Source organism: Molossus molossus, unplaced genomic scaffold (genome assembly GCF_014108415.1).
Source record: "Molossus molossus isolate mMolMol1 unplaced genomic scaffold, mMolMol1.p scaffold_m16_p_8, whole genome shotgun sequence".
NCBI classification, from domain to species: domain Eukaryota; kingdom Metazoa; phylum Chordata; class Mammalia; order Chiroptera; family Molossidae; genus Molossus; species Molossus molossus.
In genome coordinates, this window is record NW_023425402.1 from 111,108,984 (window position 1) to 111,178,382 (window position 69,399).

General features: G+C 55.3%; 2 protein-coding genes across 12 annotated transcripts in view; one reads left to right on the forward strand and one right to left on the reverse strand.

The window, feature by feature from the left end:
* Positions 1-12,071: 12,071 nt before the first annotated feature.
* On the reverse strand, positions 12,072-37,481 carry RNASET2 (ribonuclease T2). 8 transcript variants are annotated; one of them, XM_036249172.1, is made up of 9 exons: positions 37,421-37,481; positions 29,985-30,048; positions 25,530-25,585; positions 23,034-23,091; positions 19,895-19,965; positions 15,631-15,744; positions 14,934-14,979; positions 13,509-13,583; positions 12,074-12,451 (listed from the first exon to the last, which is right to left on the reverse strand). In XM_036249172.1, exons 2-9 carry the CDS (start codon positions 30,015-30,017, stop codon positions 12,272-12,274), a joined length of 633 nt encoding a protein of 210 aa, XP_036105065.1. In that variant the 5' UTR covers positions 30,018-30,048; positions 37,421-37,481; the 3' UTR covers positions 12,074-12,271. The 8 variants fall into 8 exon arrangements, with proteins under 8 accessions (XP_036105063.1, XP_036105065.1, XP_036105066.1 ...); XM_036249173.1 differs by having other exon boundaries at positions 29,985-30,045; positions 37,421-37,478; XM_036249169.1 differs by lacking the exon at positions 37,421-37,481 and adding an exon at positions 35,099-35,178 and having other exon boundaries at positions 29,985-30,045.
* Positions 37,482-47,713: 10,232 nt separating this feature from the next.
* CEP43 (centrosomal protein 43) overlaps positions 47,714-69,399 on the forward strand; it is a 26,487-nt gene continuing 4,801 nt past the window's right edge. The window contains exons 1-10 of one of the 4 annotated variants that reach the window (XM_036249367.1): positions 47,714-47,827; positions 48,731-48,784; positions 51,996-52,050; positions 52,514-52,602; positions 53,317-53,454; positions 57,084-57,164; positions 59,404-59,463; positions 65,050-65,276; positions 66,772-66,902; positions 68,100-68,168. In XM_036249367.1, coding sequence (XP_036105260.1) covers positions 47,720-47,827; positions 48,731-48,784; positions 51,996-52,050; positions 52,514-52,602; positions 53,317-53,454; positions 57,084-57,164; positions 59,404-59,463; positions 65,050-65,276; positions 66,772-66,902; positions 68,100-68,168 — 1,012 coding nt within the window. In that variant the 5' untranslated portion in view covers positions 47,714-47,719. The remainder of the gene's footprint in view (positions 47,828-48,730; positions 48,785-51,995; positions 52,051-52,513; positions 52,603-53,316; positions 53,455-57,083; positions 57,165-59,403; positions 59,464-65,049; positions 65,277-66,771; positions 66,903-68,099; positions 68,169-69,399) is intronic. The other 3 variants (XM_036249368.1, XM_036249369.1, XM_036249370.1) reach the window with 3 other exon arrangements.

Consider the following 69,399-nt stretch of genomic DNA (forward strand, 5'->3'; position numbering starts at 1 on the left):
GTGGATGGATGGACAGAGGGATGGATACGGGAAGGACAGAGGGATGGATATGGGATGGACAGAGGGATGGATACGGAAAAGACAGAGGGATGGACAGAGGGATGGAAAAGGGATGGACAGAGGGATGGATACGGGAAGGACAGAGGGATGGATACGGGAAGGACAGAGGGATGGATACGGGATGGACAGAGGGATGAATACGAGATAAACAGAGGGATGGATACGGGAAGGACAGAGAGATGGATACGGGAAGGACAGAGGGATGGACATGGGATGGACACAGGATGGACAGAGGATTAAATAATCCTAGTACAATGTCAGTGGTAGAATCTAAGGAGTAAATTTACAGGCGTCCACTGTACGACTTTTTAGCTTTGCTGTGTTTGAAATTGTTTATTATTTTTAAAGGTAACAGTTTGAATCTGGATAAAGAATGTAAATAGATCCTGGAATAAAAAAACCCAACGCTTTAGGTCAGTGGTTAGATTGGGAGGGGAGGGGCTTTGCCAATGGCATGTCTGAGGCTCCCAAGGGCTTGAGATCATTGGTGTTCCCTCTCGTCGATGTTTCTATCTTTCTCTCCCTCTCCCTTCCTCTCTGTCTAAAATCAATAAAGAAAAAAGAAAAGAAAAGAAAAAACAAAAAACAAAATAGACTCTCTGGTGTGTTTTAAAAAATCATTCATGCCCACACCAATGATCTCAAGCCCTTGGGAGCCTCAGACATGCCATTGGCAAGGCCCCTCCCCTCCCAATCTAACCATTGACCTAAACGTTGGGTTTTTTTATTCCATATAGCCCCCTCCTGCATGCCCCCCTCTAGGGATAAAGCCCACAACCTGGGCATGTGCCCTGACTGGGAACCAAACCAGCGACCTCCTGGTGCAGGGTCGACGCTCAACCATTGAGCCACACCAGCTGGACAGTGATTCTACTTTGTAATGAGAAGTGAAAATGACTCTGTTAGAGGTAAGAAGCAATAAGAGGCCATTTATAAATGAGTCTCTTTGCATTTTGGGGTCATGGCTAAATTTTATCTCCTTCCCAGGGGAGGATGAGCCAGGAAGGATCAGCCCAGGGAGGATGAGCCAGGGAGGATCAGCCCAGGGGAGGATCAGCCCAGGGGAGGATCAGCCCAGGGGAGGATCAGCCCAGGGAAAGATCAGCCCAGGGAAAGATCAGCCCAGGGAAAGATCAGCCCAGGGGAGGATCAGCCCAGGGGAGGATCAGCCCAGGGAGGATCAGCCCAGGGAAAGATCAGCCCAGGGGAGGATCAGCCCAGGGAGGATCAGCCCAAGGGAGGATCAGCCCAGGGAGGATCAGCTCAGGGAAAGATCAGCCCAGGGAAAGATCAGCCCAGGGAGGATCAGCCCAGGGAGGATCAGCCCAGGGGAGGATCAGCCAGGGAGGATCAGCCCAGGGGAGGATCAGCCCAGGGAGGATCAGCCCAGGGAGGATCAGCCCAGGGAAAGATCAGCCCAGGGGAGGATCAGCCCAGGGAGGATCAGCCCAGGGGAGGATCAGCCCAGGGAAAGATCAGCCCAGGGGAGGATCAGCCCAGGGAGGATCAGCCCAGGGGAGGATCAGCCCAGGGAGGATCAGCCCAGGGAAAGATCAGCCCAGGGAAAGATCAGCCCAGGGGAGGATCAGCCCAGGGAGGATCAGCCCATGGGAGGATCAGCCCATGGGAGGATCAGCCCAGGGGAGGATCAGCCCAGGGAGGATCAGCCCAGGGAGGATCAGCCCAGGGGAGGATCAGCCAGGGAGGAGTTCCAGCACAGTCCTGTCTGGGGTGCTTAGCGCCCGAATTCTCGTCCATCCACGTCGACGTGGGCATTTCTCACAATTCCCAGCCCAGAGAGCGAGGGGCGCAGCGTGACGCACTCTGCTGCGTGTCACATGCATGATGCCCCATCTCACTCCTGCGGGTCCCTGCTCGCAGCCCTGACTGGCGGGCGGGAGGGGACCTGCTGGGAGCGAGAGGTTTCCATGGAGGTGGCACCAAGCGCAGAGCGTGCGGAACACCTGCTGCAGGGAGCAAGGACGCCCCGCGGCCAGACTTCCTGAGATGCTCCGGGCTTTGTGCAGAGATTTAATCGTGTTCCGCGCTGGAAACCATGGAGACGGGGAAGGGTAGAATCTCTACTCGAGAAATGGAATAGATGGGAAGCAGAGAGAAAAGGGACCTGTGGGGGTCCTGGGCAATGAGTGTGACCCGTGACATCCTCGGTGGCAGACCCTGGCCCCCACTTCACACCCCATGCCATCGCACAGGACCATTTCAACCTCCGTCTCCTCCGATGGCAGGAGGGCAGGACTCGCCTCTGCACTCTGGGGTCCTCGCCCTGCCTCGGTTCTCGCCCAGAGGGGGCCCTGGCAGTAGCCGTTGAGTAAATGAGTTACTGAGTAAAGGTGACCCCACGTGGGAAGCACAGGTGAGCCGGAGTCTCCTTGGGCAGCCTCCCATCACCGTAAATAACAGCTGCAGGGCACACCTGTGTTTTCTCAGCCACAGTCTACACCCTGCCCCTTGCATGACTCCCCAGCCCTCAGACGGCACGCACTGCGATATAGCTATTTGAGCGTCAGCTCTCAGAGGCTTTTAGTACTAAACATCCATCTCCACCTTCATCCCCCTGCTCACATTTTACACCTCCCGTAAGATTTTAGTGCCCAACATGCTCGGGCCTGGGCTTTGTGGACTGCGAAGAGCTAACCCTTTCCTCCGTCCTTCCCTCCGGGCTGTTGGGGCCCCAGTGGGACCAGGACCTGCAGCGGCAGGACAGCAGGAGGACAGCAGAGGCCCCGCATGGGACGGCAGCCCTGCGGGCGAGGGGCAGCTCCCTGTGCGTGGGGGAGGGCGGCAGAGACAGGATGGACTGAGCGAATAAGCAGAGACGCGGAGGATCGGGAGCCAGGTTCAGCGACATCAGAGGGAGGACTGGGCGTAGAAAGGGGACAGCTGAGCTGGACAACCTCTGCGGGTGTGGTGGGGATCGGAAGTGTTGCTGTGAGCTCACACACGGCAACACGTGTGGGTCAGGACAGAGGCGCACAGATGTCAGCAGGAGAAATATGGTGTTTGCTGTGGAGGTGCTGCTGTCCCCAGCACCGGGAAGGCCGGCAGGAGCTCGGGCACACCAGCGTCCCCAAAGTGGGGGGCCACGTGTGAAAGGACAGAAGCCAGCGGAAGGGCTCCCGCCGGCCAAGCAGGGCTATTTGGGCACCGAGGTAAATACAGAAAGCAGCCGATTACAAGTCATTCAGTGAGATAGGAAGCCCCCGTCATAACGACTTCACTGACTAAAGGGATCCATTGAAAATACGATGAAGAACAGGATAGTTTGTAACTTCAGAGCCTTTCCACACACAAGGTCGTGATTTAGTACAAAGAAGAAACAAGCAACCCCACGGGAGCAACCAGCGCCAGCCTGAAGGGACACGTGGAAATCGGTGCCACCTGTCGGGACCTGGGGCAGGGCCCAGGGTGACCCCTGCAGTGGGCACTGAGCAAGCATCAGGCGCGAGGAAACAGCGGACGAAGCCAAGTGGAGGAAGTCCCAGTACAACCTGCCTACGGCTTCACGAGGGCCAAGCAGTGTGTGTCCCAGGGGTCCTGAGGAACATTCCCGACTGAAGCCGACCAAGGGGCACAGCCCCTGGATGCGAGGGGGCCCCTCAGCTTAGTTGTGTGCACATGAAATGAACCATCACAGTAGCATGTTCTTGGTCCTTCTTTCTTGATACCCTCTGGGAAAACCTACATGGAGGCATGATGCTCTCTCTTCACTGGCCCCCCAAAAAGAGAACACCAGAAAATCAGCCAGCTTAGAGACAAACCCAGGAGCTCAGCTGGGTGGGTGCCGTGCAGGAGTCAAACAGAGAATGTTACCTGGGCTCAAAGTGTGTATAGCAGTCAGGGGTCTCCGGAGACGCAGAACCAATAGAGCCAGTTACATACATATGAACGAGACAGAGAGAAGGGGGGGAGAGGGGGGGGAGAGAGATAGAGAAAGGTCTAGTTTAGTAATCGGCTCACATGATCATGAAGGCTGGAAACTCCAGCTCTGCAGTTCAGTCTGAGGTCTGCTGGAGATTCCCTACTTGCTCAGGGACGTCCATCTTTTGTTCTATCCAGGCCTTCACCTGATTGGGCGAGGCCCACCACAGCAGGGAGAGCAATCTGCTTTCCTCAAAGTCCACCCATTTAAAACTCAATCTCATCCAAAAACAGCCTCACAGAAACATCCGGAATAATGTTTGCCCGCATAAGTGGGCACCGTGGCCCAGCCCAGTGGACACAGAAAACTCACCGTCCCGGTGAAGCAAGATGTTGTTGAACAGAAAATCCAAAGGGAAGCAGATCAGTGTTTCCCTCTTCTGGGCGACACTGTCATGTCGTTGTTTCATTATTTTACTACAAAGGTGGTCAATCGCCTGAACTTCACAGCTGTCGACCAACGTAAGTGCAGCAACTCTCGGCAAACGCCGTGTCTGTGGCCCCCGTCACCAGGCACGATGAACAGGGTCACTGCAGTGTGACCTGCAGCTGCACAGACCAGAAGCCTCCTGAGCCCGGCTTACAAAGTACTGCCCCACTCCCACGACCACGTCAAAATGACAACTAAACTACAGAACCACCACCCTTCAGAACCGCCTGACATCGAGCTGAAGGGAAGTCCTACAACTACGAGATTAAAGCAGCAGCCACATGGAGACTGGTAGGAGGGCGGAGGCGGACGGGCTGGTCCCACACCTACATGTGATGGATAAAATCAGGAGGACACCTCGGCTGGGAAGGTCCTCCCTGAGGAGTGAGGGGTCCCCGTCCCACACCAGGTGCCCAGCTCAGGGTTCCAGTGCCAGGAAGAGAGTCCCCATCACTTCTGGCTGGAAAACCAGTGGGAACTGAGGCTGAGACAGGCTGAGGCTGCTGGAGCCCCAGGCAGCTCCTCTTAAAGGGCCTGGACTTACTCAGACCCACTCCCTCCAGGCTCCAGTGCAGGGGCAGCGGCTTGAAAGGCACCAGAGACACACGGGGAAGAACTGAGCTGTTCAGCATCGGGGCGAGGGCTGGAGGGGCAGCTTTCTCCTGGACAGACGCGCTGGCGGAGGACTTTGTTCCTCTAGTGAGCCCTTCCCCCACGGGACAGGCAGACAGCACCATATCTGGGACCCCAGCAACCTGGCTCATACTGTTTGCCCCGCCCTGGTGATTCCCTGAGGCCCCGCCCCACCCAAGCTGTTTCCAGTGGCTTTACCATGGGATTGGCCTGTTTTGGCTCCTGCTTCAGAGTTTCCTAAGTTCTCTCAAACAAGCAGCACCTGGTCTCAGCGAGCCCCATACCTCTCACTAAGTGGCCCCAGGCCCGGCACTAGGAGCAGCAGCCTTGGTTCACAGCTTGGCTTTGCCTGGGCACCTCCAAGCCCAGCACAAGCAGCACCATCTGCAGATGACTCTGTAGCTATGCCTGGTGGCCTCAGGTAGAACACAGGCAGTGGCTGACCTTGCCCCAGAGCCAGCACACCCAGTGGACAGCTTCAGACCACAGCGAAGCACCACCACCCAACCTCCTCCACAAGTGACACACGCAGTGAGTGGACTCAGTGGGTACCAGAGCCCTGCTGAGTAAGTCTTGCTCTGTGTGGTGGCCCCTGCACAGCTGATCCTCCAAGGGAGTCAGAGGCCAGTGGTCAGTGGGCACAGCCAGTCCTGGCAGCTGATCAGCCTGGGTAAATCCCTCCCACTGACGTGCCAACAGCAATCAAGTCTCAATTACAACAGAAGGGCGTACAGTTAGCATAAGGGGTACACCTCGAGGGCCCCACTGGGGTGATCAGGGAGGCTGTGCCACTGGACCCTACAGGACACCTACAACAACAGGCCACCCTAGGAAGCCTAGGAGACATAGCAACTCTACCTAATACTAGGAACAAACACAGGGAGGCAGCCAAAATGAGGAGACAAAGAAACGTGTCCCAAATGAAAGAACAGAACAAAAGAACTAAATGAAATGGAGATGAACAATCTAACAGATGCAGAGTTCAAAGCTCAAGGACCTCAGTGAGACCTTCAGGGAACTTAGTGAGGGCCCAAGAGCACAATAAGGACCAGTCAGAAACGAAGGAGGCACTGACTGAAATAAAGAATAATTTACAGGGAATCAATAGTAGAGTAGATGAAGCCAAGAAGCTGAATGTCATGTCATTGTATGAAGCTACCATATATATATGGAAGCAGAAAACAGCCAATCAGAACAGCAAAAAGAAAAAAAAATCCAAGAAAATGAGGATAGTGTAAGGAGCCTCTGGGACAACGTCAAGTGTGCCAACATTCGCATCATGGGGATGTACCAGAAGGAGAAGAGGGAAAAAAACTGAAAACCTACTTTAAAAAATAATGACACAAAACTTCCCTAACTTGGTGAAGGAAACAGACTTACAAGTCCAGGAAGCACAGAGAGTCCCAAACAAGATGAACCCCAAGAGGCCCACACCAAGACACATCCTCATCAAAATGCCAAAGGTTCAAGACATAGAGAAAATCTTAAAAGCAGCAAGAGAAAAGCTGTTAGTTACCTACAAGGGAGCTCCCATGTGACCCATGATCACATTTATAGATTTCTTTCACATTTCTAATATATGTCACTAAAATAAATGTAAACATATACTCGTGGAAACATGATAAACACACACGCTTATCACTTAGGACCCTTACCGTTATAAATACCAAAAAATGGAAGGTATCTTTAAAAATGAAAGAAATTGCCCGATCAGTATGGCTCGGCGGATTGAGCATCGTCCTGCAAAGCTGTCATTTGGAATCGATGGCCATATAAAGAGCTTCCCAGACAAGAAGCAGCTAAAGGAGTTCATCACCACCAAACCGTTATTACGTGAAATATTGAAGGGTCTTCTTGAAGAAGATAAAAAATATGAACAAGAAAATGGCAATTAATACATATCCGTCAATAACTGAATCTACAACCAAAATGAACAAGCAGAACAGAAACAGACTCATAGACGCAGAGAACTTTGTGTTGGCAGCAGATGGGAGGGGGTGGGGGTGGGTGAAAAGGTGAAGGGACTGAGACATCCAAATTGGTTGTCAGAGGGACAAACCTCAAAGGTCAGGGGTGGGGCGGGGGCAGAGAGGAACCAAAGAAGGTATCTGCACATATGCATAACCAACGAGGAGGGGGTGGGGTGGGGAGGAGGGGGTCAGTGGGGAAAGGGGGCATCTGTAACACTTTCAACAATGAAGGTAAGTTATTTTTTGTGATGTGGCCACTCCACACAATGCAATGACGTCCAGCAGTGAGCAGGGACGTGCGGGTGACGCATGCGGCAACACGGATGTATCTCGACAGCACTGTGCCGAGCGATGACGCAGTCACCAAGGGCCACTCGTGTGTGATTCCATTGACACGGACTGTGCAGAACAGACCACTGCACACAGACCGAGGGTCCGGGAGCGGCTTCCTAGGGCTAGAAGAGTGGGGTGTGGCCAGGGCGCAGGGTGGCGGCTAAACGGCACAGGGTTACAGGAACATCAGGAAACTACTTTGCTTCTGGGAAGTGTCTTCAGCCCTGGCCGGTTTCGCTCCGCGGTTAGAGCGTCGGCCTGCGGACGAATGAATCGAGGGTTCGATTCCAGTCAAGGGCACCTACCTGGGCTGCAGTTTGTCCCTCGGCCCTGGTTGGGGTCCTGCGAGAGGCAGCCCCTCGATGTGTCCCTTTCACGTCGATGTTTCTCTCTCCCCCTCTCTGCCTCTCTCTCCCTCCCGCTCTAACTGAACAAAAGTGGGAAAACGTCCTCCGGTGAGGAATAAGAAAAATAAATAAATAATACAAAATTAAAAAGTGTCTTCCGGGCTGTCGTCCCCACAACGCAGGTGGCAGGGAGCCCTTCAGTTCTCGCTCCCTGGACATGGTGACGGCAGGCTGGCAGCATGTGACACGCACCGAGCGGACATCACGAGGCCTGAGTCACCCTCTTCCCGGGCTCAGGAAGAGCGACGGGGAAAAAGCATCATCACAGACCCGGCCGGTCTGATGTAAACAGCCGCTCAGTAATGGACTCGTTCCCGGCCACGGGGTCCCGAGGGCAGCTGCTGCCCGCCTGGCACCGGCCGGGTCTCGGCGTGTCCTCCATCGCCCTTCGCCGCACGGCACTCCCTGCCCCGAGGGGACTGGGCGGCGTCCGCAGGAGCCCCCGCTGTGCCCAGCGCTCCGCTGTGCCCTTCCAGCTCTGTGCTCTGAGCAGAGCTTCGGTTTAAAGAGCCACCTGCCCGGGGTGGTCTCCCAACTGCTCCCACTCTGCGCAGGAACCGCGGCCCACAGGAGAGGGGGATAAAAAGGCTCAGCCTCAAAGTTAAAGTTGGAGGACGCTGGCCTCGGGCAGGATGTGTGATGACGTCGTCAGCTGAGCGCCCCGGGCACCAGCTGTTTGCACAGAACAGGGCTCAGGTGGGAGGCAGCGCCCGCCCAGGAAGCCGCGGCTGCTCCTTCGGCCGCCTTCGCTCTTTTCAAAAACCATGTGGGCATCGAGTGGCTTTGACAGGAAGTGGGCTCAGCTGGTGCTGTTCGGATGCCCGTCGGCATCGCGGTCCCTGAGCAAGCTGGTTAATGATCCAGTCCTGTTTCTAGGTAAAACGGCAAGGATGATACCCTGCAGAGCTGCTGTGAGAATTAAACAAGAACATACGTGTACAACCAGGCAATGACTTCAGGCAGCTATTACGTACTTAACTGAGCATAAAAATGTGGTCATTTCACTAGACTCCTCCAGCTCTGAATGGCGCCTGTAGGAAGGGGACCACTTGTCCTTCTAAGTCCTACATAGAAGACATGAGCGAGAAGAAGGAGTTTGGGAGCCCTGATTTGGGGAGTTGGTTTGCTTTACAGAGGGACTGACTTGGAGCTTCTCCTGATGGATGGGAGACCTGGCCCAGCCGCTGCCTTTTGGTTCCACGTAGAAGCAAGGCCGAGGGAAGAGCTGCCATGTGGGGGAGGGCGGGGCCCAGCAGCTCCACAGGAATTGAGCTGGAGCCCTGATCAAACCGCACCTGAAGGCAGAGGTTCTCTTACTCGAGCCAATTAATACCCTTCATCTTGAAAGCTAGCTTTCATTCTTTGTTATTTATAACTGTAAGGGTCCCAAGTGATGAGCATGTACATCTGTCATGTTTCCATGAGTATATGTTCACATTACTTTGGTGACATATATTAGAAATATGAAGAGATATCTATAAATGTGATTGTGGGTCATTAAATCACGCACTCAAAGGGCAAGTCTCCTAATTCTAGTAACCCTCTCACTGGTGCCTGTCCAGTAATATTCTACACCTGACGTCTCAGATGTCTCCCATCCACAAGGGGCACCTCGCTGTACCCCCATCATAGATCAGACCCTTCCTGAAGCAACCTTAAATTAGGTCCACCAACTTGAATGAGCAGCCCACCTGCAGACTTCCAGCACCTTGGCTGGTTCCCTCACTCTCTCCTGCTGTGGCCATTTCGATCCTGCTCTGAAACCCTCGGAAACCATTCCGGTGACATCCCGGTGTGACTGACGGGGCACCACGCACCTGAGGACCGGGAACATGGCGGCGATGGGCCCCCTTTCATCTATTTTGATGAGCGTGGTCACCTTTGGGCCATTACTCTCCTGGATTCTGGTCAGAGGTCTACTAAGCACCCACCACGTCTAAGCAGCCGTGCAGGGCACTGCTGCCCCGCGTGTCGAAATCTCAGCCATGGCTTCCCCAGGACGGGGCCACGCCCACTGCGCAGGGCGGTCAGGTGTTGAGAGACCACCCACATCACTTGTATTAGTGCATTGTTACACCTGCTGGATTGTATTCTCTCAGTGTGTCTAGTTTATTAGGCTTTGTCACAGGGGATGAATGGATAGGAAAAACAGTATACAGGAAGGGGCAAAAGTAGGTTTACAGTTGTTCGTATGTAAAATAATACGATGACTAACAAGAATGGAATAAACCGTCTCACAGAGTCACAACTGTCGACCTATTTTCCCCCCTGTATATAGATATTGGTGCTGCCCAGTTTCAGGCATCCCCTGGGGGTCTGGGAAAGTATTCCCTATGGATAAGGGGGACCATAGTAACAGGTGTTATTTATTTGTTCTTGTTCATCTTTACCTGAGGATATGTTTCCACTGATTTTCAGAGAGTAGAAGGGAGGGGGAGAGAGAGAAACATGATGTGAGAGCGACAGTGATTGGTTGCCTCCCGAATGAGCCACACCAAGGCCAGGGATGGAACCTGCAACCCACATACATGCCCTTGACTGGGAGTCAAACCCACAACCCTCTGGTCCACAGGCCGACGTGCTCACCGCTGAGCCAAACCGGCCAGGGGCAGGTGTTTTGGGTTTGTTTTTTTAAAGATAGGGTTATTTTGAAAAACCGGTTGTTCTAAGGACTAAATAAATTAAAATTTAAAGTGCTCAGGACAATGCCTGGCAAATAGTAAGTTCTACTTTAAGTGTTTTTAAATAAAGTAGGCATCAATATAATTTAGACTAATAGATGGGTCACATTTTACCCACATAACTGAAAACATTTAAAAAAAGGGCAGAGGCCAGGGAGAAACCACGTTTGAAGGCCGTTTTAACAAAGCGCGGGAAATGCATGTCACAGACCACTAGGTGTCCTCGTCGTACAAACGCTGTCCCTCCACAGCCCAGGACGGGCGCAGCAGTCCACCTGGGCCTGGGCTCTCCCATCCTCGGCAAGAAAAGCCATTATCCACGCATCAAAGGAAGGGCACCCGAAGTCGGGGCCACATTCGATCCCAGTGTGTCTAAGGACTGACTTAGCGGTGGCCCAGGCTGCCTTCTGGTAGAAAGGAGGGGAAACCTGTATAAACGTGGGTTTACGGTCTGCAGCACCTGTGCCGGGAAGGAAGCCGCCTGGCGTTCTGTGAGCACACGCAGGTCTGTGAGCACACGCAGGTCTGCAAGCACACGGTCTGTGAGCACACGCAAGTCTGCGAGCACACGGTCTGTGAGCACACGGTCTGTGAGCACATGCAGGTCTGCGAGCACACGGTCTGTGAGCACATGCAGGTCTGCGAGCACACGGTCTGTGAATACACGCAGGCCTGCGAGCACACGGTCTGTGAGCACACACAGGTCTGTGAGCACACGCAGGTCTGTGAGCACACGCAGGTCTGCGAGCACACACAGGTCTGCAAGCACACGCAGGTCTGTGAGCACATGGTCTGTGAATACATGCAGGTCTGTGAGCACACGCAGGTCTGTGAGCACATGGTCTGTGAATACACGCAGGTCTGCGAGCACACGGTCTGTGAGCACATGCAGGTCTGCGAGCACACGGTCTGTGAGCACACACAGGTCTGTGAGCACACACAGGTCTGTGAGCACACGCAGGTCTGTGAGCACATGGTCTGTGAATACACGCAGGTCTGCGAGCACACGGTCTGTGAGCACATGCAGGTCTGCGAGCACACGGTCTGTGAGCACACACAGGTCTGTGAGCACACGCAGGTCTGTGAGCACACGCAGGTCTGCGAGCACACACAGGTCTGCAAGCACACGCAGGTCTGTGAGCACATGGTCTGTGAATACACGCAGGTCTGTGAGCACACACAGGTCTGTGAGCACACGCAGGTCTGTGAGCACATGGTCTGTGAATACACGCAGGTCTGTGAGCACACGCAGGTCTGTGAGCACACGCAGGTCTGTGAACACGCAGGTCTGTGAGCACACGCAGGTCTGCAAGCACACGGTCTATGAATACATGCAGGTCTGTGAGCACACGCAGGTCTGCGAGCACACGCAGTTCTCTGGGAGGAAGAGAGAGAAAACTGCAGCCAACCTCAGAGCACCTGCCAGTACCAGGGCCCAGACGACAGCCTGTGCCCACGCCGGGCCGTGGAGGCAGATGCTGGCGGGAGGCGCTCCCGGCTTGACCACAGGTCCCTGGATGAGCCCGTGCCCAGAAGGCAGCTCCCTCTCAGGGACAGCAGCGAGCTGAGTCCCAGCCACCCGCCCAGATGCCAAGTACCTGGCCCTTGTCTTCCAAAGATGCCAAAGAGACTAGCACAGGAGCAAAGAGACGACACGTAGCTTTATTCCATGTACTGCAAAATCCACTCACATTCTGGAAGGGAAAGCAAAACAAGGCGGCCAACAGCACACGAGATGTCACTGTGGAAAGGACTGCCTGTGACGTCCTCTCACTGCTCCAGACAGCGCACTGCCGAGCGCAGGCGTCCGCGACAGGGCTAGCGGGGCGGGGGGTAGAAGACGGGGCCGTCCTCGCACACCTCCAGGCTCCTGGTCGGCCGGGCCGGCCCCGCGCCCCGCCAGCTGCCCGCCGGCTCCCCGGGCTCCGTGCAGTTCCTCAGCTGCAGGTCCTTTGTGAGGCACAGCTCGATCTGGCCGAGGGTCTGCACCCCCTCGCCCTGCACACAAGGGACAGAGACGCGTTAGAATCCGGACCCGGGTCATTGTTACGGTTCTAGGCTCGCCAAGACTTAGAACTTGAACAAGAGGCAGCGTCCAGCCTGGGATCCAAGCTCCTTCCTCCAGCTCTGACCTGGGCCAGGGGTCCCAAGTGCCATTGTGACTCCGGGTCGCCACCCAGATGCTGCTTCTTTAGACATTCACACAACGACAGAGGTGCAGACAGCATGTGGCCCGTGCCACTGGCTGGGGATAAAGCAGAAGCAGCCCCGGTCCTGACAAACTCGTCTCCCTCGGACAAGGTAGACGGCTTGTCTGCAAACTGGACAACCAGCGACTGCCAGCATCACCAAGACTCAGTGCAAACACTGCCAACTGAGGACTGTTCAACTACAGCAACACCCCGACCCCGGCCCTGCTAGTACAGGGGCATTCTGGGTGGGGTGAGGTGTGAGAAAAGTCCTGTCCTGGCATAGAGCCAAAGAACAGGGTTATTTCAACACACACACACACACACACACACAGCACCCGTCTGTACCACATGTGCACACACACACACCCATGCATGCATGCACGTACATACGCACCTGCACATAGCACATATCTGTACCACACATGCACACACAGCATGCATGCACGCACATACCCATGCATGCACACAGCACACGTGTATACACACACGTATACAGCACATACCTGTACTACATGTGCATGCACGTGCACAGTACTTGTCGTTTGGTACTACACATGCATGCACATGCCCCCCACACACAGCACACCCTTGTACTACATGTGCATGCACGTGCACAGTACTTGTCTTTTGGTACTACACGTGCATGCACACGCCCCACATACACAGCACACCCTTATACTACATGTGCATGCACGCACACAGCACCTGTCTTTCTGTACCACACGTGCACGCACACACCTGTGTGCAGCCCCCATACATAAGCAGCTCTGCCCTGGGAACTCCAAGGTGAGCACAAATCTGCCAGCAAAATGGAACCTGTCTTCTCGACACAGACAGGAAGATCAACTAAACAGCACCCTGACCTGCTCCGGCGGCAGACACTGGACTTTGGGCACGACTCCGTACAAGCTGGCAAGGGCGTCTTTGATGTCGGACACCTGAAATGCAACAAAGTGCATGAGACATGAACTCCCACCAAAAAGTCTAGCCGCTGTCTATTCAGCTGTGACACTGGTTCCCACCCTCACAAACAGCTGGCGATGGCGTCCCCGCTGGGACCTGCCCTGGCCGGCAGACAGCGCAGGGGATGCGGAGAACCAGCCCCGGCCAGCAGACAGGGCAGGGGATGTGGAGAACCAGTCCTGGCCCCACCCATGGACAGGACGTGGCCCCCACCCACCAGGCCACAATCACACACTGGTTCTCTCTGCCCCACTCCCCAGTCTGCACCCAGAGACTGGGGGGGGGGGTGCAGAAGCAGAAAATGCCCTCATGGTAACTCAAACTGGCTCACAGGCTGAGACCTGCCCCATCCAGGTCCCAGATATGCTGGTCCTGACGACACCTAACGAAGCAGCAAGGGGGTGGGGGGCAGGGGGGCTCCAAAAACGTCCGCTGTCATTGCTGCTCTTTGTATCTCTGGGATCAGTCCGGGGCCAGGACGCGCACGTCCCCTGTGCACTTGAACAGGAATCCAGGGGAACCCTGCAAACACACTATCTCAGGGCTCCCTAGAAGGGGCAGCGAGACAGTCCCCAAGGTCACTGTCCCTCCCCTCCTCACCCTCCCACTGGACCGGCCACACACCCGGCGCAGACGCCACGGCGCAGGACGGCAGTGCCGGGGACGCCCCACTGTGCAGCCACGGCCGGAGCCACAGGACTGCGGGTGACTGGAAGCCTTTCCACGCACACCTGTGACCGAAAACTAGCCCACGAAGGTGACACGCTTCTCTAAAGTGAGTCAGCAAACGGAGACAGCACGGGCCAGGGAGTGAACTCGGCAGGCGCCACGGTGACCGTCTCTGCAGGACGGCGACGCAGAGGTGCCGCAGGGACGGGGGGCGGCGCGGCCATGAGCCAAGGCGGCTCTGCCCCCAAAGGGGCTCTCTGCGCTCCAAGCAGTTGCCTAGTGCGGGCCTCCCGGCCAACAAGACCTGGTCATGCTCACACGGCTCCAGTTTCATCATGAGAACAAGAACTGTGGTTGCGCCATGAAAACAAAAGCAAATGTTGTCTCTTCCTCAAACAAAATGTTAGAAAACGGAGTGCTCCCCAAACGGCTCAGCCCGCCTGCCCTGTCCGGGCGCAGCCGTTCACGCAGCCGCTGTCACGCCCAAGCGCACAGGGAACCGGAACGGGGCAGACCCCCGACAAACAGCCACGAAGCAGCGGGGGTGGTCTGGGTCCCCTGCAGCTCAGGGGCAGCTCGCTGGCTGACACCCGAACCTGCCAGGGGGCGCCGGCTGGCGGAGACGCCTCCGACAAGAAGCTCAAAACGAGACTTACCTGGTAGTAGTTGCCAGACGGTAGTATCCCCAATTTTTGGAGCATGCTAACATTTAAAGTGAAAAAGAAAGAAAAAAAGTGAGATGTATAATGAAGGCCCATTTTCCTTTCTCGTGCTTTTCAAACATCACATTTCACAGGAAAAATTAAGATGCTCTTCCAGGTAAGTGCTTTTTAAAAACCCGGATACTCTGAGCAACAGCCCTGTTAATAGGAGAGCCGGTGACGGCTCTGGGGTGGCTTCCGAGGGCGGCTCCTGGGCGGGCAGGATCCCAAGGGTCGGGCACTTTCTGGGGCTCCCAGGACCTGCCCATCCCCTCCCCTCTCCTTCCAGGAGCATCACAGCGACACGCCCAAGGTCACTGATGCTGCCTTCAAAGGACTCTTATCAACTCTAAGCTTTGGTCGGGAATCACGACTGGACGAGGCCGACGATGTCCACGCCCGGAGAGGCACCCACGTCCCTGTGCCCACGTTGGGTGGCTGTGCCCCACGGTGACATGGGAAGGTGGCAGGAGGCACGAGCATCACGCAGAACGACGCACTAGCCGTTCACCACACGCCGGAGGAGGGGCAGCCGCCCGGGCAGAGGGGCTCTGGGCCATCGCAGGGACGGGGACGTGGCCCCTGAGCCAGGGCCGAGGTGAGGCTCCCGCACAGGGCGGTTGCCCGGAGGGCGGCCAGGCCGAGGCCCTACCTGTTCAGGGCGAGCCCCCTGTACAGGTCCAGACCCTTGCCGAAGTACTTCCTCTGGGAGTCGAGGGCGTCCAGCTGAGCGACGCACGTCCCGTGCTTCTCCCACTCGTGCTTCCTGCCAGGTCCACAGGACGTCCCGTTAGAAGGTCGCGGAGCAGGTCACACCCCAGGGCCACACGGGTTCTCTCCCCGCAGGGGTGTTCACGAGCCCGGGGTGGGTGCTCCTCGTACCCAGTGAGCAGCATAACCCTGCTCGTTACAGCGAGGCAGTGCCTTGCCCGACGCCCCCCACACCTAGAACACGACCCAGGGGACAGCGGGCTGAGCCGGAGGACGGCCACGCTGCACGGCCACAACCACACAGGCGCTGGGCTCCCTGCCCCAGCTGGGTCTGCACCCCGGTCCCAGAGCAGTCACCAGCCAAGGAAAGGCAGGGTCACCCCTCGAAATGCCCCGGCTCAGCCCGCCTCCTGGTCACAGCTCCTGTCTGTGTGATCACAGCCTCACCCCTCTGCAGACTCAGCGGTCTGTATTCGGTAAAATACTGCACTGGCGACACCTCCTTGGCGTCTGCTGCAGATCAACACCCGACAGAACCTCCTCAGTCTCCATTCCCACACTTCTGCGCGGCGGAACTGACATGGCCAGCTCAGCGGGGAAACTGAGGTTCGGAGAGGCCAGCGGGGCGCCTCACTGCAGGCCACCCAGCCAGAAGCCCGGCCCTCCGCTGCACAGCACCCAATCCCCAGCCCGCCGCAGATAACCGCTGCCCACCTTCAGTGCCGGACAGCTGGTCGGTGCAGGCGCCCCCACTGTCAGCATGAAAAGCAATGGGCACCAGGTCCCCTCAGCTTTATGGGCAATTAGCCCGCGGGGTTTCATGGGTGACATTCCCGCAGGTGTGACAAGCACACGCATGCCGCACCTCAGAAGCCCGGCCGGATGCACCGGCTCACCCTGAAACCCACCCGAGAGTTTCAACTCCCTGCACACTGCGGGGTACAGAAACCGGGGAGTCGTAACGTCCTTCTAAACCAGGCTCCAGAGTAAACTACCTGGCAGCCTTTTCTCCTCTGTGCCCAACTGAAAATTCTTTCCACCCAACTGCAAATGCACCTGAACTGTCGGCGCCTTGGCTTCTGTAAGGCAGGGCCAATACTCCCAGAAGCCGTTCCACGGGGCGCCACAGGGGTGCCGGGCTGGCAAAGACAGTTCCCAGCTCAACGTAAACGTTCAGTGGCGACCGTCACTATGTTGGGAGCAGGCTCAACTCAACCAATGTTAAGAATGTACCGCAGTGTGGAGATAGAACTGTCAGTGACTGATCAGAAGTGACCGCTGTGCGGCCCTCTCCCCTCCAAGGGCACGTGAGCAGATGGCGGAATCACCCTCCGTGACTGCCTGGGACTCTCCGCTGAGGCCCAGGGACACCTCCCAGGGCGAGCCTGCAACGCCAACGGGGGTGTGCCCGACTCTGGGTCTTTTCTGGCAAGAATGACGAGGCAGACAGAACTCCTGACTTGCATGTGTACATGGCATTTTCTCACTGTACTGACAGACGTAACCTTAGGGAAGGGTCTCGAGCACCCCGTAGCCCCCAGGCCGCCTGTTCGTCATGCTGGGTCCTTATTTGGAACGAAACAGAACAGTTTTCTGACGGAGCTGAAAGCAAAGCCGGAGGACGAGGCCGGGGGCACCTCCAGACTCTCCCACAGCGAAGGGACTGGGCAGCCGTGACCCAGGGGTGGCAGTCAGGGGGACAGTGGCCACAGCGTCCACACGCGTCCTTTTGCACTAAGTTGCTCTGGAGAGCGTACGTGTGCAATAGTGTGTGATGTTTACCTTTGTCATTTAGAACAGACAGGTTTTAAGTGTGTGATTTAACCATCTGACCTGCGAGAGTAAATCACTCTGCCTTTGTCAAACACAAAAATAAGTGCTCGCTTGGCACAAGCTATTTCGATTACGTCTTCAAGGACCTGGGCCTCAAGACTCCTTCTTTCTCTGTTGATTTACTTTTAAGCCAAGTGGCACAGATTTGACGTTCTCTTTATGGAACATTGTAACCATGGGAAGTATTACACATATTTTTCCATTGACCTTTAGATAGAGTGGAAGGGAGGGAGGGGAGACGCATTGATGTGAGAGAGACACATCGATTGGTTGCCTTCTGTACGAACCCGGCGGGCCCAGGGATCAAACCTGCAACCCAGGTACATGCCCCTGATGGGACTCGAACACGAGACTCTTCAGTCCGCGGCCGACGCTCTAACCGCTGAGCAACACCGGCTAGGGTGAAGTGTTACACCGTATATACTTAGTTACCGGTCAGTGCTACACTGTATATACTTAGTTACCGGTCAGTGCTACACTGTATATACTTAGTTACCGGTCAGTGCTACACTGCATATACTTAGTTACCGGTCAGTGCTACACTGCATATACTTAGTTACCGGTCAGTGCTACACTGCATATGCTTAGTTACCGGTCAGTGCTACACTGTATATACTTAGTTACCGGTCAGTGCTACACTGTATATACTTAGTTACCAGTTAGTGCTACATAAACGTTTCTTCATTATCTTCCCTGTTTCAATTCCTCACGGCCACAATCCGTTAGAAAGCATGTTCTAGATTGTGGGCTGTGCAAACAGAGCTGGTACCAGAGACCTGAATGACTCCCGGTCCCCCGAGGCTTCTCCTTGTGTTGAATGGAGATTTCAACCCACGGACCCAGGGTACTCGACCCCTTTCCTGCCAAAGCCCCGACTGAACCCTTGGAGAGAACGCGAGGAGCCAGGACCAGACACCATTGTCATTCCTCTTTGTTTTCAGAAGCGTGTCTGTAACCTCTTTTCCTGAAAATTCTACACAGAAATATTTCAGGTTAAGTTCATCTTTTGACAAAATCTGATCAGTGGTCATTTAAATTAAAAAATGGACATATGGCCCTGGCCGGTTTTGCTCAGCGGTGAGAGCATCGGCCTGTGGTCCAGAGAGACCCAGGTTTGGTTCCCGCTAAGGGCACGTACCTCGGTTGCAGTTTGTCCCTGGCCCTGGTTGGGTTGTGCGGGAGGCAGCCACTCGATGTGTCCCTTTCATGTTAATGTTTCTCTCTCTCTCTCTCTCTCTCTTCCTCTCTCTCCTTCCCACTCTATCTGAACAAAAAATGGAAAAATGTTCTTGGGTGAGAATTTTAAAAAAATGGACATATGGGCCCGGCCGGTGTGGCTCAGTGGTTGAGCATTAACCCATGCACCAAGAGGTCGCCAGTTCGATTTCTGGTCAGGGCACATGCCCGGGTTGTAGGCCAAATCTCCAGTGGGGGGGGCGTGCAGGAGGTGGCCAATCAATGTTCTCTCTCATTGATGTCTCTATCTCTCTCTCTCCCTCTCCATTCCTCTCTAAAATCAATTTTAAAAAAAGAAAAAAATTGTTTATTGACATATGGGAATGAGATGGAGAAAAAGAATTATCTTCGATTAATAAATACATAAATAAAAAGAATGTTAACTTTATCTTCTTCAAAAGCAGGGACTTTAAAAGCTGTCTTGCATTAAACCCAGCATTTTCTCCCGGGCTTCGCCTCCTGTGACAACCTCACTCTCTCCCCCGAGGAGGTCCCCACCTTCTTAACTCTGTCTCCTGTTTTCTTGCTACATTTCAATAGAGCAGTGCAGCTTGTTAGAGAACCATTCCCTCCTGTCTCATCTGGAGTGACGGCTTCTAAGAATGCAAGTTATTTAAACCTCTGGGCAGAATAGTTTTAAAACAAAGTACTGAATGAAATACCAGATTAAAAACAAGTGTATCGCCCTGTTTGGCTCAGCGGTTAGAGCGTCGGCCTGCGGTCCAGAGAGACCTGGGTCGTTTCCCGCTAAGGGCACGTACCTCGGTTGCAGTTTGTCCTCAGCCCTGGTTGGGGTCGTGTGGGTGGCAGCCAGTCGATGTATCCCTTTCTCTCTCTCTCCCTTCTGCTCTATCTGAACAAAAAATGAAAAAAAAAAAAAGAGTCCTCTGGTGAGGATAAAAAATAAATTACAAAACAAGTGTATCAAGTGAATTCCACTTGCCCTATTTTCTCTCCACTGGAGAGAGAGAGGCCCCAAGAGATGAGGCTGCTCCGATGAAGGGCCGCTCACACCTCTCAGCCTCGGGGACAGCTCTGTGACCTGTCACCTGCTCCTCGCGGTTCCACGGAGCACACACCCAGGCGGCCCTCACGCGTGTCTCGGGCTCGCGGTGGCTCTCAGAACTCCGACTTACCAGAAGGAGCTGCGGTTACTGGGTGAGTGGATCACGTCGGGCCAGTAGATCCTCATGTCTTGCAAAAGATCCTGCACAGAACAGAAGAATAAAGAAACGAAGACCCTGAAAGAGCTGAACTGTGTTCATGAAAACACCCAGGTGAGTGCTGTTATAATTCGGTACCTATTTTGCAGGAAGTCTTTAGGACACATCAAAAAGTGAAATTTGAGCCCTGGCCGGTTTGGCTCAGCGGTTAGAGCGTCGGCCCGTGGTCCAGAGAGACCCGGGTTCAGTTCCTGCTAAGGGCATGTACCTTGGTTGCAGTTTGTCCCCGGCCCTGGTTGGCGTCGTGTGGGTGGCAGCCACTCGATGTGTCTCTCTCACGTCGATGCCCCTTTCTCTCTCTTCCTCCCTCTCCCTCCTGCTCTATCTGAAGATAAATGCAAAAAGTGTCCTCGGGTGAGGATAAAAATAATTTTAAAAAAGTGAAGTTTGAGTAACTATAAGCACATTTGAAAATACAAGCTCTCACCGTTGAGTGGACCGTTACTAAGCCTAAAAAGAAATGAGCCCTCAGCCACGAAAAGACACGGAGAACCTTATACTCTTATCACCAAGGGAGAAACGCCAGCTGAAGGCTGCATACTGCGGGGTCCCCACTGTGACAATCTGAAAGAGGAGAGACTGTGGACACAGAGCAAGATCAGTGGTTGCCCGGGTCGGGGTGGAGGAGGGAGGAGGGACAGAGGTCAGCAGACTTCGAGCAGTGAAACTGTGTGTGTCACTCATGGTGGATAACGCCCTCTGACATGTGTCCAAACCCACAGAATGTCCCACACAGAGAGGGATCCTAACGCAAAGCACAGACTTCAGTCACCAAGTGTCAACGCCGGTCCATCGGTTGTCATAAACGCGCCGTGTGAATGCAAACCGGTCAGTTTTTCTAAAGGTTTCTGAAACTGCCCTAAAAAGTAACATCTAGCAATCAAAACGAACAACCACACAAAACATCAGCTCTCTTCCCCCAGAGAGGAGCTGGCTGGACCGTGGGCGCCCCCCTCCCTCCCCGGAGAGTCTCCCAAAACTGGACGTTTCAAGTTTACCCTCCAGTTTCCACCACTCACTAGACCAATAGAAGGTTCGATTTAAGAAGGTGTATAAACAGACACGCCCTCATGTTCTCCTCTCTGCCACCACTGCTGGCCTAGGGGCCTGGGGCCCTTCCCAACCCATCAGTGACCATGCCATCTGAGCCCCACCCACCCCGCCCTCACAGTGCCCATCTTTCTCCTGTAGCCCAACCCCTCAGGAGCAGTCCCCGCGCCGTCCCCACCGCCACCTGCCTCCACCTCACAGTGTGGCTTCAGCCCCCGCTCGGGGGTGGTGCAGAGGAACCAGACGATTCATTACCCCAACTAGACCACTCTTCTGGGACAAGTGCTGAATTAGACACTCTGCTACAGGACAAGTAAACCAACAGTGTCTGAATCTCACCACGAACACAGCTGGAGCAACATTAGAGAGACATATGGCTACGGCCAGTTTGGCTCAGTGGTTAGAGTGTCGGCCTGCGGACCAGAGAAACCCGGGTTCGGTTCCCGCTAAGGGCACGTACCTCGGTTGCAGTGTGTCCCCGGCCCCGGTTGGGATCGTGTGGGTGGCAGCCAGTCGATGTGTCTCTCTCGCATCGATGTTTCTCTTTCTCTCTCCCCCCCTCCTGCTCTACCTGAAGATAAATGCAAAAATGTCCTCGGGTGAGGATAAAAAAAAAGACAGACACATCGGGTTATCTCTGACTTGGGCTGTGATGCTCCCAGTGACTTCCCACTGGGTCTTAGGCCAGAGAAACGGTTCTGAACCAGCACCCGAGGCTCCAGGTGCTCTGGCCCGGAACACTGCCCAGGCTCCCAGCCCTCCTCAGCCACACCGGCTTCCTCCCAGCTCCGCAAATGCCTTCCCCTTTCTACCCCGGGGCCTTTGCACGTGCTGCCTGCTCCTCAGCCTTCCCCGTCCTTCACCTAGTTCAGTCGGATCCCAGCTCGAATGTCACCTCCTCAGAGGAGCCTCGCTCGGGTCCACGGTCCTGAGCTCTGGCCGCTTTTCTCTGGCTCCCGGTTCGTGCTCCTGTGTGGGTGAGGTGACTTCAGCACCTGTCTCCCCGACTGAAGCAACTTGGGCCAGAGACCGTCTGCCTGTGCTCCCCATGTCTCCAGCCCCTAGCACAGAACCAGGCAGGCAGCAGGCACTCAGTACACTGTCACCAAATAAATGCATCTCCAATTGCACTTCAAGGTCACAAGGTCGAACCAGGAACATCCCTCAGGTATCGGGGAGCTGAGGTGAGCCCAGGAAGAGGAAAGGACATCTGGGGAGGGAGACGTCACCAGGCTTTGGGGGACACTCATGACGCCTGCAGCTGGCCCAGCCTCTCCAGCCTCCTGGCCCACGCCATCAAGGGTCCTCGCAGGAAGGAGGAAGGAGAAAATAATCCCCTTTGGACTAGAGCCTGTGACAGGCTTAGAACTCATTACCTTGGCCTTCTGGGGGCCCGCTCCTTCCTGGGAAGGACCCATAATTCGAGCAAAGCCCGACTCTGCCCCACATGGTCAGGGAGGCCCAATGACCTGTCAACCCAGGTACCGGGCACCTGAGCATCCGTGCGTGTGTGTGAATATGTGAGGAGGCGGTGTCTCCATGGAGCACGCCAGCTAACCGCTCTCGTAAATCCGGCCCACAATTATTCTGTAATAGAAGCTCTGGTTCGGGAAAAACCAGTCGCTTCTCCCTGTGCACCAGGCCAGAGAGGGCAGCCAGCGTACCGGTGCCCGTTCTGCAAGCCACAGCCGGCTCCATGCGCTCACCACCCGCCAAGCTGCCGGGGCGCGGGGCGCGGGGCAGGGCTGGCAGGTCAGCGCCCGGCTGTCCCACCCGATTCCACCTTCCAGGCTGGCTCCCAGGGGTTTGGGCGGAGGAGGGGTTAGTGGTTACTGAATTTGTGGGATTGCTTTAGATGCTCATGGATGCAAGGTGCCAAGGGGTTGATTGATCCTGGTGACAGCCTTAAGGACGCCTCACTCTAAAACATGACCCGAGGGCGTACTTATGAAGAGAAGACACAACCCAGGCCTGCAGCGGTGACATAATTAGAAGTTAATACCTTAATCTCTTCTAAGTGAAAGGGCCATGAGCGGTTACACTGTTCAGCTCTGTCAGCCCTGGAAATGAGAGAGACAGAGGTTAGTCCTGGTTGGGATGGAGCCCAGAGCACACGAGGCCCGCAGAGGACAAAGGGACTGTGCGTAGGACGCCGCCCCGGCCGGGGGACAGGACGGAGAGGTTCTGCGTGGGACGCCGCCCCGGCCGGGGGACAGGACGGAGAGGTTCTGCGTGGGACGCCGCCACGGCCGGGGGACAGGACGGAGAGGTTCTGCGTGGGACGCCGCCACGGCCGGGGGACAGGACGGAGAGGTTCTGCGTGGGACGCCGCCCCGGCCGGGGACAGGACGAGAGGTTCTGCGTGGGACCGCCGCCCCTGCCGGGGGACAGGACGGAGAGGGTTCTGCGTGGGACGCCGCCCCGGCCGTGGGACAGGACGGGAAGGTTCTGCGTGGGGACGCCGCCCCGGCCGGGGGACAGGACGGAGAGGTTCTGCGTGGGACGCTGCCCCGGCCGGGGGACAGGACGGAGAGGTTTCTGCGTGGGAGACGCCGCCCACGGCCGGGGGACAGGACGGAGAGGTTCTGCGTGGGACGCCGCCCCGGCCGGGGGACAGACGGAGAGGTTCTGCGTGGGACGCTGCCCCGGCCGGGGGACAGGACGGAGAGGTTCTGCGTGGGACGCCGCCACGGCCGGGGACAGGACGGAGAGGTTCTGCGTGGGACGCCGCCACGGCCGGGGGACAGGACGGAGAGGTTCTGCGTGGGACGCCGCCCCGGCCGGGGGACAGGACGGAGAGGTTCTGCGTGGGAACGCCGCCACGGCGGGTGACAGGACGAGAGGTCTTGCGTGGGACGCCGCCACGGCCGGGGGACAGGAAGGAGAGGTTCTGCGTGGGACGCCGCCACGGCCGGGGGACAGGACCGGAGAGGTTCTGTGTGGGACGCCGCCACGGCCGGGGGACAGGACCGGAGAGGTTCTGCGTGGGACGCCGCCCCGGCCGGGGGACAGGACGGAGAGGTTCTGCGTGGGACGCCGCCCCGGCCGGGGGACAGGACGGAGGTCAGGTACCGCCCAGCAGGCCCAGGGGATATTCAGAGGAAAGGCTGGGACTGCGAGAGAAGGTTGGGCCTCAGGCACGCAGCAGAGGCAGCCTCACAGACGCCAGCAGGGGGCGCTCTGAGTCAGGGGCGCAGGGTGCCCAGCAGGGCCCCAGGGATCTGCCCTCTGCAAAGCACAGTGTGAGGACTGAGGGCCGGGGGCTTCTACCCTTTACGTGCAGGTGAGGGTTAGGGAGACAACGTGCACGAGGGGCTCCTGCCTGGGGATGTGGTCAGGTTGGCTGCGATGATCGTCACACCGAGTCCGTTGCCCTCCCTGTCTGCCTGTGACATGGTCCTCTCTTGTCAGCTCTCCGTCCAAGAGGCAGCTAAGGCCACGAGGCCCCCAGATCTCCCCTCTAGACCCCTGCAGGGTTTGAAGCCTCGACAGCTGTCCCTGACCTGAAGTCCCCTGCAGGGACGGAGCCCCACCGCGCTGTCTCCCCGCGCACAGGGGAGGCGGAGAGGAGTCAGAAGACCCCACAAAGCCAGGTCCCACACACTGAAGCATCTAGGCCCCCGATGAGCCTGGGAAAGGTGGACTGGAGGCCAGCTCCGCAGACCCCAGTGTAATCTGCTGCCTGCTGACCAGTTCCCGAGGGACACGGGCGCCAGTTAAAATCAGAAGGGCCGGCCTCTCATCCAGCAGCGGGACAAGATGGATCGATCAGCTGACGGGCAAATTAATGTGCACAATTTAGCACCACAAATATGTGCATAAGTAGCAAAAGAATAAACAAAACAAAATTCAGCCAAAACCAGAAAAATAAATCTAGGTATCTGTGAAGGATCTATGACATAGATGATATATATATATTTATACACTTACTTATTATAAATGAAAAAATTAGCCCTGGCCGGTTTGGCTCAGCGGTTAGAGCGTCGGCCTGCGGTCCTGAGAGGCCCGGGTTCGGTTCCCGCTAAGGGCGCGTACCTCGGTTGCAGTTTGTCCCCGGCCCTGGTCAGTTGTGCGGGTGGCAGCCGCTCGATGTGTCCCTTTCACATCGATGTTTCTCTCTCTCTCTCTGTTCCTCTCTCTCCCCCCAACTCTACCTGAACAAAAAATGGAAAAATGTCCTCGGGTGAGGATAAAAAAATAATAATAATAAATAAATGAAAAAATTAAAATTTAGTGATCCTAAAATATACCCAGAATCCTTAAACGGACATTTAGACTAAACTGTTACTTTCTATCAAAACAGAACTAACAGTGCAGAATCAGGCTACGTTAGAAACACTACAGGTCCTTGTAAATGAGGGGCTGGTCTGCTGCACAAACCGCAGGGTCTGTGAGAGTGACCCCGACTCAAGTGTAACTGTTAGGACCGACTCGAGCTGGTCCCGAGGGAGCCAGCTGCCCGGGCGGCGGCCTGGCTTTCACCACAGGGAGCACTTGCCACAGGCCATGGATCGTCCAGTAGTCCGGAGGGTCCTTGCAATCATCTTCCACTTCCTAGGAAAAAAGACAAAGAAGTGATTGGGTCCAACGCGTAAACACACTCAGCAACCTTCCTCTCCTTGCTCTCTTTTGACGCCCATCAATGACAGGCTAACACGAAATGAATTCCGCACCCTGGCCGGTCTGGCTCAGCGGCTAGAGCGGCAGCCCGCGGACCAGCGTCGCAGGTTTGATTCTGGTCAAGGGCACGGTCCTCGGTTGCGGTTTGGTCCCGGGCCCTGGTCGGGGTTCTGCGGAGGCAGCCAGTCGATGTCTCTCTCTCTCCCCTTCCCACTCTATCTGAAGATAATTGGAGAAAAATATATATCCTCGAGTGAGAAGTAAAAAAAAAAAAAAGATAAAGAAACAAACTCCGTGCTAATTCGTGGTCAGTTCACCCAGCGACACTCATGAAGTGGGATTTGCGGAGGGGACCGTCCTCAACCTAAGGACAGACTCCAATCCCGTTTTCCCCTTTTCCATGTGCTCATGAATTAGGTCCGCCTGAGGGGCCCCCTATTTGCCTGTGAATAGTTTTCCTGTCAAACCCTCAATAAAGGGTTGAGAGCAAAAGGCTGACACCCAGGGTGACCGGGACGGCCACCGGGCAGGGCTGTCACAGTCAGCAAATACCCCAGCAGGTGCCCCAGGGCTGTGCTGAGCGAGGACACACATGTCCCAGCACCTGAGGTCCGTCGCTCAAGGGGAAGGGGCCCAGGATGACACTCAGCCTCGCCCGGGAGTCACAGAACCCCTGCTGTGCACCCCACTAACAATGATTGAAATGGAGTCCCTGAGGACATTTTGCTAGTTCCGACTCCATTAAAACCTCATTTCTAAGCTTGCAGGCAGGGAGGCTCTTCCCGAAAGTTACATCAACACACCTGAACACACCCACACTTGTCACTTAAATGCCTCCCCCACCAGGGGCCTTGTCCTCACCTGAGGGCACAGCTCTCCACACACAGGGCCACAAGGCCCATTGCCAACAGAACTGGGCCAGGCCACAGGGAGCTGCACCCCTGACCCGCCTCTTCCCCAGAGGCAGCCACCACCCGGGAAGGACACACCTCAAAGTGAAAACACACAGCAGACTCGCAGGCGTCCGCCCACTGTCAGAAACGCTTCTGGGTCAAGAATACAATCTGGATACAACTTTCATGAAGATGTCCCTGTTGTCCTAATGAGCTGTGCAGGGCCTAAGAGAAAGAACCCCGCTCACTTCTGTGTGTGTGTGTGTGAGCCCTGCCCACTTCTGTGTGTGTGTGAGTGTGTGAGCCCTGCCCACTTCTGTGTGAGTGTGTGAGCCCTGCCCACTTCTGTGTGTGAGTGTGAGCCCTGCCCACTTCTGTGAGTGTGTGTGAGCCCTGTCCACTTCTGTGTGTGAGTGTGTGAGCCCTGCCCACTTCTGTGAGTGTGTGAGCCCTGCCCACTTCTGTGTGTGTGTGTGAGCCCTGCCCACTTCTGTGAGTGTGTGTGAGCCCTGCCCACTTCTGTGTGTGAGTGTGTGAGCCCTGCCCACTTCTGTGAGTGTGTGAGCCCTGCCCACTTCTGTGTGTGTGAGCCCTGCCCACTTCTGTGTGTGAGTGTGAGCCCTGCCCACTTCTGTGAGTGTGTGTGAGCCCTGCCCACTTCTGTGTGTGAGTGTGTGAGCCCTGCCCACTTCTGTGAGTGTGTGAGCCCTGCCCACTTCTGTGTGTGTGTGTGAGCCCTGCCCACTTCTGTGTGTGAGTGTGAGCCCTGCCCACTTCTGTGAGTGTGTGTGAGCCCTGCCCACTTCTGTGTGTGAGTGTGTGAGCCCTGCCCACTTCTGTGAGTGTGTGAGCCCTGCCCACTTCTGTGTGTGAGTGTGAGCCCTGCCCACTTCTGTGAGTGTGTGTGAGCCCTGCCCACTTCTGTGTGTGAGTGTGTGAGCCCTGCCCACTTCTGTGTGTATGTGTGAACCCTGCCCACTTCTGTGTGTGTGTGTGTGTTAGCCCTGCTCACTTCTGTGTGTGTGTGTGAACCCTGCTCACTTCTGTGTGTGTGTGTGAGCCCTGCCCACTTCTGTGAGTGTGTGAGCCCTGCCCACTTCTGTGTGTGAGTGTGAGCCCTGCCCACTTCTGTGAGTGTGTGAGCCCTGCCCACTTCTGTGTGTGAGTGTGAGCCCTGCCCACTTCTGTGTGTGAGTGTGTGAGCCCTGCCCACTTCTGTGTGTATGTGTGAACCCTGCCCACTTCTGTGTGTGTGTGTGTGTTAGCCCTGCTCACTTCTGTGTGTGTGTGTGAACCCTGCTCACTTCTGTGTGAGTGTGTGAGCCCTGCCCACTTCTGTGTGTGTGTGAGTGTGTGAGCCCTGCCCACTTCTGTGTGAGTGTGTGAGCCCTGCCCACTTCTGTGTGTATGTGTGAACCCTGCCCACTTCTGTGTGTGTGTGTGTGTTAGCCCTGCTCACTTCTGTGTGTGTGTGTGAACCCTGCTCACTTCTGTGTGAGTGTGTGAGCCCTGCCCACTTCTGTGTGTGTGTGAGTGTGTGAGCCCTGCCCACTTCTGTGTGAGTGTGTGAGCCCTGCCCACTTCTGTGTGTATGTGTGAACCCTGCCCACTTCTGTGTGTGTGTGTGTGTTAGCCCTGCTCACTTCTGTGTGTGTGTGTGAACCCTGCTCACTTCTGTGTGTGAGTGTATGAGCCCTGCCCACTTGTGTGTGTGTGTGTGAACCCTGCTCACTTCTGTGAGTGTGTGTGAACCCTGCTCACCTCTGTGAGTGTGTGTGAACCCTGCTCAATTCTGTGTGTGTGTGAACCCTGCTCACCTCTGTGTGTGTGTGTGTGAACCCTGCTCAATTCTGTGTGTGTGTGTGTGTGTGAGCCCTGCCCACTTCTGTGTGTGTGTGTGAACCCTGCCCACTGCTGTGTGTGTGTGAGTGTGTGAGCCCTGCCCACTTCTGTGTGAGTGTGTGTGAGCCCTGCTCACTTCTGTGTGTGAGTGTGTGTGAACCCTGCTCAATTCTGTGTGTATGTGAACCCTGCTCACCTCTGTGTTAGTGTGTGTGAACCCTGCTCACTTCTCTGTGTGTGTGAACCCTGCTCACCTCTGTGTGAGTGTGTGTGAACCCTGCTCACCTCTGTGTGAGTGTGTGTGAACCCTGCTCACCTCTGTGTGTGTGTGAACCCTGCTCACTTCTGTGTGTGTGTGAACCCTGCTCACTTCTGTGTGTCTGTGTGTGTGAACTGGAGTCAGAGGATGGATGCAACAGAAGCAGCAGACACTGTGTGGCACTTACGTACCAGGATTTGCACCCAACAGCTCAGGCGCCTGCACCCCGCGGAAGGCCCCTGTGCCAGGGCAGTGCCCGCACCCCTGTTCCAGCTTCTCTGACCCTGGAAAGGCGGCCCCACATTCTACCTGGGGCTCAAACAAGCAGCAGCCCTCAAGTAACAATACATCCGACGAGAAGGGGAGAAAGGAATGCAATTTGGTGAGACTGACAGTGATATTTCATTTCATTTGTCAACAGAGAACCAGTGAGGAAGTGGAGAGGATGCCATGGTTACCGAGGGGGAGGGACACCGGGCCGGGCTCTGTCACACGGGATGACCAACTACGCCGCTCCGGGCTCTGGGTGAGTCAACAAAAAGGCGTCGATGGACTCAGACTCTTAGTGAAAATTTCAGAAACACTATCAATAAAATTAGAGGTAGCTCAGCAATATGACGAAACACTTCAGGTCTGGACAATTAACACGTTTCACAAACCACCCACAGAAGCATGAGTGGGGACAGGGCCCCTCCCCTGCGACAGGGCCCCATCTGCCCATGAGGCAGGCCCTCTCCTCTGTGACACTCTAAAAAGACTCAGTACGAGACAAGGCACAGACAGAAAGACCAGCCCGCAGGGGACTAGGGGCAGCGTCGGTGCTGAGCGGAGGGAACGCCGCGTCCCCTGGGCGACACTTTAACGAGACGGGCAACGATGGAGGGAGGAGACAAGCTGGCGCCGGCCGTGGGAGCTGGCTCCTGTCCTGGGCAGGCACACACGCGCAAGCCCTGACCCCAGGATCTGAGTGTGGCCTTTGCAGGGGTCATCAAGCTCAGGGGAGGTCAGACGGATTGGGGTGGGTCCTACACCCAGTCTCCAGGGCTCCTACAAGCAACAGAGACACACCCAGAGCCCGCCACGTGAACACAGAGCCCAGATGAGTGCACCAGGGACTGCTGGCAACACCAGAAGCTTCCAGAAGGGACCAACCCTCCGACGTCTTAGCTCAGACTTCCAGCCTCCAAAACAGAGAGAAGAGATTTCTGACGCTGAGCCACCCAGGCCACGGTGCTGCGTCCCGGCCCCTCGGGACCCGTCACAGGCCCTCCTGGGGGAAGCGCCTCTGTCTTCCGGGGGCACCCCTGGACCAGAGGGGCCATGGGGCAGAAACACTCACCTTGCACACAGTCGCAGGCCAGTGGTGGACCATGATCAGTTTCCTCCACTCACTGTCGCCGCTGCTGAAAGGCAAGAACTCGTTTCTCAAGAACTTTCAGAGTCACGGGAGAGTCAGTCCCTCCAGCCACCCAGCCACTCTTAACCTCATTCATTCAAGGGGCACAGGGTGCCTGCTACAGGCCTGGCACCACTGTGGGACGAGGCCACTGCCCTGAGCAGGGGTGAGTCCCCACCCCCTGAAGCAACCATGCCCGCGAGGGAGACAATGACCCAGCAACTCCCGGGCCCTGTCGTGAAAGGTGGTGAAGACTATATAACTAAGGAAGCGGACGGCGTGGCGGGGCAGGGAGGGGGCTGAAGTTCGGTCAGGAAGCCAGGACGCCTGAAGGGAAGGGAGACGCGGTCTGAGGGAACAGCCACAAAGCGCCTTTGTCTGAAGGATGCTCACGGGTTAGAAACAGACCCATTACCTCCTCATCCCACTGGGGAAACCCACAGGCCCTGAAAACTCCACTGTTTGGTTCATTTGGCATCAAAAGGACCTGAAGTAGCCTGGGGTGCCTCTGACCCCACCCCACTCAGAGACAAGCCTCACTTGTTCCCTGCCGAGTGGGTGACGTTTGAGCAGAGGGTGCCAGCTAGGCACTAAGACTTCCCCATAAGGGACTGGAGCTGTGGCTGGGGGGGGGGCTCTCGGCAGGACGCTCCCACCCCATCTGCCAGGCTCAGCAGACAGACAGACAGACAGAGGGGCCATGGGGGGAGGTCCTCCGGCCACAGACAGAGGCTGGCACAGGCGCCATCCCCCGGCAGCGGATCACAGGGGAACAGAGCCCCGCCCCTTGTGCTCGCTTTCGGAAGGACTTGCAGGGTCACCGCAGAAGTCACATCGTGAAACCTTGGATTGAGGTCTGAGACAATGAGACAAGAGCTCGGCATAAAAGAAAAAGAAAAAAAAACAACAACAGACAAACCGCTGCGTGAGAATTCAAGCTGGGAAAGTGTTAGAAGCTTCTTCTCGGCTGGATGCAAAAACCTCCCTTCACACAGGTGGAAACGGAGGCTGCAGGCGAGGGAGCGGCCAGGAGACCAGACCATCCGTTTGCAGTTTACAGCAAAACTGTGAAGGCTCAGCCTCGCCCATGTGGCTCGGTGGACTGAGCGTGTCCCATGCACTGAGAGGTCCCAGTTCCATTCCTCGCCAGGGCACATGCCTGGGCTGCGGGCTCGATCCCCGTAGGGGGCGTGCAAGAGGCAGCCCATCAATGTTTCTCTCTCTCCCTTCCTCTTTCTCTCTCTAAAAAACCCATAAAAACATTTAAAAAACAAAACAAAACTATGAAGACTCGGAAGGTCTGTAACTCAGTCTCCACGTACACCCAGGCAGAGGACGTGTGTGGACAGAGGCTTCCTCCCAAAGCAACGGAGCAGCTGACGTGACCGCAGCGGGAGGCCAGTGGCTGAGTTCTCAGCCCCACAGGGACTTGGGAACACGCGCGCTGACCTGTGCGGCCCTGACGGTGTGGATCATGTGTGTCCCAACCACGCCTGGTCCGGGCGGCGGTCCAGTTCAAGCAGGTGCTGGTTGGGGCCTAGGCCTGCAGCTGGCACTGGCCAGACAGGGTTCCCCGCTGCGGGTTCTGTAACTGACCTCCCCTCACTCACACCGTGTTTCTACTGGGCAGGGGAGCCAACCGCCCGCACGGAGCCCCCAGGTCGCCCTGAGCCAGGGTGGCACACGCTACCTCTCCAGCGACCCGCGTAACCCGAAGCAAAAACGGACGCCCTAGCTCTTCAGAAAATAGGCTTTCTGGGGAAACGGAAATGTTACTTAAAGTATATGGCTAAACAGCAATGGTTTAATTAAAACTTTCATTGAAAAGCTAAAATTCACCTTTCCCCGCACCCACGGTATAAGTATGAAGTCCTATTCGTGGGACCATCACCCATATAAAACAAGGAAAGAGTTCAAATCGGGCCCTCAAATTCTGGCTTCCTGGAGTCCAAGGAGGACCCTCTACAACCCGGCCTGCGGCCCTCTGCCCGCAGCGGGACAGCAGAGCGAGGGGGGACTCTCACCATTTCAGCGCCGTGTCCTGGATCTCAACTAACGCGGTGCCCACCACTCCGGGAGAATGTCGGGGCACGGACACCCGCGCCTACCCGGCCGGCGCCCCGCGGACGCTGGGACCTGCAGCAGGCCCGCCGCCCCGGGAACCCGCGCGCCCAGGTGCGCACCTACCTCCGGGGGAGCCCGCGCGCGCCGCCCAGGCAGAGGGCCAGGCAGAGGCCGCCCAGCAGTGCGCAGCCGGCGGCCGCAGGCTTCATCGCGCCCAGCCCCGCGGGAGCCGCCCGGCGGGGTCCCGAAGGCTCGGCTTCCAGAGCGGGTTCCCGCCGACCAGATTCCCCGAGCCCGCCGTCCCGAGTGGACCGCAAGCCCGCGCCCGCGTCTTCCCCGGCGCCCCAGCAGCGCAGCACCAGGCCCGAGCGTTTCCGCCCCCGGCCCGGGCACGCCCGGGAGCCGCCTCCACCGGCGGACACGCCCCGGAGCCGGGGGCGGGGTGCCCCGCAGGCAGACACCCCCACGGCGCCCGGAGGCCGCGACCCGGCCGCGGACACGCCCCCAGCCCGCTTCCCCTCCCGGGTCCCCCGGAGGAGGCTTTGCTTCCGGCCTGGCCTGGCCTGGCCCGGCCGCCAGCCTTCCGGACCGCGAGGTCTGTTTCAGGGCCACCTTCCCTGACACCATGGTTCCCGGCCCTGCCTCCCTGCGCAGCGCCCGGCCGCCGGCTGCCCCTTAGGACGGCCTGTTCCCCAACGGAGCGCGGCCGGCCAGGGGCCGCTCCCTGCAGCAGGGCCCGTTAGAGCAGCGCCCTGGGACTCCCATGGGGTCCTGTTATAACCCAGTAATTCTCCATCCGCTAGAAGAAGGAACCTCTCCTGGGTTCCTTGAACCCGAGTTGTTTTTGCAAAAATTCTTAAAGAGGAAGGTATGCATCAGCCATGACCATGAGCTTAACTAATCAGGAGATGCCAGACGGGACAATGAGCCATTCAAGGCTGGGGTCTAGTAAATGTTAAGAAATATAAAATAAACGTGTGCAGCTACTAACTGCTGATATCCGCTTCTGTACACGTAGCTTGCTTGCTCTGCTAAACTCTTGAGCAGCCCTCCCCCTGAGCTCGGGGCTGCAGTTCTCCTCTGTAGGTTGGCTGCAGTCCCTGCGCAGGTAATAAAGCTCCTAATATTCAAAATTACTTGATGTCTGAGTGAGGATGACTCTCCTGGGTTACAACAGTCCAGTCTGCTCGGTTCCATGCGAACTGACCCCACCTAATTCTGCTCCCTCTGCCCCCGTCGCGTGGTCCCCGCCGTGTGTGCTTCGGGGACACTGGGGAGGGCCTCCTGGCAGCAGGGGTGAGGCTGCTTCCCACAGCACCCTCCCCCAGGCCATCAGCCTTCTCTGGGGACAGTCGCATGGAAATGCAAGCCTGTGACCACACACCTGCCACCAGCCAGCAACAAATGTCCTTGAGCCTAAGACCCACCAAAGCTGGGTGGAGGGAAGGAGGGAGGAAGGAGGGAGACTCCTAAAGATAGAACCCACCTCTTTGCTGCTCAGGACTTGACCCTCCACACCTCTCCCTCCAGGTCCTCAGAAAGGGCACCCTCAGCGATGGCCTGTGACCTCCCAATAACTGCCGGCCTGGCAGCCCTCCCTCTCCACGCTGCGGGCCTAGGGCGCCTCTACAATACAAGGTGAGCTGATCAGGTCACTCCCCTGAAGAATGTTCAGGGTCTTGTCATCCCTCTTTGGATGAAATTTCAGCATGTTCTGGGCTGTCCTTGCTCTGCCTTGCAGGGCAGGAAGCACACACGCATCCCAGGGCTCGACCCCACAAAAGCTGCCCCCATCAGTTCCTCGGTGCCCTCTCTCGGCCTGTCGGGGGGTCGGCACAACACAATGAACTACAAGCACAGGCTGGTAGGAATGAGGGGGAGCACTGCAAGGGAGCAAATGCTCCAGATCTCTGGATGCCGCCCAGTTAATTTGCAGATGGGTTCCCCAAGGCACATGTGGATCTAGGTAAATGATTTCCTTGAGATGGTGTATCTGCAAACCACACAGCCCAGCCTTGTCTCGCTTTTTACAAGACACGAAAGATAAAAAATAACAAATCCATCCACACCTACCTAGGCACGGCCCATCATCCTCTCAGGGTGGTCTTCCAGCTCTTTGTTATGTAAACCCTAACTACTTACATGCAAACAAAGCATTCAGTACCAAACAGGGCGGTCTTCCTGCCCTCCAGTCAAACCGGTCTCCACACACACTTTGATCCTCCGCTGGCCAGATCATGAGAATGCACATCACAAGGTTACAAATTGTTCATCCACCAAACCCCCATCCCTACACCTCAGCTATCTCTCTGCGGAGATGCCATCCTCTGACCACACTCCCCCAACCTAGTTAATGCCCATTCTTATCTACTGTTGTAAAAACATACGGCGTCAGGGCCCTGCCACCCAAGGCTGTCTATCAGATGCTCAGGGAATATGCACTCCTGGATGGAGCCCCATAGTATACACCACTGTTCTAAATAAAAGATGTGATTATTGTGGGTGAAAGGGGGTTCTGTCATAAATCTAATCAAAAGAAACCTCACAGGGTGATCTGGTCATAAATTCTTAACTGGGCAGGTCATGGTGGATGACACACCCCAGGCCTACCTAACCTTTACTAACCTACTTTAGTAAAAGGTGTAAGCCAGCCCTGTCCATTGTTCCTGTTTAAAATGCCAAAAGTGACCCTCTTTCCCAGGGCCCTTAAGGGAGCACACACTTAACTCTCCTGTAGTCCAAACCCCACCCTCTTCCTCCCACCTCCGCGGAATCCTCCTTCCGTCCCCTCCTTCATCCCAAATGCAGAAAAGAAATTGCAGAACTCATTCCCAGGAGCACTCGAGATCTTGCTTCCCTGCAAAGTTCGTCAGTTTGGGCTCAAATTCTTATAAAAATTCTCTACAGGTTAGACGTTTCTTATACCAACATTATTTTGTAAACATGGCATTCCCTCTAGATGTCAAAACCAGACCCAGGAATGCTTGGCTCACCTCTGAGTCCCCACGCCTGGCAAAGTGGAAGGCAAACAGTAGGTACTCAATAAAATAACAGCCATGGACTATGTGCATGAACCCGCTGCCCCGTGATCTTGTGTGGTTTTCACCTCCCCGTTTACCCAACTACTTTGTTCCTTTCTGCCTCCTTGAATGTCTTCCTTCCTCTGAACTAGCCACGCTCTGCGATTCTGTCCTCATTTCTCTTTTCTTTTAGGCTGAAAAAGATCCATTTCTTAAAACAAAGCTACCACCATAATTCTAGTTCTCCCTCATCACAGTCCACGTGTGTAAATACGGTCCCTCCAGGAGGCCTCTCCTGCCCACTGCCAAATGAAAACAGATCCCAACTTCGGCAGGAGAGACGTTATTCCAAAGGGTTACTACTGGGGAAGGGGACACTTGCAACAGGAGAACCCTGACCTTATGATGCAGGCTTCTCGAGAGATTACCCAAAAATAGGTTTCATAGTAGAGAGAAGTAAACAAAGTTAGAACTGGGTGTGGGGACTGGGTGAGGAGGTCAGAGAATATTTTTCCCTGAAACCAGCCTGTGCAACTATACGGACCAATCAGAGTGACTCCACAATGACTATTGAGAATGTGTGAAGCCAACCAATCGGGACAGTGCTATTTTGACCAATCAGACTGTGCAAATTTGGATTCCTCATTTGCATGGAAATGGACCCAGCAGGAACAAGAAAGGGAAATTTGTAAAAAGACACCTCCCCATCGTCTCCACTAAGGACACTTTTGGTTTGCACCAGAGGCTGCGATTTCCTTGTTCCCAAACTGTTCACCCAGTGAAGTGTCTCCTCCTTCCTCACTCCAGATTGGAGACTTGTTCGTGCCAGACTGGTGGCAGCGAGCTTCCGACAGCACTCTTCATCACCCCGAATCTCATGCCGACTGCTCCCCCCTGCCCCAGGAGGCGCATTGACCGTGAAGCTGGTGAGGGCTCCGCAGGCCCTGTACCACCTTTTGCATTCACGACTTTGCAGTCCGTTCTCGGACAGGGCCCTCCAAGTTGTTTGCCTTCATCCCCCTGTAAGGCCTGCCAGCTGCAGGGAGTCACATGACTGGGAAGTCACATGACCTGGAAATGGCCGGCCAGAGGAGAAATCGCAACCTAACTATGGAGGCTCCTCCTTACCCGAATGTGGCTGAGGCGACACTCCTGGTCACGTCCCACCACCCTGCCCAGCCAATCAACATGCGCCACGTTCGAATCTCCCAGCAGCCAGCCAGTCACCTGACGCCACACCTGATCACCCCACCCAGGTCCCTAACATCCCTATAAATCTTCCCCAAGCGAAAGTAGCAGCGCGACTTCCCTGGCCCCCGCCACGTGAACCAGTGAACCTCGCCGGGACACTTCAATAAAACTTTTGCCCGCCTTTGCGGCTCTGTTTCTCTTTCTTCCTCGGCGAGATACCTCACGCCCCCCAAACCTGGACAGGTCCTGGGTCATCGACTTGTTCAGTGCTGTCCACCTAACAAGATCCTAAACAGAGCCCCATGCGGCGTGAATGCAGGCGAAAGGGAGGGAGGAGGGCAGCCGAGGCAGCAGCTGGGCTTGGGGACAGGCTGTCAAAGCTGGCCAGCTGTGGTGGGGAGCAGACTCCAGGTCGCAGGAGGCGAGAGCAGCCCGCGGGTGCTGGTGTTGGTTCCCTTCACTGGTGGGGAGCGGGGGGGTGAGGAACAGAAATGATGCCCATCACGGTCATGGCTGAAAAACACCCATTTCTTAAAACAGCTACCACCACACATGCTCCGAACACTTGGGGTCTGATGTCTGGTCTTGCACTTGTATTCTTTGGGCCCAAACAAGTCACATGGCATCAGCGGAGCAGAAAATACTCTCCTCCCCCAAGCAGGGGCGCTGCAGTCTCGGCCGATGCTGGAGACCTGGCCCACCCTGAATGAGGCAGAACAACCTGGAAAGTGAAGGGCAGACCAGGTGCTGGGGGGGTGGGGGTGCCCTGTGCTTTCCCCAGGGGCAGGGGTGGGGGCAGAGTCACAGCCCACCTGTGCCTGGGCGATTCATCAGATGCAAACTGATAGAAACACAACACTCAGCTGAGCTGCCAGATGTCAGCGCACCGGGCTGTGAAACACTTGGTTCCCTAAGATCTGTATTTGTTCTCGAGGAAAAAGACTTCCAGACCACGGCAGGGTCACGACCAGTGAGAACCAAGGCTCACGCTCACCGGGCTCCTCCAAGGAGGAGGAGGAGGCCCAGGGGACAAGGGCGTGGGTCAGGCTGCCCTGTTAGACAGCCTGGGCCGCAGTGGGCAGGGCGGGGCGAGGGCTCTGGTACCTTGTCCGGGGTGAGTTCAGGTTCTCCCGCCTGTTACCTGGGTCACCCTGGGAAGCTAACTGGCTTCTCTCAGGCCGGTTCCTCATGTGTAGAGTAGGGATGTGATACTCTCTAATGGTGTGTCATGATGACGAAGGGAAAATGTCAGCTGGGGCTCAGCTGGGAACCAGGAGCCCCTGCTGCTTCCTCTGTCACCGCAGAACCTCTGGCCCTGCCGGACGGACGGGGGCAGGTCTGGAGATCTGCCTCGGGTCTAAGTCTGGCGCTGGGTTTCCACCACGTGCCACAGGAGGACAGCAGTGGCCCTGTCCAGTCTCTGCTGTAGCCATTCAGGGTTCTCAACCCTCAGCAGCCTTCGGCACCTCTGGGAGCCCTCCCTTAGAACCTTCTTCGCATTCGGAATTGTGTGTATGTGAGGAGGTTAGGGCAGTTCTGGGTGCTCTCTCTCCTTCTGGACAGCACCTGTGGCCGAGCCACGCCAGCCCGGCCGCCGTGGTACCAATTTCGCGCAGCCTTGTATTCTGAGCTACGGCTCTTGATGGGGAACTCGAGGAGTTAAAAAATGTTAGCGTTGGATACATAGTTACTAGGCTCCGTAACTGATGCCTGTAGGAAGGTATTGTTTCAGGACCGGGATGCATGACTGGCCTGCCCTGACTTCAGGAGACCCCCAATCAGTTTGACTCTTGTGCCCGGCAGGACGGCAAGTGACCGAGCAGGGGTCCGAGCCCTCGTGCTCCAGGGAGGACGTTCGCGCCCAGGACGCAGACAAAGAGTCACCGGTGAGCAGGCGAAGGGATGCTCAGAAAATCGCTGCAGCTTTTATCTGATCAACCTTTTCCCCTGAATCCCAGCCCCCTTCCCTGCTTTCTCCTGAATTCCAAACCTTTTACCTACACTTTTCTTCTCCTTATAAAAAAGGTCGGCTTGAGCCCTGGCCGGTGGCTAAGTGGTTAGAGCGTCGGCCCACGGACCAATGAGTCGCGGGTTCGATTCCCGTCAAGGGCATGTACCTTGGTTGTGGTTCAGTCCCCGGCCCTGGTCGGGGTCGTGCAGGAGGCAACCAGTCGATGTGTCTCTCTCACATCAGTGTTTCTCTCTGTCTCTCTCTCTCTGTCTCCCACTCTGTCTGAAGATAAATAGAAAAATACCCTCAGGTGAGGATTTTAAAAAAAAAGGTCGGCTTGAGATGAGAGGTGCAACAGTGTTTTTAGGGCACATAACCCACCGTGTGCTCAGATCGCTGCCATCTGTTTGGCTCAGCGGTTGCGCGTCGGCCTGCGGACCAGAGAGTCCCGGGTTCGGTTCCCACTAGGGGCACGGACCACAAAAAGAATTAAATAAATAACTCCTGAATAACCCGCCCACAAAGCTTTGTTCCTCGTCTCTACTTCCTGGTTCTGGTGGTGCTAGGGAGCAAGAATGCCGGCCTGTCTAGCTTCACTATGACAAAGAGGGACAGGGAGGGGACAGTAAAGACCACTCTGTTTCTCACAGCGGATTCTTCTGGAAGGTGTTGCTTTCATAGCTGGGACCACGGGGAAGAAACTCTTTGGAGCAGAGAGTAAGACCAAACCAAGTCCAACAGCATGCTCTTCTAAAATGGGAAATGAAGGAGTTCATTACCTTCACTCTTTGATGACAAATTTTAGGCCTCGAGACCGAGGAGCCATCTCCGAACTTTTACCTTGAAAGTCTATTATTTATACTATTTCTGACTCCTTTCATAAAAGGCTTTGGAAAAGGAAAAGAAAAGCTGAGGTCACGCTCACACGCGTGCCCCCCACACCCACAGATATGCCCTTCTACATGGTATTAGAAAAGGCTGTTTACTTGGACAGTTTTCGAACATTATTCATCGTTAAAATATCAGCAGACTAAAAAAAAAAAAAAAAATATCAGCAGACTTCTGAGGTTCTCCGGAGAAGCTTCACGCCGACAGCTAATGTAGGAGACGGTCTGAATGTGCTTCGCCTTTTCTTAAATTTTTGTATATGCCACATGTATTCCACGCCACATTTCGAAAAGTATGTGAGGCGCCTTAAAACGTATGAACGAGAGACTATACATTAGTCGCTGTCTCTGTTGGTGGTGGCTGCCTCTCGAGAGGGAATCTAAATAGTCTTGACTCATCGTTTTTTGCAGCTGGTGGACCACAGAGCGCCAGTGCCCAGACCTACCCCAGGGAACCCTGGCAGAAAATCTGTCTTCATTTCCCACCGTGGGGTTCAGACAAGTTCAGATGCAGTTTCCAGGGGCGGCCGTGGCCTGGGAGAGGCCGGAGAGCGTCCCTCCCCCACCACCTCCTCCCAGGAGGGCCCCTGGGCCAGCCACACAGGGGAGCCCCTCAGTGCATTGAGGCCTCCTGCAGAGAGACTGGTGCTTGCTCTAGTGTAAGCCCCTCGATCATAACTGTCTCTTTCATACAAGCATCTACAACTCAATTTTTTAAAATCCCAACTGCCCTGGCTGGTGGTCAGTGGTTAGAGCCTCAGCCTGCGGACCAAAGAGTCTCAGATTCGATTCAGGTCAAGGGCACGTGCCTTGATTGCGGTTTGGTCCCCGGCCCTGGTCGGGGTTGTCTGGGAGGCAGCCAACCGATGTGTCTCTCTCACATTGATGTTTCTCTCTTTCTCTCCTCCCTCCCCCCCCCCCCCCGACTCTATCTGAAGATAAATATCCTCAGGTAAGGATTAAAAAAATTTTCTTTTTAAATCTCAACTCCTTCAAACAGCAAGAAGCTTCCCCTCCCCCACCCCCCCCAGTAAATGGACACCTGTGGGCCTCCTGCTTGGGGTGCAGCTAAGTTCTGCTTCTCAGTTCTCCTCCTCGGGTCTCAGTTCCTCTTTCTTGGGCCCTGTCCCTCCTCGCCACCTCCCCTCGTCCAGACCCACCCGGACCCACTGCATCGTGGGATGCCCTGCATGCTTTTCCTTTCCTAGCCTGTCTTGAAGCTCTTAAAATGTTAGGACAACCCAAAACCTCCTTCAAAGGGGGCACTTTGTGTTTTCCCGCCTGGTACTCTCCCAGAGCCTGCTCCACGGAGACAAGGCGCCCTCCTCCGGACCCCGGCCAGGCTGGCGGCCATCCTGTGGGTGCAGCAGCCTGTCTGCGGAGCTCACTGGCCCCTCGGCCTCCCGTCTTATTTCAGGGTGCTCACTGAGGACACTAGCCAGCGGCTGTGAGGAAGTGCAGATGCCATGCAGAGGCAGGTGGACCGTCCTGACTTCTTGGAGAGCAACTGTTTTGTAGATTTGACTTTGAACAGTGTGACGTTGTTTACATAACAATGAAACACAGTTAACCTGAAAAAGGCAACTCCCAATCCGGTCACTGAAAGCAAAGGGAAAGAAAAATTGGGACATCCTGAGGCCTCAAGAACTGCAAAGGAACCTTGAAAGGTTCTCAGTTTCCATTTTGTTGGTAATTACATCATATTGTCATTCGGATGTTAAAGAAATAAAATCAAGCAAGTAAGGAATGGTATTAATGCAGCTAGACATTTTTTTATTTTTGTTACAGATGTTTCTCCTTTTTTACCTCATTGACACCCTCCTCTCCACCCCCCAACCCCCGCCTGTCCCCGACTTTGTTGTCCATGTCCATTGGTCATGCATACATGCATATAAGTTCTGTGGTTTATCTCTTCCCTCCCCCCACCATCCCCGCTTCTGAGGGTGGTCAGTCTGTACCCTACTTCCATGTTTCTGGGTGCTAGAGATGTTTTAAGCATAACAGAGAGACTGAGCAAAAATAAAAATTAAAGAGACATGTTAAAAATGAAGTAAAAGTCTTGTCATGCTAAATTCGAATTGCCAATCTCAGTAGCAACTCCGGATTATGTTTTCTGCAAAAAAAAGAAAGAAAGAGAACAAAAGCAGCCAAACAAAAGCCCTGGTACCTTGCTCTTACCTCTGAAAAGTCCTAGTCACAACCACGGGCTCAGTGCCAACCAGTGCCAGGGCTGTGGTCTCCAGTGCAAAGGTCCCAAGATGGACAGCACAAGCCTGGGACACGCTGGCACTGCAGGAGGCCGGGTGGCTGTCCACACTGCCGGGCCTGGGGAGGACTCGGCAGACTCCAGGGCTCCCACTGGCAAAATGAAATGATATTTTAAAATTTATTTTTTTAAATTCTCACCTGAGGATATTTTTCAATTTATCTTCAAATAGAGTGGGAGGGAGGGGGAGAGAGAGACACACATCAATGTGAGAGAGACACATCGATTGGTTGCCTCCCGCGACCCCGACCAGGGCCGGGGACAAACCACAACCGAAACACATGCCAGTGATCACAATCGAACCTGCCACTCCTTGGTCTGCCGGCCAACGCTCTAACCACGGAGCCAAACTGGCCAGGGCAAAATGAAAAGATTTCTGAGCATCACAAAGACCAATAACTAACTGCCCTGGCCAGTTTGGCTCAGCGGTAGAGTGCTGGCCAGCGGACCAATGAGTCGCGGGTTTGATTCTGGCCAAGGGCATGTCTCAGATGCGGTTTGTCCTCGGCCCTGGTCGGGGTTGTGTGGGAGGCAGCCAGTTATGTGTCCCTCTCACGTGGGTGTTTCTCTCTCTTTCCCACTCCATCTGAACATAAAGAGAAAAATATCCTCGGCCAAGGGTTTAAAACAAAAGGCTAACTACAGTGGGTTAAAACACATCAAAGGTGTTAAAATCCATGGCTGCATCCTGGTACCCCCAGAAAAAGTCCTCGTTGGTCACCCCCAGGGACTTCGAGGGAACCAGCTCATTATCCTGAAAGGTCACCAGTCTGTTGTTCCCCTTCCTGCAGGACACGCACCTCAGGCTCATCCCATACTGATGGGGGAAAGTTCTCCTTTATGGAATTCCTGCTGAAAAATGAAGACCAGTGATAGCCTTACAATATCACCATTCTGCAACCCCTCCCCCAAAATAATGACCCTGGGCCGTGACCCCCAACAGAAGCAAAACCACTGGAGGAAAAGCCGAAAGGGACGAATGGGTCAGCGTGGCGCCCCCTGAAGTCAGGATCAGCGTGAACATCATGGGAGAGGACCACTCGGGCAGGAAACACGGCACCACCCCTGGCGCACCCTGGCCGTGCTCCCGTGTGTCTGTGTATTTTGCTTTGGGGTTGTTTGGTGCTCTAATATCAGGGTTTCTTTTTTTTTATCCTCACCCGAGGATATTTTTCCATTTTTTGTACAGATAGAGTAGGAGGGAGAGAGAGAAAGGGAGAGAGGGAGAGAAACCTCGATGTGAAGGGACACATCGAGTGGCTGCCACCCACACGACCAACCGGGGCCGGGGACAAACTGCAACTGAAGTACGTGCCCCTAGCGGGAACCGAACCCGGGTCTCTCCGGACTGCAGGCCGACGCTCTAACCGCTGAGCCAAACTGGCCAGGGCCAGGGTATCTTTATAACATTTTCCTTTTATAATGAAAACAATCCCTTTTTCTATTATCCCGTGTCTGCCTGGAACTCCACATCAGTCAACGTACACGGTGCTACTCCTGCCTTGTTCTGTCCACGGAACCAGGCTCCTCTTAGTGGAGCTGTGTTCAGAGACCGTAGCCCTGGTGCTGAGTGCAGCAGGTGTTAGCTCTTAACTTCCATATACTGCCCTAAGCCTCTCATTCCAGAAAACCAAAACCCATCGCTCTTATCCTTTAACCTTGCCCTAAGCCTCTCATTCCAGAAAACCAAAACCCATCACTCCAGCCAGGAGGAACGGAATGATGGAACCACCCTAACCCACCCCAAACTGCAAACGTCGCTCCACAAGAAAAACAAGTTTCAGGAGAGCCCAGCCCTCGATCAATCAAGAACTCGGGAGACCCCAGGCCCAACCAATCAAAGACGACCACGTCTCCTCAGCTGAACGACCACCACCCAGCCCTGAGTTTCAAAATCCCTAGTCTGTACAAGCCGGTTGCTACTCTCTCCTTAGAGGTAGCCCGGCAGGCTGATTCCCAATGAGCCTGCCCTTCTGGAGACCCTGCACCGCCTCGTTCCGCCTCGTTCTTACAGCAGGGTCAGCCACTGCTGCGAGGCTTCGTCAAAGCCAGGAAATACGTTTCATTTGCTTGGTTTTTGTTTGTTTTATGGAAAATCCATCATGAGTTCATACTGACATCTATGAATAAATTTAGGATGAAAGCGCTTCCTTATTTTGTCTTACTTTCATAGATCTTTGCATCTCCCTTTAATCTCTTTTCAAGCATTTAATTGGCTACAGATTAAAAGGGGACTCTACTTAGCCTAAATGCTGTATGCTCCTTCTTCAAAATACAGCTAGTCATTACAGTAATTTACCTTTGCCCTTGGGCTGGTTTTCTCCTGGGAAGCTAATTAAACCACAGAATAGTTTACCTGGACCAGATCAAGGTGATGACTCAGCTTGTCTTAACTAGCGTACACAAGGTTTTATCACAGGCTGGCTGTCATCATTATCCTCAGAAGTCTGTGTTGTGGTTGGTCACTGGGCTCATCACTAACATTAACCTGCTGTGCCTGTCTTCTAATACAACATCAGACGGGGTAGGGGACACTAAAGCTGACCGAGGGTCTTGGGGAAGGAAAGAAGGCGCATCCTGCTAGACCAGCAGAAGAACTGGAGCCTGGAAGTGCCCAGACGTAAGGGCGGCCACGGGCCAGACATGTGGGCTAATAGCAGAAGTCACGCGTGTTCCCGAGCAGTCTCTCACCGTTCCCGCTGACGTGTGAGGTCTACTTCAGTCCTACTGGGAGCTGCCGCTCCATCTGCACCTGGGTGTGATCCGTTCGAGCCGTGGAGGCTGGAGACAGGTGTTCTCAACACTGGATCGCGAGTTTGGAAGATGCTAGGGGAGTAGATCTTAAAAGTTCTCATCCCAGGGAAGACTTGTGTAAAGATGTGGGGGGATGAGTGTTCACTTGAGGTGTTTCGATCTTTTCACAACACACTCAACCCTTGAGCAACATGAACTGAACTGCACGGGTCCACTATATAAAGGGTTTTCCAATAAATACTGTAAATGTATTTTATTTTCCTATGACTTTCTTTTAAATATATTTTCTTTATTGATTTTAGAGAGAGAGGAAGGGAGAGAGAGATGGAAATATGCATGTGAGAGAACTTTGATTGGCCACCTCCTGCATGCTTCCCACTGAGGATGGGCCCACAACCTGAGCTTGTGCCCTGACTGGGAATCAAACCAGCGACTTCTTGTGCATGGGTCAACGTTCAACCAGTGAGCCACACCAGCCAGGCCTTATGATTTTCTTTCTTTCTTTTTTTTATCCTCACCCGAGGACATTTTTCGATACTTTGTTCAGATAGAGTGAGAGGGAGAGAGAGAGAAACATCGACGTGAAAGGGACACATCGAGTGGTTGCCACCCACATGACCCAACCAGGGCCGAGGACAAACTGCCACTGAGGTACGTGCCCTTAGCAGGAACTGGACTCGGGTCTCTCCAGACCGCAGGCCAACACTCTAACCACTGAGCAAACCAGCCAGGGCCCTTATAATTTTCTTTTCCCTAGCTTTACTATGAAAATACAGTATATAATACACAAACATACAAAAATATGTGTTAATCAACCATTTATGTTATCAGTAAGACTTCCGGTCAATAGTAAGCTATTAATTCAGTTTGGGGGGAGTCGATAGTTATACACATGCAAATTTTCGACTGCATGGGGGGGTCGGCACCGCTAACCCCCATGTTGTTTAAGAGTAAACTGTAGCCCTGGCCAGTTTGGCTCGGCGGTTAGAGCGTCGGCCTGCGGTCCGGAGAGACCCGGGTTCGGTTCCCGCTAAGGGCACGTACTTTGGTTGCGGTTTGTCCCCGGCCCTGGTTGGTCGTGCGGGTGGCAGCCACTCGATGTGTCCCTTCACGTCGATGTTTCTCTCTCTCTCTCCCTTCCTCTCTCTCCCTCCCACTCTATTTGTACAAAAAATGGAAAAATATCCTCGGGTGAGGATAAAAAAAAAAAAAAAGAGTAAACTGTATAGTATATACAAATACCAAATCATGTTGTACTCCTGAAACTAATAAAGTGTTATAAGTCAATTACATGCCAATAAAAAGAGAAATAAATCCTATACTAACTTCATCAAGGCACAACTCATGTTTTATCTTTTTCTGGAAATGACCCCTCCGTCTAACCCTCTAGTTCCTAATCTAAGCTCTATTTTGTGCATTGGGCGGAGGTGGGGGCTGTCCTGTGCACCCTAAGACGTGGATCAGCATTGCTGGCTTCTCTCCACTACCTGCCAGGGGCACCCCGTTATTGTGACAACCAAAAGTGTCTCCAGACATTGCAAATGTCACCTGAGGAGCAAAGTCGCCCCAGTTGAGAACCAAAACTCTAGATCTTCTGGCTTCAAATGTCCCAACACCTCCCAATGGCCCAGTTTAAGGCGCCAACCCGACCATGATGCTGTTTGGCTCTGCGGGAGGCAGTGGGCTTCTAGGGATTGCTCTCGCGCTCCTAAACTAGTTCTGAAAACCTGTGAATGCGTTTGTAAGTTAACATCTAAACATTTTTATCATAAGTTCAAATAATTATAAAGAATATATTTTCTGCTGTCTTGTACATTACAAACATGCTTTAAATATACTTCCCTGGAAACCTTAATGTTGAAAAGAACTTATTAAATTTGTGGAGAATGTGTGCTGGAAACCTAATCTTTAAAAAAAATAATTTTTTTCTTTATTGATTTTAGAGAGGAAGGGAGAGGGAGAGAGAGATAGGAACACCGATGACAGAGAACATCGATTGGTGCCTCCTGCATGCCCCCCACTGGGGATCGAGCCCACAACCTGGGCATGTGTCCTGACCAGGAATAGAACCAGCAACCTCTTGGTGATGCTCAACCACTGAGCTACACTGTTGGGTTAATCCTTTTTTTAAAATCTTCACTGAGAATATTTTCCATTCATCTTCAGATAGAGTGGGAGGGGGTGAGAGAGAGACAGAGAGAGAGACAGAGAGAGAGACACAGATACGTGACTGGTTGCTTCCCGCACGACCCGACCTGGGTGAGGACCAGGACCCGACTGTAAGGTAGCCAGGCGCCGCCGGTGGGAGGTGGGAAGAAACTGAAGAGCCAAATAGCCAAATAAGCAGAAATCAGGTTTTATTGGGTACACTCCGGGCGGGTTCACAGACTCCGGGAGTCGAGTCTGAGAAGCCGCGCCCGATGCTGGGGTTTGTGATTTTTATATCTGCACCTGTGGCAGCGGGAACTTGTTGTTAGGGTTAGGTCCTGAGGGGCTACGCATGGGGGCCCCTGGAATGTGAGTCTATTGTCCCGGAGCAAACAGTTCCTGGACTAGGACAGGAGAATGGGACAGGAGTTGATCTATGAGTTCAGGGCAAACAGTTCCTGAAACAGGGTGGGAGTCTAGGTTGGGTAAGCGAGGTAAAGGCTGAACAGTTTGCCTGGTGCCAGTTCCCAGGCTCTCGGACACCGACTACAACCGAGGTACATGCCCTTGACCAGAATCCAACCCGCTACTCTTTGATCCGCAGGCCGACTGCTGAGCAAACCAGACGGGGCCAGAAACCTCATCTTGTCATTGGAATAAACCGATCAGCCAACTCTAAAAGGTTAAACAAAGAAGACACCTACTAAGAAGGGCACCTGGTGGCTAACTGGGCTCAATAAAACAAAACAAAAACCAGCCCTTTCTGCACAGGGGCCTCTCACTCCAAGTGCACGCCCGAGCAGCCTGTGCACGCCCCAGCCAGCTTGCGCTCCGCTCCTGCTCTGGGCGGCCTGGCCGACAGGTTTCCTGCAGCCCTAGTTCGGACCCAGGACCGAGGCTTTCCGATCAGAGCTGCGCCGCTCTGACCACCCAGGGGCCGGCTGGCTGGGGGAGCACAGTGTCCACCGGATCGTGTGTCCCGGGACCTGAACCACCAGCGTCTGGGAGCAGAGCCGAGCTGCCGAGCTGAGGAGGGGCCTGACCCCGGCAGCCTCACGGGCGTGCTCGCAGTGCCGAGCTGTTTGCACCGACAGTTTCCTTCTTCACCCAAACCCAGGCCGGAGATTCCTGCAGGCACTGGATTGACGCCTTGGTGCAGAAGGCGTGCCCTTTCGCCCCGCCCCGGCCCCGCCCCTAGCGTCACCCGGAGGCCCCGCCCCCGCGCCCACCCACAACCCGAGGCCCGCCCCTCGCGTTCACCTGCGCCCCGAGGCCCCGCCCCCGGCGTGAGGGCGGGCCGCGCGCCGGCGCCGGGGGCGTGGTCTCGCCGCGCGCCCTGCGGGACCTCCGGCCGTTGGCCGTTGGCGCGGCTTCGGCGGTTGTCTTGGAGAAGCAAGATGGCGGCGGCGGCGACGGCGGCCGCGGTGGTGGCCGAGGAGGACACGGAGCTGCGGGACCTGCTGGTGCAGACGCTGGAGAACAGCGGGGTCCTGAACCGCATCAAGGTGGGCGGGAGGCCCGGCCCGGCCTGGCGCAGGCGAGCTCGCAGGCCGCAGGGCTGTGCGGACGGCGGGCGTCACAAAGGCACCGCGCGTCGGGGCCTCGCGCGGGGTCGGGGGCGGGCGACCTCAGGGCGGGGGCTCCCTCGGGGCCGGGGCCCGGTCCCCAGCAGCTGTGAGCGGCAGGCTGCCGGCCGGCGGCGGCTTTCGGGGAACCTGCTCCTCGGACGCTTGGGACGAGCCGCAGTGATCGCGGGAAACGGGCTCCGCCGGGATGGGCGCCGGGGGTGCGTGGGGGGCTCGGGCTGGGGGGGCGCCGGGGGTGCGTGTCGGGCTTGGAGGGCATCGGGGTGCGTGTGGGGCACGGGCTTGGAGGGCATCGGGGTGCGCGGGGGGCACGGGCTTGGAGGGCATCGGGGTGCGCGGGGGGCACGGGCTTGGAGGGCATCGGGGGGCGTGCGGGGGCACGGCCTGGGTGGGCGCCAGGGGGTCATGGGGGGCACGGGCTTGGAGGGCATCGGTGTGCGTGGGGGGCACGGGCTGGGGGGGCGCCGGGGGTGCGTGGGGGCACGGGCTTGGAGGGCATCGGGGTGCGTGGGGGGCACGGGCTGGGGGGCGCCGGGGGGGCCTGGGGGGCACGGGCTTGGAGGGCATCGGGGTGCGTGGGGGGCACGGGCTGGGGGGCGTGCGGGGCACGGGCTGGGTGGGCGCTGGGGGGCGCCGGGGGCATGTGGGGCACGGGCTGGGGTCGGGGGTCGGGGTCCTTGCCAGATCCAATGCACCTGCCCACAGTGTCACTGTCCTGCTAGTTTGCTTTGGGCTCAGCTGGCGCGGATGGTGCCTACGGGACTTGTCCTGAGAATTGTCTAGAAGCAGCTCCTGCTCCATCTCTCTCCTTTTATTTTAAAGGCTGAACTCCGAGCGGCTGTGTTTTTAGCCCTAGAGGAGCAAGAAAAAGTAGAGGTATGAAATCTACAAGTTTTAATAGGACTGTATCCTGTTGAACTTCTGATTACTTAGAAGCCATTCTGATACACTACTTGTTGGAGTGTGTAGACCGGGTCCTTTTCAACTATTAAGGGTCACATTTCTCTGTTACAGGAAGAGGGACAAATTGTTGTTTTTGTGCGTAGAGTATGTCAGAATTTTGGAGCAGTGTGAAGAAAGTTAAGGCGCCACAGTGCCTCGGAGGCCAGTACTCAGTCCTGATGACCACAGAGCGCTCTCTGGGGGGGATCTGAAGCAGGTGGTAGGAGTTAAGTGAAGAAATGACTCCTGGGCAGTGTCTGCAGGGTCCCTGGGACCCTTGAGTGATAGGCTGCTGTGCACTGTGAAGCCGCGAGGGGGTGGAGCTTGCTCCCTTCCCAAAGCTGTGGAAGGCACAGTGTTTCAGTCTCACAGTCGTCCTTACTGTCAAAAGTCCAGCCACTTCTCTGCATTTAAGTGTATTTAGTTTTCTCTCTACCCCAAGTCCCACCACCATCCCGAGTGAACGTGCGGGAACTGGCTGTCCACACGAGTCGCTCCAGCATCACCGTCTTCGGCCTCCTCAGGGACCAGTCTCCTGCTCCCACTGTAGACCTGCGGGCCTGCTACCTCTGTGGGGCGCTTCAGCTTGGCTCCTCCGTGTGTCCACCATCCGCCTCCGCTGGGCTGCCTTCTGGTCTGGACTGGTCAGGACCCATGCTCCATACTTCTGAGCCTCACCTTCTAGCCATACTTGGTCGGATAAGAGTCTTAATGGTCATTTAATTCATCAGACTAGTTCCCTTGTTTGTGCTGCGGGCTCTAGAGCAGAGTCACCCAAGCCTCGGCATTGCTGATGTCGCTGAGTGGTTGGGACCGCTCTGGGGGAACACGGAAACATCAGGTCCTCATTTGTGTCCTCCCCCAGCCAAAGCTCTCCTGTGTCTGTGCACATCTGTGCCTTCTTCCTCCGTTAGCAGAGGAGGCTCTGCCGGGCTGAGCACCGGCCTCTGGGTTTGTTTCGAGGTGCCCAGCACCTCCCTGACTCGATGTATCTCTGCCTCACCCTTGCTTTCGGCTTGTCTCTGGACATGGAAACGTGGTCCCTGGATTCTTTGTGGCCCTTGACATGCTTATTAATTCTGCTTTTCTTCCTGAAAATCCAAAACTTTTAGGAATTTTTTCTGTTCTGTTTTCTCTTGATCTCTCCTTGGTTTCTTCAGCATGAAATTCTTCCTGTTCACCTCATTGAGATCCTCGGTGCAGTGCCCATGGTTGTCCTTCTGTGCCCTCTCCCCGATGACCGTAACCACCCCGGCAGCTTCAGCCCGCGTCTCCGACCTGTGCTGCCTCCTGCGTCTCACGCTGCCTGCTCCCTGGTCTCGGCTCTGCACCAGCCAGGCCAGAGCCCTGAGAGTCGGAGGGGCTCTCGGCTGCCCGTGCCCAGCTTGTTCTGTTTTCCAGGTGGCTGCCCCTCCCTGCTGCCCCTCACGTCTTCCCGAAGCCAGTCTCCACGCTGCTCCCAGGCGGGCTGTTTGCAGACACTTGGCTCCTGCCCCTGTTTTCTTTAACTCCTGCAGTTGACTCAATGCCTTCACATTTCCTAGGCCAGCCTGCTTGAGGGCCTTTGAGACCTTTACCCTCCTTGTCTTTTTTGAGTTTTCTCAAACTCGATTGAGGTATAATTGACCTATGGTAAATTCATACTTAAAATGTGTGATTTGATTCATTATAACTTTTTTTTTAAATAAACAGAGAGTGGTAGGGGGAGGGAAGGAGGGGGACAGAGAGAGAGAGAGAGAAACACTGATGTGTGTGAGAGAGAGAGAAACATTGATGTGAGAGAGACATATGAATTGGTTGTCTCCTGCATGACCCTGGCCAGGACCAGGGTTCAAACCTGCAACCCAGGTACATGCCCTTGACTGGGAATCGAACCCACTACCCCTCGATCTACAGGCTGATGCTCCAACTGCTGAGCCAAACTGGCCAGGGCCATTATAACATATTTATGCGTCCATGGAACAGTTAAGATAGTGAAGAGATCCATGACCTTCAAAAGTGTCCTCAAGCCCAGCCAGTGTGGCTCAGAGGTTGAGCGTTGACCTATGCACTAAGAGGTTGCCGGTTCAATTCCCAGTCAGGGTATATGCCCAGGTTGTGGGCCAAATCCCCAGTGGGGGGCATGCAGGAGGTGGCCAGTCAACGTTCTCTCTCATCGATGTTTCTATCTCTCCCTCTCCCTTACCCTCTCTCTAAAAATCAATAAAGGAAAAAAAAAGTTTCCTCAAGTGCCCTGGCCAGGTGGCTCAGTCAGTTGGAGCATCGTCCTGTACACCAAAAGGTTGTGTGTGTGATTCCCGGTCAGGGCACATACCTAGGGTACAGGTTCAGTCCCTGGTCAGGGCACATATGGGAGGCAGCTGATCGATATTTCTCTCTCACAGTGATGTTTCTGTCTCTCCCTTCCTCTCTAAAATCAGTTAAAAAACGTGTCCTTGGGTGAGGATTTAAACAAAGTTTCCTCAAGCCCCTTCACACCCCTTTTTAATACCCCCAACCCCACCCTGAGCGACCCAGCTAGACAATTGGAATTGTACAGTGCACACTCTTAGTTTTTGGTCTGGTTATGTTCATTCAGTGTCATGAACTTGAGATCCATTCATACGGTCGTTTGTGTTAGTAGGTGACTCTGGCTCCTGTGTAGTAGTCCACTGTGTGAATGTAGGCAGTCTGCTTAGGTAGTCACCTGTTGATAGACATTTGGGTTGTTTCCAGTTTTCAACTCTCATAAATAAGGCTGCTGTGAGCATTCATGTACGTTTGTTGCTTTGGGTCTGCACTTTCTTTACTCTTGAGTAAATACCCAGGAGGGCAGATCACATGGTGGGGCATCTGTAACTTAAACTGTTCCCAGACTGCTTTCTGCAGCGGTGTACCGTGTCTCATCTGCCGTGTGAGGCTGCCGCTGACCTGCAATCACGTGGTCTGCTTACGCTTCGAGCAGCCGGTGTGGCTCAGGACTGAGCGTTGTCCCGTGGACTGAGAGGTCACAAACAGTTCTTTTAGTAATCAATAGTTGAGGAATGGGGTTAACCATAATTTTATGGGCGACAATATTTTACTTACTTCTTTGCCAAAAAAGTGTCCACGTTTTGTAGTTGTTCTTATGATAAACACATAACACAGTATTTCATTTTTTTAACAGAACAAAACTCCTTTAGTCAATGAGAGCCTGAAAAAGTTTTTAAATACGAAAGATGGTAAGATGTTCAGTTTGTTCTTGTTTATTTTGCCTATCTTTAAATTTTCAAATCATGACTCCATTTGGAAGAAATCATGAATTTCAGATTATTTTTTGAAGTCTGTGATTCTTATAAGTCTTTATTTAAAAATCAGATTTTATTAGGCAACTGTTAAGTTCCTTCAAATGTTATTGGTCATGGGAAGTTGTTGGATACAACTAATTTGACTGTAAGATGCAGAAATCTAATCCATTTGTGAGCTGTCACAGTGTCTCACTGATGGTTACTTTCAGACTTTGGATCCTAATGAAACAATGGGAAGACTGAACTTTCCGTTACTTCATTGTACTAGCCAAAGACGAATTTATACCGGAACAGTTCCGAACGCTCCCCGTGCGTGTGGGTGTGGTCTCCCTGCTGCGTGTCGCGGGCAGGCTGCGAGCTCGCGGCCTGCTCACCACCTCTCCTTTGCTCCTTGCAGGTCGGCTGGTGGCCAGTCTGGTGGCAGAATTTCTTCAGTTCTTTAACCTTGACTTCACCTTGGCCGTTTTTCAACCTGAAACTAGCACAGTAAGAATTATTTTTACATCACCTTTGAAGCTTTGATCAAATGAATTCATTATAAGCTGAAAGTTAACTGCACCGACACCTTGTGCTGTCTGTCTGTCTTGCATAAAGGTGGTGTTTGTGGTTACCTGTTTGTCTTCAACACCATCTGAGCTGTCAGCTGGCTCCAGGGTCCCTGCTTTATTTATCTAGAAAGGAGTGTTGTTGTCAAGTTAATTTGTTACGATGTTAGACCATACCTGTTAATGTGGGCTTTGAATATAGACTGGTAAAAGAAATATAAAATTTAAAAATACCTGCCTCTTGCATTTCTCCTATCAAAATTCCAAATAGAAATTTGCTCATGTTGTGACATTGTATTTTATGTGATGTCGTCACACACATGAACAACTCTGTGCTTCCCGTGAAAAGGAAAACTCTCATTAAACCGTGTGGGTGTGAGTCCACTGTTCCATTCAGTGTGTGTGCATTTGGGAGGGAGCCTCGGGCCGGGGAACGGTGGCTCCCACGGCCACATCCAGCCCACCTCTACCCCCTGCAAATATGTATGTATGTATGTGTAATTTTTAAAAATGGACATTTTCTTCATTAGATAAATGGTCTCTGAGTTTAGAGATGTCTTTAAGTTCTGACAATATTTTTCTTTAAACTCTGAAAGTAGTTTTGTTATATATTTGTACACTAATAGTTTACTTTTCCGTCTTCTTTCTCTCGTAGTTTCAAGGTCTTGAAGGTCGAGAGAATTTAGCCCGGGACCTAGGTATTATTGAAGCAGAAGGCACTGTGGGGGGACCCTTGTTGTTAGAAGTGATCAGACGTTGTCAGCAGAAAGAGAAGGGGCCCGCCTGTGGGGAGGTGAGTGCAGCCCTCTGCTCTGGTGTCTCTTCTGTCTGGCCACTGGCTGCCAGGGCCACCAAGCAGAGTAGTGCGACAGTGAGCCGAGGGTTAAATAAAAATCTTTTCCTTAAAAACAAAGTGCGACATTCTGAGATCGTATAATTGCACATTTTAATGAAAACTGGAGCTGTGGACACTCAGGCTGCTGCTGCCCGTTCTGTGGATCAACTCTGCTGCCCCGCTGACCAGGGCTGACCTCCCCGCTGCCCCGCTGACCAGTCCTGACCTCCCCGCTGCCCCGCTGTCCAGGGCTGACCTCCCCGCTGCCCCGCTGACCAGTCCTGACCTCCCGCTGCCCCGCTGACCAGTCCTGACCTCCCCGCTGCCCCGCTGACCAGGGCTGACCTCCCCGCTGCCCCGCTGACCAGTCCTGACCTCCCGCTGCCCCGCTGACCAGTCCTGACCTCCCCGCTGCCCCGCTGACCAGTCCTGACCTCCCCGCTGCCCCGCTGACCAGTCCTGACCTCCCCGCTGCCCCGCTGACCAGTCCTGACCTCCCGCTGCCCCGCTGACCAGTCCTGACCTCCCGCGGCCCCGCTGACCAGTCTGACCTCCCGCTGCCCCTCTGACCAGTCCTGACCTCCCCGCTCCCCCGCTGACCAGGGTTGACCTCCCCGCTCCCCCGCTGACCAGTCCTGACCTCCCGCTGCCCCGCTGACCAGTCCTGAACTCCCCGCTGCCCCGCTGACCAGTCCTGACCTCCCCGCTGCCCCGCTGACCAGTCCTGACCTCCCGCTGCCCCGCTGACCAGTCCTGACCTCCCGCTGCCCCGCTGACCAGTCCTGACCTCCCCGCTGCCCCGCTGACCAGTCCTGAACTCCCCGCTGCCCCGCTGACCAGTCCTGACCTCCCGCTGACCAGTCCTGACCTCCCGCTGCCCCGCTGACCAGTCCTGACCTCCCGCTGCCCCGCTGACCAGTCCTGACCTCCCCGCTCCCCCGCTGACCAGTCCTGACCTCCCCGCTCCCCCGCTGACCAGTCCTGACCTCCCGCTGCCCCGCTGACCAGTCCTGAACTCCCGCTGCCCCGCTGACCAGTCCTGACCTCCCCGCTGCCCCGCTGACCAGTCCTGAACTCCCCGCTCCCCCGCTGACCAGTCCTGATCTCCCCGCTCCCCCGCTGACCAGTCCTGACCTCCCGCTGCCCCGCTGACCAGTCCTGAACTCCCGCTGCCCCGCTGACCAGTCCTGACCTCCCCGCTGCCCCGCTGACCAGTCCTGAACTCCCGCTGCCCCGCTGACCAGTCCTGACCTCCCCGCTGCCCCTCTGACCAGTCCTGACCTCCCGCTGCCCCGCTGACCAGGGCTGACCTCCCCGCTCCCCCGCTGACCAGTCCTGACCTCCCCGCTCCCCCGCTGACCAGTCCTGACCTCCCCGCTCCCCGCTGACCAGTCCTGACCTCCCCGCTCCCCCGCTGACCAGTCCTGACCTCCCGGCTCCCCCGCTGACCAGTCCTGACCTCCCCGCTCCCCCGCTGTCCAGGGCTGACCTCCCCGCTCCCCCGCTGACCAGGGCTGACCTCCCCGCTCCCCCGCTGACCAGTCCTGACCTCCCCGCTCCCCCGCTGACCAGGGCTGACCTCCCCGCTCCCCCGCTGACCAGTCCTGACCTCCCCGCTGCCCCGCTGACCAGGGTTGACCTCCCCGCTCCCCTGCTGACCAGGGCTCATCTCTCCTCCCCGCTCCTCCTCTGGAGAAGGGATCCGAGAGCTCCTGGGACCCCACCTGCTGCTGCGGGAGGTGCTGAGACCGCTGGGTGCTCCAGCATTGTGCTGCTGCTGAGACACAGAACAGGCCAGTTAACTTTTGGACTGAAAGGTTTTGTAAACTAGGCCTAAAGCTGTCTAAGCTATTGATTCTGCTTAGTTTCTAAACACTTTCAAATTTCCGTTTTTGATTAGCCATTACCTTTTTTATCTTCCCTTTTTAGAAATACTGCTAATGAGATTAATGGTCTGGTTTCTACTTATGGAAAGATGCCGTCTGCAGACGCAGACAGCGTCATGGCTGTCCCAGTGCGCTCTGGGCACAGGTCGGTGGGCAGGACGCGCAGCGCTGTGGCTGCGGCCGCTCCCTCCATCGGCCAGTCTCCTTTCTGATCGTCTCTGGAAAGCAGTGACGCTTGACTGAGACTCGTTTGTAACAAATACACTCTTTTACTTACAAGACAAAATGTAAGGAAATGTTGTGTGCTAGAACGGTTGAGAGCTGTTTAAGACAAAATACTTTCATAAGAAAGTGCCCATTTAAACGGTGGTTTATGATACAGGAAGTATCATCACCCAGTGACTGATCAGTTCTAAACATTCTGAGGGATGCTTTGTAGTCGAAAGGGGGCAGTGATTTTTCATGCTGAAATTTTGTTCAGTCCAACCTCAATGGGTGAGCCGGGCAGTGGACTGGGCAGGGTGTGGAGGAGGGCGGTGGGGGGCGGTGGAGGGCTTCTAGTGGGATGAGCACTGTGCTAGCCACTAGGGAATAAAAGCAACACACGTCTAAGAACCCAGACAGTGCCGGTTCCGTCTCCTGAGCCAGCGATCTGTAGCTGGTGCTGACAGCACCTGGCTCTGTCGCCCTCACCTTTGTCTCTGCACCTCCTTTCATTTCCTTCCAGTTGTGTCTGGGTTCGCCGCGTGCGTGGTGGTTGCCACGTTTTCCCGTTGCCCTCCCTCCCTTAGTGCACCGGGAGTAGCCGGGCCTCTGGGGTCAGACTGCTGAGGTTCACACCCGCTCGGCCGTGCCCTGGGCGCAGCCGTCCTCGGTGACCGGAGCGCCCCGTGCTGGAGCGCCCCGTGAAGAGGTGGAAGGGTCCGCCTGGCGGGTTGTAGTGAGCACAGAGGACACCGTGTGTGCAGCTCTGGGCATGGTGCTGGGCACGGGGCGGTCGCGCAGCTGCTTGCTGTCAGTACTGCCGTCACTGCCCGATGACTCTCCAGTCCCACTCAGTCCTTCCCCTGGCTGAGGCCAGAGTTTAGGCTCCTCCCACGACAGAGCCACCTGGCGAACCCACTGGAAGCTGGGCCCCATGTGAAAAGTGTGACCATTCTGACAAAGTGAAAGCGACACAGACAAACGCCCCTGGTTCTCTTCCTTCTTTCCTACTGTTTCTGTTGATCTGTCCCTCCACCTCCTTGGTTCCAGCCCAAGGTGTGGCCTGGCTGCTCCCCAAGGTGTCCTTCAGTTTGCCCGAGGGTTTTGAAAAGACGAGGTGAGGCTGGGCGAGCCGGTGCCCTGAGCAGTGGGGAGTGGGGGCGGTGAGGGCTGCCCTTCAGGTTTCCTGAGACGGACGTCCAGGGTGGGGGGCGCAGGTGCTGCGCAGTGGGGCAGCCCCTGGGGAGTAGGCCAGGGTGGGGGGCCCACCCAATGCAGACCGATTGAGGGAAGTACTTAGCAGGTAAGTACTCAGTGTGTTTTGCTGTTTTTTAAATTAAAATTGGAGGAAAATCTAATAAGGATGTTTACATTAATTAGGAAGAAATCAACATACCAACTCGTTTAGTGGTTTTAAATGCTGAAGTTCTACTGAGGTATAATTAGTGTATTTATGTTTTATTTGTAAGTGTTTTAATTCTAAACTGAACATTTCAGGGTGCACTGGATCTGGCTGATGTCCATTCTCCACCAAAGTCCCCAGAAGGGAAGCTGAGTACTCACACGGGTCCCAGTAAGGTGAGGGGCCGGGGCTGGGGGGGCTGGATGGCGTCTCCAGCGGGCTCCTCTCGGGTCCCCCGTTCCGTCCGCTGTCTGTGGCGGGAGCGCGCTCAGTGCTGTGACGGGCCTTCTCCCTTGGAGGAAGTCTGTGTTTTAACAATTAATTATTTTGCTTTAATTGGTAGTTCTTTGAATTGTGTGTCACGGAAAGGAGTGTGCTGTCAAGTAACAAAGTTGCAGAATAGTGGGACGCGTGTGCTTCGGATGTTGTTTCTCTCCTTGGACAGGAGGTTTGCTTACTTTTCCTTGCAGACCCCTCACGTGAGAGTGTTAGGTTCGGGGCTGGAATGTGCCGAACGTCTGTGCAGGTGGTTGGCCAGGTTTGGAACCGTAGGTCATGAGAGGTTTGTACATTGACGAGCATCTCGAAGGTTTATAAGAAAGTCTGTGTGCTTGGGTGTATTTGTGTGTGTGTGTGTGTGGTTCAGGTGAGGCCTGCTGACTCCAGGGGTTTGGTGTCGTGGAAAGTGAGCGAATGGAGCTCTTACAGTCCACGTCAGGGACGTCCGGGCAGTGGCGGACTGGGCGGAGGATGGCCGTCGGGACGAGTGTCTCAGGCTCTCGCTGCAGCAGGCGGGCTGTGATAGGACCTGCCGTCACCGAAGGCTCTCTGACTCCTTCCCTGGGGGCAGGGTGCTGCCCAAGACCAGTCCAGGAGTGGTCCCTGGTGCAGCTGGCACAGTGCGAGCTGGTGGACACGGGGAGACCTTGATTGGGCGCACTCGGAGAGGGTGTGCATGCACGCCCCGGTGGCTGCTGGGGCCTGGGCGCAGCCGGGCTGGCGCTGCTGCTGTTTGATGCATTGTTCACACTCAGGCCGGGGGCTGGTGCCCTATTGACGCTCCTCTGAGGGCTGCCACCTGCTCTGGAGGGGAGGTGGGGCCCTGGAGGCTTCTCCCGGGGTGCTCAGAACCAGGTCCAAGGAAGTTCAGAAGTCCCTTGACGTGAATTACCACTAGAAAAGCCTTTGTAAGAAGCTTTGCTTTCTGTGAGAATGTCTGGCTTCAGAGGGGTTGGAATGAACATATATTCCAACACCTTATCCTACCTCGCGATCTGAGCCACTCGGAAGTTCCCTTTTTATCTTTTAAAGCAAATTAGCCATACTGACTTTTCACGTGTGATATGTCTTCAAGGTAAAATACGAATGTCTGTTTTATATATTCTTACTCTCTGTATGTGAATGTGTTTAGGCTTTAAGAACTGTGATGCGAATCTGACATCTGAGTCGGTCGGGAAATGCTGCTGAGAACCAGCCTTTCGGCCCGTGTGCGGCAGGCGTCACAGCGCTGTCTGCTGCCTGGCAGCGCGCTGCCCTTCCCCAGATGTCAGATAAGGCGATGACAGCGGCCAACAGTAGTGGCCCGGTGTGCATGCATCCAAACCACACCTGTTCCTGTATCAGCCTGGCAAAAAGCACGTTGGTGCGCCGCAGAGTTTAGTACTGAGCGTGTGCCGTGAGGTGAGCGGCTGCGATCGCTGCTCCGGACGTCCCTGAGCAGTGGTGCGGTTTCTGAGGGCCATGGAGAACGGAGCAGACTTGCAGGTGCCCCCACGCGTGTCTGCCCTCGGACGGTTTGCAGTGGCCCTCAGGCCTCAGCCCCGTCACAGCCTGTGTGGCAGTGGCCGCCTGTGAAGCACCAGAGCCACTCTGCGGGGCTGGGCTGGAAGACAGTTCCCGTCGTGCTGCGGGCTCTGGGACCCCAGCACTTTCCCCCCTCCCCCCAGCTTCTCTATTTCTGTCAGATCTTCTGGGCTCTAGGAGGCCTGCGCCTTCAGGTGCCCCCTGGTCTGGGGACCCAGGGAGAGCAGAGGGGCTCTGGGAAGTGGCCAAGCACAGGTGCCGTCACCCTTGGAAACCTCTCTGTGCTCCTGGGGGGAGGGGGAGGGCTCCGGGGTTCAGCCTGGCTTTCCCAGGGGCTGCGGAATGGACACGAGAGCGCTGTCCACACGGCGGGCGGGGCTGCCGTGTCCTCACTGACCAGTGACTGTTGGGCCGAGTATTTAGACACAAGTTGACAAACCCCTTGAGGAAGGAGTTAAGGTAAAACCAAAAAACTGGGTTTCCAAAAGGAACCTATTAATTGATTTCTCCATTTTTAAGAAATTGTCATAGGAATTCTTTTTAGTTCATGACTTAGTTTATGTTCAAAGATGTTTGCTCTGTGGTGAAATGCCGCTCTGTTCTCATGCTCAGATACCCAGGTATACAGGACAAGGTAAGAAGACGACCAGCGGGCAGCAGCCTGGTGCCAAGGTAACGCGCGCGCGAGGCAGAGGGCAGCCGCCTGCGGGTTGGCTGGCCTGGGCTCCGGCCTTGCAGTCCCCTGGGCCTGGGTCACCTCTCGGAAATGTTGCTCTTTTATCTGAACTCAGACATGGTAAAGTCACGGCGGCATAAACAGAAGTGACCTGACTTTCAGTTTTCATTCAGGTGAAAATCATACTGTTATATGTATATTTTTAAGACTTTAAAAAAAATATTTTTAATTGATTTTTTATTTTAGAGAGAGAGGAAGGGGAGAGAGAGAAACATCAGTGTGGAAGAGCAGCATCTCTCCGCAGCTCCTGCACCCCCCGGGGGTCGAGCTCGAAACCGGGCATGTGCCTGCCCAGGAATCGCACTGGTGCCTGCCACTGAGCCACTCCCGCCGGCCCGACTTACATTTCAAACTACACTGTCAGTTCTATTTTGAGGATTCCTTGTTTTTTGGCAACAAAAAGTTTGACAATACTTATTTTTTAAATGGATGGTCATGCACATATTCTGAACATGAGTTTTATCTAAGGTCAGTAGAACATCACACTACTTTTGACATGTTCTAGTCGGAAAATTAAAGGATAAACTGTTTCCTCCTGTTTGCGCTCAGCAGCTGTGAGCCCGCTGCCCTGGCTGCGCCCTGGGCGCTGGGAGGACTTGCCGCAGCCCCGGGGCGCTGCTCCGCCCCACAGATCACAGGGGGCTAAGCCCGCGGACAGCAGCTCGCCCGCCATGCGAGGTCTGCGCGCTCCGCCTTCGCACTCACGTGTCACAGCGAGATGACCTCGTTCACCTGCAGCTCCTGAGGCCCCTGCCACAGACCACGGGGCGGCTGGACCCGGAGGCTTTGCCGGGTGCTGGCTCTAGGCCTGTTGCTTCCCGTGGAAAATCCCTGTTATGGTGTTTGTTCTCACTCTGCCTTACCATAGGACGTGTCTTATTTACTTTTTTATCAAAAGTTTTGTTTTCTTTCTTTATTGATGTTAGAGAGAGAGGAAGTGAGAGGGAGAGTTAGAAACTTTGATGACAGAGAACTTTGATGGATTGGCCGCCTCCTTCATGGCCCCCACTGGGGATCAGGCCCACACCTGGGCATGTGTCCTGACCGGGAAGCGAACCGGTGACCTCTTGGTGCAGGGTCGACACTCAGCCACTGAGCCACACCGGCCGGGTGAAATGTTTTAAAACGTTACTTAGCAAGTATGTTTGAACATTTACCTAGAGAAAGTCACGTGTTGAGAGCTCTGGGCAAGACATTTAATACATCCTCCCTTGGTAGTTTACAGCCTAATTGGGGAGGGGAGACGTACCTTAAGAAAGATAATTGAAGCCCTGGCCGGTTTGGCTCAACGATTAGAGTGTCGGCCTGCGGTTCAGAGAGACCCGGGTTCGGTTCCCGCTAAGGGCACGTACCTCGGTTGCAGTTTGTCCCCGGCCCTGGTTGGTTGTGCAGGTGGCAGCCACTCGATGTGTCCCTTTCATGTCGATGTTTCTCTCTCTCTCCCTTCCTCTCTTTCTCTGTTCCTTTCTCTTCCTCCCACTCTACCTGAACAAAAAAAAAAAAAAGAAAGATAATTGAAGATATAGAACAGCATGCTTTTTATAGATGCTTTTACTCAGTTTCTTGGACTTTTATACAAAACCAGGAGCATGTTTCACAGCACTGACTGTGTGTGACCTGTTGGGTCTTGGGTTTTAAAGCGGCTCACGCGTCTTGAAGAAATGGATGTGCAGAAACAGGCCTGGGACCCTTTCCCTTGGTGCCGGCCCCGGCTCCTCCTCAGGCGGCCCTTGGGCTTGGGGGCCTGAGGGTGACTGAGAGGCTGTGGGGCCCCTATACTTCCGCAGTCACTTTGAAACTTGTTTCCTCTGCTTCCCTGACCTTGTTGCAGAATTATCTGTTGTGCCCAGCACTGTCTGTTTCCAACTCACAGTTGAGCCCCTAGTTCTTCATCCCTCTGCCTCTCCGCTTTGCCTTGTGCTTGCCATAGGTCCCAGTGTCCTTGGTCCCTGCCATCCCTGACATCTTAATAGTCCCCTTGGAGGGTGGACACAGCAGGGCTCCAGGGGGCGCCATTCCCATGTCTCTTTTCCCAGCTGGGCCAAGCCCTGAAGGTAGCCCTGCTTCTGGGCGAGCCAGCCTGTGGTGCAGGACCCTGTGTGGCCCCTGTGTGGCTTACTTTGTATGCCGAAGGCCTCTGTATCAATGGCTTGTTCAGAGACCCTTGGCTGTTTTCAGGAACGCTCTAGTCATATTACAAATGAACTTTTAAAAATCACTCATGTGTATATAAAACTGATTTGTAGTTTTATGAACCTGTCAAAATGCAAAGCAAAAAGCTAAGGTTTTTGAACTACTTTAACTTGGGTAAAATAAAAGTTATATTTCTGGGTTTTAGTATTGTCAGTCGGTAAGAGAAGGATGGAGAAGTTGGGAGGCTAGGTGGATAGCTGGTAGAAGGGAGGGCATTTCTAACGAGGTCACATTTTAAAATAGCTGTTAACACTTCCGAAGTGTCTTCTGCTGCATGTGAGCCGTCTGTGGCCGCTGTCTGAGAAGGAGAGTCAGGGGCGACAGCACACTGGCAGGCCCCGCTGACTGGCTTCACCACGGCCCGGGGAGCTGAGTGAGACATGAGACTGAGGAGCTTTCTGTCATCACAGTGAACGTAATGCAGGTCAGCTTTTGTCTAATCAGTTTGCAGGTGTTTTAAGACTAGTGTGTACTGAGGTATTTTTTGCTTCAATTTCTTTAAAAAGGACCATTTCTTAAATCGTCGCTTCTTTTTTCAGAATTCTGGGATAAGCCCAGTTTCATTTTGATGTAGGGCAGAGATGGGGATCACATTGTATATTTGGGGATATTTGCATGTCTTTCATGGACACCTCGGTTTCTGGATAAACCGAGCATTATTCCCTTCAGACACACACACACCTATCCTGAGTGCATGAACACACACACACACACACCCCCATCCTGAATGCATGAACACACACATACCCCCATCCTGAATGCATGAACACACACCCATTCTGAATACATGAACACACACACACACCCCCATGCTGAATGCATGAACACACACACACCCATCCTGAATGCATGAACACACACATCCTGAATGCATGAACAGATGTGCGCACACACACACACCCATCCTGAATGCATGAACACACACACCCATCCTGAATGCATGAACACACACACACCCCCATCCTGAATGCATGAACACACACACCCCCATCCTGAATGCATGAACACACACCCATCCTGAATGCATGAACACACACACCCCCATCCTGAATGCATGAACACACACACACCCCCATCCTGAATGCATGAACACACACACACCCCCATCCTGAATGCATGAACACACACACACCCCCATCCTGAATGCATGAACACACACACCCCCATCCTGAATGCATGAACACACACCCATCCTGAATGCATGAACACACACACACCCCCATCCTGAATGCATGAACACACACACACCCCCATCCTGAATGCATGAACACACACACACACACCCATCCTGAATGCATGAACACACACACACCCATCCTGAATGCATGAACACACACACACACCCCCATCCTGAATGCATGAACACACACACACATATCCTGAATACATGAAGAGATGCACACACACACACACACATCCTGAATGCATGAACAGATGTGCGCGCACACACACTTCCCATCCTGAACGCATGAACACACAGTGAGCAGCATGCCCGGCACGCAGCCCTCACGGGTCTGCCTGGCCAGCCGTACAGTCCTGGCTGCTTCAGGCCCGAGACGCGACACCTCGGCTCTCCTTGTCGCTGGGCCCCGAGCAGCTGGCCGGGCGAGGTGCTCCTGAGAGGGAGCAGCTGTGCGGGGCACGTTCAGGCTGGCTGCAGACGCCTGTCGGAGTCACGGTGCGCGTGGAGCTCAGGAGCAGAGATGCTGTCCGGAAACTGAGTGTTTAGAGAGGCGTTTACATTGTTGTGATTCTAGCATCCTGCAGTGTGCCTGCTAGGTGAATGGATCAGACTTTTAGGGGGGGGTGTGTACGTGACAGCTGTAGTAAAATGACTTTTCTAAATTTGTTAGTACGTCTTGGGCCAGAAACTCCCTTCAGTGGGTTTGGGGAAGGGAGCTGTGGGGAGGGGTAAGGCGTGGGCAGGAAGAGCATTTTTGTGAATTTTTGAAAACTTGGAAAACTCTCTGGTTTGATGTTTCTTTATTAAGAGAAGTTCAGATTAAGCCTTTCGTGTGGAAAAACGATTTTTTTCTAGTTTCATTAAGACAGTGTAGTGATAATTCAAGTTTTTGGCTACTGGAAGCTTAGTAATTATTCTCACTGTGAACCCTCTCTCTGAGGCTAATTCTCGTCAGCCCAGCAGTGACTGAAATCCCGCATGTGTGAATGCAGGACAGGGACTTGGATCCCATCAGAACTTCTCTTAGTAATTATTCTCACTGTGAACCCTCTCTCTGAGGCTAATTCTCGTCAGCCCAGCAGTGACTGAAATCCCGCATGTGTGAGTGCAGGACAGGGACTTAGATCCCACTAGAACTTCTCACAGTTTTGCTGTGATTCTCCACGAGACCCCCGAGGGAATTAACCAAGGCTGAGGGCCGCTGCAGGGGGTGACAGCTCTGTTACAAATGCCTTGGTAACACTAGCGTTGCCCTGGCCGACGAGCTTGGCGGGGAGAGCGTCGTCCGCTCACCAGTCTCATGGGACCCAGCCTGAGTGTGACACGCATGCCCCAGGCTGCCCTGGGTCAGATGTGCATGTCGACCTGGCCCTTCACTCCACGGCGACCTTGCCAAGTGGCTGAACTGTCTGTGCACCTGTTTTTCCGTATCTGCTATCTTGATACTGTGTTTGTGGTGGTGTTTTTGTTTTAGTGGACCCCGGCGTGTCTGAGGGCAAAAAGAGGTCGACGAAGGGTAGGACAGAGTCAGTTAGGTCGTGGGGTCTGGGCTAACCGAGAACAAGGAGGTACGTGCGAGGGACATGGGCTCGTGTCCATGGACGTTCGGGGAGGTGTGGGTTAGGGAGCCCCCCGAGGTCTGGATCCAGGCAGGGCTGGCCTGGTGGCAGACGCTGGCATCGGAGCATGGAGGGTGGAGGCGGTGTCTCTCCCTTGGTGCTGGCTGTGTGTCTGTCACTGGTGGGAAGGTGCTGTTTTCACTCTGTTGTGACACTTGGTCTGTTTACGTGAACTAGTCTTCCTTCTGTGCTTCACCAGTACTGCCTCCTTGTCTCAGCTTGAGAACGTCAGTGTGGTTCACGAAGCGGGAGCAGGTGGCCAGCCATCTGAGTGGAGCAGGGGCAGCAGGGGCGCCGTTTGGGGAGTGGAGGGGGAGCGCTCCCTCAGACGAGAGCGGCGCCCTGAGCCTGGGGTGCAGGAGAAGCTGTAGTTACTCTGGGCCTCATGCACTTAGTTGCAAGACTACCCCCCACGCACACACGGGCTCACACACTCATACACAGAGATTGCATATGTTCACGGCTTTTTATTTATTAAAGTTTCATCTCACCAAGGAGACCTTGTCTCTTTCCCTGTCTCTTTGCAGAAGGCCAGCAGTGACGCTAGTCAGAGCGACACCAGCATCCCCGCATCAGAGCCAAAAAGCAAAAGTAGTCTTCACTTACTGGCCCATGAAACAAAACTTGGATCTTTCTTAAGCAGCCAAAGCCCAGGTGAGGAAGCCAGAGCGGACCTGGGCCCCCACGAAGACGACATGGACGGAGATTCCTTCTTCGACGACCCCATTCCTAAGCCCGAAAAGACCTACGGTTGGTGAGTCGGCTGCTCCTGGGTTGTCTGGATAAGACTTGGGAATATAACTGCCGCACGTTCTGTCTGCTCTGAAGCAGAGTGTGCTCAAGGCCGTGCTTCTGGACCTCAGCCGGCTGTGTCCCCGAAGCCTTGCGTGTTGCGGTGCCGTTCGGGACACCTGACGTCCCCGGCCCCCGGCACAGGTGTGCACGGGGCACCCCCGGGTGCGGCGGCCGTGCGAGCTGCAGGGCCCGGGGCTGCAGGCACAGCCCTGCCCTGCGCGGGCCGCGGTCGGGGGCGCAGCGGTGTGGGCAGCGGGCCCCTGAAGAGGGCGGGGTCTGAGCAGCAGAGTGGCCGGGCCCACAGGCTCTGTCTCTGGGTCGCGGCTGCTGGCACCCAGGCCTGCGCAGGGCTCCGGGGCAGAGCTGCCAGGTCGTCCCAGGACGGGACGGCGCTGCGCTCTCAGGGAGGGCGTCAGGATGTGTTCTGGGGGCTCGAGAAAGCAGGGGTCCCCAGGGAGGCTCCTGGGTTTCAGGCTGAGCACCTCGAAGGCTGAAGGCCGTGCTTAGAGGAGTGGAGAGCAGGGCAGGTCACACGGGGAGCTCGGGGTCGCGTTGTTCGGGGTTCGGGCTGAGAAGCCGGTTACGGAGAGGGTGAGCTCAGGGCGGGTCTGGGCTGTGTGCACACGAGGGACTTGGCAGTTTAGGTAATGTTGAAGCTGGGAGACTGCAGGAGGGCACCAAGGCAGTGGGCACTGGGCACCTCGAGGGCAGCCGGGTGAGGGCAGGGAGCGGGCAAGGGGACTGGAGAGCCTGGAGAAGGGGGCCTGGGCGAGCAGTGGGGGTCAGCTCTGATGATGAGCCACTGCGCTTGGCCACTGGTGGCCGCTGACCCTGCCGGCTGGTTAGGGGGATGGTGGCACTGGAGGCAGCGCTAAAGGGTTCGAGTGGGTTCCAGAAAGAACACGAGGAGGGGGTTGTAGATGGTGAATGCTTTTCTGATGAGTTTTATTGTAAAGGGAGCAGAGGAATGGGGTGGGGGCTGGAGGGAAGGGGCTGAGGTCGAGAACCATTCCTGTGGGAAAAAATAACAGCATGTGTGTGTGGATGAGAACAGCCTGAGAACAGCCCGGCCTTAAAGAGGACAGTTAGTGACGTGAGGATGAGGGTACAGGGGAGCTGCACTGGAGTGCCCAGGCTGGCGGCAGGGCCCGGCTCGTCTTTGCCGAAGGATGGGCGTGGGTGGGGTGGCGGGAGGGTGGGTGGAGTGGTGGGGGACTGCAGCCCCTGTGCTGTGTCCCTTGCCTGCGTTTCTGGGCAGCAGAGGGCTTCTGATAGACCAGAGGCAGCGGAGATGAGGAAGAGCAGTTAGAGGCCGAGCGGGGCTGTGGGGAGGGGTGAGCGGACGCCGTTGGTGCTCTTGACTCCTGGTGTTTTCTCCCTCGGGAGGGCTGCCCCAGCTCTTCTGTCCGTGCAGCAGGCGGGAGCGCCGTCTAACTGCACCTGTTTCTTGTTAGGAGAAGTGACCCTGGTAAGCAAGGAGGAAGCCTGGCATCGCTCTCTGACGCGCCCCCCCTCCAGAGTGGACTCGGCTCCCTTCCCGGAGCCCCCTCGCTGAAAGACGCGGAAAGTGAGTGCCGGGCTGCAGGTGTGCTCTGAAGACTGGCTGCTCTCTGCTCATTAAGTAGCACATGGTCGTTGCTTATTTCCCCAGAAAATGTGTGGAAAATCGTAAAAATAGTTCATAATTTTACCATTCAGAGGTATTTTCTATAATATTGTGTTCTGTTTTTATTTTTTAAAAATATGGTTTGTATTCTGTTTTTCTTATGCCATCAAAATACTATTAGGAAGTAGACTTTTTAGCTGTCGCTCATATGTGCATAGATACATTATAGTTTTTAAACCCTCTCTCCTGGATGTTTACATTGACTCGAGTAGGGTCCAGTTCAGTTAATCATCAAAGTTCTGTGTGTAGGATGTGATGCCACAGTGATGATCACAGCGTGTGAGAGGGATCTGGACCTGGCGTGTCTTTCTCTGCCGCAGAGGTGGGCACTGCCAGCCGCACGAGAAGTGACACGGTGCCACACTTCCTTCCTGCCCGCCCACCCGGCCACGGCTCCCGGCTGAGCACAGGCAGCTGGGAGCGGGCGTGGACGCTGTGCCTAGTAGACAGGGCTGCTCAGCACATCGCTGAGCATGAGGGGCCTCTTCCGAGAAAGTTTCAGCAAGTAGATTAGCTCTTTGTTAGGAAATGACTGTGATTTTGCTCAATTTTGATTACGTGATACAACTACAGCGTGTCCCAGGACACACAGGTGGTTCGTGGCTTCTCTTCGCCATCTGGTCACCTGGCCACGGATCTGTGCCTGTGGCCCACGTCCCTGTCCTCTTCTTTGCCGTGGTCATGTCACCTTCAGTAAAGGCGTCCAGGAGGTCATGATGAGGTCACTCTTAACGCTGATTAGAGACCGAAGGTTCAGAGAGGACATTGAAAAGTAAGGGCTGAAGAAATAAGACCAGTGAGAGGCACTCAGCTTGCTAGAGGGAAGGTGACGGAATCGATGCAGAATGCAGAGGTCAGAGGACAGGAACAGGACTGAGAAGGACTGCAGTCCGTGCAGCCACGCCCAGCGGGGCAGTCGCTCTGATGGCCAGCTTCTAGCAGACTATTGTGTGTGTTTAAAAGGGCGCAGCACATAATGTGAGCACCCATTGGCCACACTTCCTCATTTTCTTTTAGTTTTTAAGCTTATGTTGTAAAAAACTTATCGTGAAAAAACAACGACACATTTTAGAGATGGTGGTAGATGCTGACCCATGGACTGTCGTCCGCCCACAGGTGAGAGGGGGAACGCCGCGCGGAGAGGCCTGCGACCGCTGCCGGACAGAGCTGCCTCGCTCGGACCAGGTACTAGGCGGCTCCTGGCCGCGGGCTCGCAGCCCCTCTCCGATGCGTCTGCCCTGGCCTGGCCGCCTGCCGTGAGCACTTCCTGGCGCACGTGTCCGCTCTGACGTGCCCAGGCTCGCTCCCTGGGCGGGCCTGACCCGCTGGTGGCCGTGGGAAGGTGGGGTGACCGGGTCCCTGCCGGCAGGAGTCGTGCGCGTGGGTGAGGGGCAGGTCCGCTGAAGCCAGCCCAGGCCTGCCTTCCTGAAGGACCTCTCCCAGGAGGGGCCTCTGCTGGACGGCCCGGCACAGCGCGGGGTGCTGGGAGCTCGTGGTCCAGGCCCGAGGGAGTCGCTCTGATGGGGAGACAGACTTGACAGCACTGGGTGTGGAGGACGGCTGCGTCTGCTGGGGGTATGGCTGCGTCCTGGGAGGGGGTGGCTGCGTCCGCGGGGGGGCGGCTGTTTATATTGGGGGACGGCTGCGTCCGCGGGGGGCGGCTGTGTCCTGCTGGGAACAGCTGTTCATATTGGGGGATGGCTGCATCCGCTGGGGGGCGGCTGTTATATTGGGGGACGGCTGTTCATATGGGGGGACGGCTGCATCTGCCGGGGGGCGGCTGTTATATTGGGGGACGGCTGTTCATATGGGGGGGCGGCTGTGTCCTGCTGGGAACGGCTGCGTCTGCTGTGTTAGGCGGAGCAGCAGTGACCGGAGCAGCCCTGTGTTCCTACAGAAGTGAGGCCTCAGTGTGGACACAGCCCGGCCTCGGCTCTTTCTCTGCAGACTGGGGACGCTGTGACAGGAGCGTGGGGGCACCTCCCTGGTAGCTGACCACAAGGACACAGGCAGTGCAGCCGTCGTCTTGGCCATTTCCTTCCCGTCTGGGGACGAGAAGTGTGTGCTTCATACAGCGTGAGGCCTCCTGGTGCCGGCTGCCACCAGCGAGCTGCGGACTCACTGCCCGGCAGGCTGGGAAGACGCTCCCCGTGCTCAGGCTGCAGCGTCTGGGAGCAGCTCGGCAGGAGCGGGGTGGAGGGCAGGTGCCCGGGGAGGTGGCCCAGTGTGAGTGCGCAGGGAGGCAGCTGGGCCTCTGCGGGGGGCTCCTGGCGCCTGTCTCGCTGAAGAGCGCGGATGTGGAATCTGGGCACGTCCAGCACAGCACCAGCTGCCTCCTCATCACTTCGTTCCTGTTCTCAGCCACTTGCAGCGGAACAGATGTTTCCTGGGCTTCTCCGTCCCACGGGGACCGCCC

Excerpts from the sequence above, each read along its gene's own strand:
- RNASET2 (XM_036249166.1), bottom strand. The coding sequence starts at position 32,314 with ATGAAGCCTGCGGCCGCCGGCTGCGCACTGCTGGGCGGCCTCTGCCTG. Across the intron at positions 25,586-29,984 it reads GGCCTGCGACTGTGTGCAAG|GAAGTGGAAGATGATTGCAA; the intron begins GTGAGTGTTTCT and ends CTTTTTTCCTAG. Across the intron at positions 12,452-13,508 it reads AGTGTCTGCCGCCGGAGCAG|GGCGAGGGGGTGCAGACCCT; the intron begins GTCAGGGTGCTG and ends CCTTGTGTGCAG.